General features: G+C 38.7%; 1 protein-coding gene across 1 annotated transcript; it reads left to right on the top strand.

Moving 5' to 3' along the window:
- The first annotated feature begins 15,375 nt into the window (after nt 1-15,375).
- Nucleotides 15,376-33,903, top strand: PSKH2 (protein serine kinase H2). The gene is made up of 3 exons (XM_042973580.1): nt 15,376-15,560; nt 19,891-20,557; nt 33,598-33,903. Exons 1-3 carry the CDS (start codon nt 15,376-15,378, stop codon nt 33,901-33,903), a joined length of 1,158 nt encoding a protein of 385 aa, XP_042829514.1.
- The last annotated feature ends 38,186 nt before the right edge of the window (nt 33,904-72,089 follow it).

The raw sequence follows: 72,089 nt of genomic DNA, 5'->3' as shown, positions 1-72,089 counted from the left end.
CCCACATCGGGCTCTGTGGGGCTCAGAGCTGGAGCCTGTTTTGGATTCTGTCTCCACCTCTCTCTGCACCTCCCCCACTGGTGCTCTGTGTCTCTCTTTCTCAAAAAAATGAATAAACATTGAAAAAAAGAAGAAAACAAGAGGCTGGGTCGCATGTTTTGTAGAGTTTTCCACAGTTAGGAATTTGGTGATTGCCTCTGAGGTGTCATTTAACTTGCTGCTCTGTCTCCTGTAATTTCTATAAATTGGCAGATCTGGAAGCTAGATCACTTTTATGTTAGATATTTTTGTAAGAACACTCACAACAATATGGACTATTTCCATCAGGATGCATGTAACGTCTGTCTCTCATTTTTTTTTTTTTGAATGCTTACATATTTTTGAGAGAGAGAGAGAGAGAGAGAGAGAGAGAGATAAAGTGCGAGCAGGGGAGGGGCAGAGAGAGAGGCAGACACAGAATCCGAAGCAGGCTCCAGGCTTTCAGCTGTCAGCACAGAGCCCGACGATGGGCTCGAACTCATGGACCATGAGATCATGACCTGAGCCGAAGTCAGAGGCCCAACCGACTGAGCCACCCAGGCACCCCCTGTCTCTTACCTTTTAAAGAAGTCAGCAGCCATTTGTATTACCACCTAGGTCTACTATTTCATTTGGAGTAACAAAATGATTATTTTTTAGTTTATCAATTCCTTCTTCATTTATTAGCTAGAATATATCTATAAAAAAGAAACTTTTAATATCAACTATTGGTTACCTTAACTTACAGTTCTTACATGGAAAGGCAGGATAAATGCTTAATTATTACTTAACAGTTTTCCAAATAATGTGTTTGTTCCCTAGCATCCTTCAAAAGTGACCAATAAGAGTTTTATTGTTATAAAAAATATTATTATCAATTTATGGATCTAAACATAGTCAGCATGTTCTTTTGATATAACTCTGGCAGTCTTTGATAGCTTCCTTGCCTTCTGTAATGACAGGATGGTCCATGCTCATTTTGTACAATTTTTGCCCAGACCTGCAATCAGCCATTTCTCCCAAAAGCTTTGGTTTAACATTGCAGTTCTTAACGTGTGTTCAGAAAAAGGCAAAATTTCTTCAGTGTAGTGGGCAGTGCGGCAGGTGATGTGAAGGCCCCACACTGTTCACTGGAAGCTAAGGTCAATACCCAGGGGTTGGGGGATTTCTAAGAGCAGGTGTGCTCAGTAGAGGCAGTACTTTTGTAGATGGGTTTGCCATTACGTTTCCTTAACATTCCCTTCCAGTATTTCAGCGTTTCTAATTAGAGCCTGTCAAAACAAAACAAACCTCCCATGTCTTTCCAAGAAAAACATTATCCTGAAAAAAATGAGTTTTAAAGCCACATGAACTGAACTCCTGTATATGTTCTTCAAGAATCTCAACTTGATTAGAGTGGATTACGCTGAGAAAAAACAGAAAGCATGTGACTGAATTCAGAACAGACAGGCTGCAGGCAAACCAAGAGTGCTCCGTTGACATTGATTCAGAACAGCTATCAGGTTACCCAGCCAAAGTACACTTTTGGTTTAACTTGCTTCTTGGAAACAGGAGAATTTGTGAACTGTCATCAGAATCACTGACTTTCTGGGCTACTTCAGCGAGAAGGATCCTTTATGTTTGAGATTAGACGTGAGACTGTCTATACTTTACTGATTTTGTAGAATTCAAAGTTTCAAGGGTATTTTAATATTTTCTTCTTCCTGGGGAGAAAACCAAAAGTATTTCAGGTGTTGGATGGCTATGAAACCTTTTCTGTCAGTGATTTGCAATGTGCTATTTGCCCTAATGGTTCACCTTTTGTACTTTAACAAAATAATATTTTTGCTTTCATACACTAATTTAACCTGGACCTAATATAGTATGTGTCTTCCTTCATAACATCTCATTGTTCTTCAGTGACCATATTTGATTTCTCATCACAAAGTCTGTTCTGTGGCAAAAGTTTTTAGCTGGATTAGAAAAGAACAAAAATCAATCATCACTCATAATTCCAAATACAATATTTACATAGGTGTAACTCTGCAAATTAAAAACTTCAAAATCTTGGGATGGCTATTTGTTTCAAAAGATTAAGGACATTAGCTAGTACTTTAATCTAAATTCTATATTCTGAAAAATTACCTGAGAAAGATGATCATTTCCTCTTACATTTTTATATTTTGTTCTTATTGTTTTCTGCTCACCAAAGCAATGCATACTTTTTGCAAAACTTCAACCATTACAGAAATATATGAGATTAAATTGCCCCTAATACTACTCTAAAGAGATAACCACTGATAACAGTTTGGGTGAACAATGAAAAAGGTTATTTAAGCTCCAAAATATTTGCTACTATGGTGCCAGAATTAATTTTGCAAAGGGAGGGTCATTTTGGTTTTGAACCACAAGAGGGCACCATAACATTATAGTAAGCTTCCTTTGATTTGCTTCACCTCGCCTGTAAATTTTTCATTTGAAAAATGTCACATCAAAACTTAAACAAGTGACTTCCAGTTGCTTATGTTAAATGATTCCTTTTAGACACCTCCCTAAGTGCAGGGAGTCTTGCCATGATCTATCTTTTACTCCATTCCCTAAACCATCGTTGGGCTTCATAAATGCAAGCCCTTTTCTTCTTTCTAGACTACAAATTACTTTTTTAACCTTTTCATCTGTTATTTCACAAACTGGTTTCATTGTGTTTTCAGCATCCCTGAGAGATGTTCTAGGGGAAGGAGGGGAAGAAAATCTCTGCGAGCAAATGGGTTCAAGAAATGCAAGAGATAAGTATATCCCATTTTGGACAAATACATATTAACATAAGTCTCTGACAGGTACTTTGGTGATTAAAGTTGATTAACTTTATTTTATTTTTTTTGAAAAATTTTTAATGTTTATTTATTTTGAGAGAGAGAGAGAGAGAGAGAGAGAGAGAGAACATGAGCAGAGAGAGAGAGAGAGAAGGAGACAGAATCTGAAGCTGGCTCCAGGCTCTGTCCGAACTGTCAGCACAGAGTCCGACTTGGGGCTTGAATCCATGAACCGTGAGATCATGACCTGATCCAAAGTCAGACGCTTAACCAACTGAGCCACCCAGGCACCCCAAAGCTGATTAACTTTAAAACAGCATTTTTCAAACAATTGATTGGGCAATGGCTGCATTTCTTTGGGTAATTCATGCTTTTAACAACCTGGAGTAGTAGTATTTGGAACATTTGGGAAATTTTGATTTATAACATTCATTATTTTTAAATGTTATAAAACTTGTATTGCACTATTAAATAAATGATTTATCTCTAACTTGAAGAAATTATATATATATTTGAATTCACATGTATTCTAAAATGTAACAACCTTACAATGTTTTCTTCTCTCCTACAAGTACTTCCCATTTTTATTTTTTTCTAACTTGATGGCAGAGATCCCAGGACCTGTCTTGCTACAGCAGTAAGCTTGTATGGTAATTACATGAATTAATGATGGAAAATTCACTACTGGGAATAATAAATGGCATTATTATGACAAGAATACTATTTCTATGAGAAAGTATGAACTAAGAAAAGTAAATTATTATAGATAGAAAGGTTATTATTTTACATTATTATGAGGCTAGAAAAAAGTCACAGAAGAAAGACTGCAATCAGAAAAGGTTTTATACTAACAAACCTTACAATGTTAGATTAGGATGGGGCCTTAGATGTCACATCAACTGCAGAAAAGGGAGGAACTCATGGCTTTTGGAGGCTAATCATTAAATTTTCAGATATTTCCAAGTATTAAAAATATCTATTTCTTAGTAAAGAAAAAGATTCTTCCATAGAACTCAAACCCACTAGTTCTATTTCAGCAAGACAGGTTTTTTTTATTTTTAAAAATTTATTTATTTTTGAGATAGAGAGACAGAGTGAGTAGGGTAGGGGCAGAGAGAGAGAGGGAGAGAGAGAATCCTAAGCAGGCTCCACACTGTCAGCATGGAGCCTGATGTGGGGCTTGAACTTACAAGTCATGGGATCACGACTTAAGCTGAATCTAAGAGTCAGATGCTTAACCGATGGAGCCACCCAGGCACCCTAATAGGGTTTTTTTAATTAAATTTTTTAAAAAAAATTTAAATCCAAGTTAGTTAACATATAGTGTAATAGTGATTTCAGGAATAGAATTTAGTGATTCATCACTTACATATAACACCCAGTGCTCAACCCATCAAGTGCCCTCTTTAATGTCCATTTAGCCCATTTCCCACCCCCCAACACCCCACCAGCAACCCTCAGTTTATTCTCTGTATTTAAGAATCTCTTATGTTTTGTCCCCCTCCCTGTTTTTATATTAGTTTTGCTTCCCTTTCCTTGTGTTCATCTGTTTTGTGTCTTAAATTCCTCATATGAGTGAAATCATCTGATATTTGTCTTTCTCTGACTGACTTATTTCACTTAACATAATACACTCTAGTTCCATCCATGTTGTTGCAAATGGCAAGGTTTCATTCTTTTTGATCACTGAGTAATATTCCATTGTGTGTGTGTGTGTGTGTGTGTGTGTGTGTGTGTGTGTGTATACATACCACATCTTCCTTATCCATTCATCCATCGATGGACATTTGGGCTCTTTCCATATTTGGCTATTGTTGATAGTGCTTCTATAAACATTGGGGTGTATGTGTCCCTTTCAATCAGCACTCCTGTGTCCTTTGGATAAATATCTAGCAGTGCAATTGCTGAGTTGTAGGGTAGTTCTATTTTTAACTTTTTGAGGAACCTCCCTACTGTTTTCCAGAGTGGCTGCACCAGTTTGCATTCCCAAGATTAAAAAAAAATACTTGTTTATTTTTGAGAGAGAGAGCATGAGTGAGGGGCAGGGACAAAGGATCTGTAGTAAGCTCCGTACTGACATCAGTGAACCTGATGCAGGGTTCGAACTCAAGAACTATGAGACCATGACCTGAGCCAAAGTCGGACACTTAACCCACTGAGCCACCTAGGTGCCCCTAGGTTTTGTTTGGTTTTGTTTTTAAGATTGTTCAGTTCACCAAATTCTCTTAAAAATTATTACAAAATGGCTTTTAAAAACACTCAAAATGATTTTTTTTCTGTAAAAGAAACCTCTTGATGTGAGAGTGCTTCATGGAATAGAATTTTAAAAAAGAGTGAAATGACAGAACTTAGGAACATTAAAAAAAAGCCTTCTTAAAGAAAAGGAAACTCAGCTTCAAAGGGGTTTAGGATTTTTTATTTAAAACAGACATGAAAAATCAAGACTGGCAGAACTGGGGATAAAGCAAAGATATTCTGACTTCAGGTTTATAATTCTTCCCACTATTTTAAAACTAATTTATAAACTTATTCATAATTTTACACAAATGTGAGGTTATTATCCAATTGACATTAGAGCTATATTCTGAAATTGAGTTATTCTTCTGGGGAAAAATACACTATACTTCTCTATTTACACCACTAGACAGCAGGTGACCAAATAACACACAATATGGGACCTCCTACAGGTCTGGAGTGGTAATTAGGTTCAGTGAAGAGTGGTGAAATGCAAAGTCACAAAAGATAGGAAGTTGTAACTATTCAGGCGAGTGGGATTTACTTAAGAGTGAGGTCATCATTTCCCCACTTCACTTTACTTCTAAAGCAGTGAGAGTCAATTCTAATGACTCTTGAACTGAGATATAATTTGTTTTGGTGATCTCACATCTGTGTGGTGGGTAGAAAATGAGAAGGTGATTAACGAAAAATACTGAGCCTAATTAGTGCATTTGAACATCAGAATATTTCCAAAGTAGAAGGTCTTTCTGAGTGCAATGCAAAAGACAGAAACAATACAGGAAAAAACTGAGAGTCTTCTACACAAATATTTAAAATACCTATGTAATTGGGCACCTGGCTGGCTCAGTCCACAGAGCAGGTGACTCTTGATCTCAGGCTTAGCACTTACTTAAAACAAAACAACAAAACAAACAAAAAAACCCCAACATTGTGTGTTGAAGCAGATGATGGTGAAACATTCCAGTGTCTCCACACAGTGGAACTAAATATTCAATAACAAAGGAATGTTTACTTACATTGTGGAGTATGTAGATGATGGAATGCTGGTCAGCTATTTAAAATTATCTCTTAGATAAGTATATTTTTTTGACATGGGAAAATAAGGATACTGGCAGGCAGAAAAATGTTACATTGCATTACATACACAATGATATTTTTAATAACTAAGAGGATATAAACATGGAAATGAATGGCATTTATATACATCTATAAAGTTTCTTAATAATCAGCATTTTTGTTGTTTTCAAAAATTTTGCACTAAGCGTGTATTACTTCTGAAATTGAAAAACAACAAAAGTAAACAGGGGCGTCTGGGTGGCTCAGTTGGTTAAGTGTCCGACTTCAAGCTCAGGTCATGATCTCAGGGTTTATGGGTTCGAGCCCCACGTCAAGCTCTGTGCTGACATCTCAGAGCCTGGAGCCTGCTTAGGATTCTGTGTCTCCCTGTCTGCCCCTCCCCTGCTCATGCTCTGTCTCTTTCTGTCTCTCAAAAATAAATATTAAAAAAATTTAAAAAAAAACAGCAAAAGTAAATGTAACATGAAAAGATCAGTAAAGCAACTCCTTTGCAGTGATAACTACACGATATTCCTCTGCCTGTCTAAACCTTTCAGAGCTTGCCAGACACAAATCTCTCTCTTTTTCTCCCTGTGACTACCTCATATTCCTACTTCCCTGGAAGTGAGGCATTTGGGGTCCATGAATTGGCTGTTTAGGTGGTCAGTTTTGCCATTTATGAGTTATAGCACTGAAAATACCTGTGAATCTTTGGTTCACATTTTAATAACTTTTAAATTTGAACATCTAAAACAGGATTTTCACATTGTGGTTTGTAGACCCTTTGCATCGGGTGCTTGAATGTAGATTCTTGGGGTGCCTGGGTGACTCCATAGGTTAAGCAGCTGACTGGATTTTGGCTCAGGTCATGATCTCACGGTTCAGTTTGTGAGTTTGAGCCCTGCTGTAGCACAGAGCCTGCTTGGGATTCTCTCTGTCTCTCTGTCTGTCTGTCTGTCTGTCTGTCTCTCTCTCTCACTCTTTCTCTCTGCTCCCCTCCTCTCTCTCTCTGTCTCTTTCAAAATAAATAAACAAACAAAATGCAGATTCTTGGGCTCTTCCTCAGGCTCGATAAATCTAAAATTTGGGGAATGGTGTTCTGGAATTTGCATTTTAACTAGCTCCTTTTGTTATTTTAAGTTTATTTATTTTAAGAGAGAGAGCATGAGCCAGAGAGGGGCATAGAGAGAGGGAAAGAGAGAGAATCCCAAGCAAGCTCCGTATGGTGAGTGTGGAGCCCAGCCTGGGACTCAAACGTATGAACCCCAAGATCATGACCTGAGCTGAGACCGAGAGTTAGATATTTAACTGACTGAGCCACCCAGGTGCCCACCCCTCCCTGAGTCGTTTTTATGCGTCTTAAAGTTTAAGACTGATTGGTAATGGCTGGGATCAAAGGTGAGAAAAATGAGAATAAAAATATTTGAACTAGTGAATGATTTTAAGCACTGTATTTTATTTATTAGTCTTCTCTGAACTCTTTTTCTGGTAGATGGTTATACTCAACATTTTTAAAGGCACAAACATATCGGGACAAACCAGTGATGTAATTTTAAATAACTTGAGATCTTCCCACTACCCACCCCAGAAATTTACTACTTCATTAAAGCACCAGCATGTATTTGGAAATTGAAGTGAGTAAACCAAGAAGCAATGTCTTGAAAAACAAAACAAAACAGTGTTTCAGAAATAAAACATTATGTAATAGAGGAATAAAATCTGGATTTAAACGTTCTCTGCTAGTCCTAAAGCCAAACAGCACCTGACACATTTGGACACCAGAAGAGTTGATAATAGAGTGAAGAAAATTAGTCTTGAAAGCTTTCACAGCTGACTTCAGCTTGACCACGGGCTCCTCTTGGGCAGAAGGGCTTTGTCCTACATTCTGAGACTAATGTTTGGAAGGCAACTGTGACCTCCAATTTCAATCCACAGCAGGTTTCTCCTAAATGTTGGAGCGAGAACATCAGTCACAGACTAACAGTTGGAGAGAAAAGTATTGCCAAGAATGCAGTGGACGGCGCTCTAGGAAGAGAAAGCTACTTCTCTGGAGAGAAAGGCTTGTGTGAGAACCATAGGTATATGAGCAGTATCTTGTACAATGTGCAGATGCCTTGAAACCACAAGGCAGTCAAGAACCAAGGTCCTTTTCCCGGTTAACCTTTTTTGAAGAGTTTTGTGTGGCTTACATATTGCAGTGAGGAAATCCAGGGCACGTTTCAGTAAATAGTTATAAAATGTTGATTTATTTAAGTCTCTTCATTTAGTCAGTCTCTAAGCCACTGGGGTTTGAAATATTTATGAAAACTTTGCAAAAATTCTTTGAATGAATGTTTTGATTTTTGTTTATTAGAACACTCATTTAAAAACAGATTGTCTAGGGGCGCTTGGGTGGCTCAGTTGATTAGGCATCCTACTCTTGATTTTGGCTCAGGTCATGATCTCATGGGCCATGGGATCAAGCCCACCCCCAGGGCTTTGCAGTGACAGTGCTGAACCTGCTTGGGACTTTCTGTCTCCCTCTCTCTCTGCCCCTCCCCTGCTCGTGCTCTCTCTCTCTCTCAAAATAAAAATAAACATTAAGAAAAAAAGAAAATAGTTTGTCTAGCTATTCAAGTATTGCTTTCTTTTCATAATAATTGGGTTGATACTTGGTATCTGTGGCGGCCATGAAAATTGCACCTTGAGAATCCTTACTTCCAGGAACTTGACTGACTGCGGTCTAGCCTCTTCGCTTTGAAATCCACTGCTGCCTTTGCACAGAGGCCACCTTCTCCCCGTACATTGATGTGGTGGGCATTCTAAGGCAGACCTCTTCGTGAGACAATGGACTCTTCTCAGATGACTTTGGCTCAAGGATTTCCTGATGACTTTCTGCATGACCCTTTAGGACTCAACCTTTTTTAATGGCTCTTTTAGGTTTTTTGTTTTTTTGTTTTTTGTTTTTTGGCTCCCTCCCCGTTTCCTTTCCCAGAGGCATTTCGCTGAGTGAAATCCTTGCACATTTAGTGCTATCTTGGAATCTGCTTCTTGCAAGGCCTGGAATAACACAATATCTCTGGTAGTGTCTCAGAATTGTGTTCCGATGGGAGGTTAAAGTGGTTGAATTTGAAGTGCAGTAGAGATGCACTTTTTTTTTTCCAAACAGGAAGAATATGGAGCTAGAATCTAACTGCAGTGGCAGAATATTAGAAAATGTTCTACTCTGCTGAGGTGCCACTGGTACTCATTGATTCCATTTGCATTTCCCTTCTCCTCTTAAATATCTTGGATCCTTTTTGAAATTTTTATTTCTCTACCTCCTAGCAACTGCACATTTTCCCTACAAGAGGTTTTATTTGAAATCACATGAGTTTGTAGTTATCTCAATTTTTAAATTATTTCTGTAGCTATCTTAGACCTTCAAAAAGTTTATAAAATGGAGAAGTCCCTAGAGTAATTCAACAGAAGTAAATATGACGGACTTACTACAGTAAAATCCAAGAATTTAATTACAAAGGGATGGATACAAATATATTTAAAATATACAAACAACAGATAAATTCATACTGTTTCAGTCTGATAATTTGATGTCTGTTGGCTACAGACTGAATGAACAAGCATTTATAGAGATCTTGCTTTGTTTTCAAGAGTTGGATGGACACAATGGTCTGGATCCTCAAGAGGCCTACTATCCAGTTATGATTAGACTTGACCACACAAGAGAAGAAGTCCTAGAAGCCCAGGCTTGGAAGAGATTTGAATATTCATCAAGTCCAATCATCTTTGTGCTTGAATGTTCTCTTCCCCAGCAAGGCCAACTGTTTGCAAAACTACTTAACTCCAGTACGAAAAAGAGCCTGCAATTCCATCTCTAGATATCTTTGACTTTTTAAAAAAAATATTAAATATAATTTACTGTCAAATTAGTTTACATACAACACCCAGTGCTCATCCCAACAGGTGCCCTCCTCAATGCCCATCACCCACTTTCCCTTCTCCCCCATGGATGTCTTTGACTTTCCAAATTCCTCTTTAGAATGAAATTTCACTCTCTGGTCTTAGTTCTACCCCTGAGGAAGCCAGTTTTCAAGATGGCCTCTCAAATCCCTATCTCCTGGTAGTCACACCCTGGTGTGGTTCCTGCCCACATTGTACCAGAGATGCTGTGTGACCAAGAACAAATGGCAAAGGTGATGGGATGTCACATCTGAGATGAAGCTATAAAAGATTGCTGCTTCTGTTTGGGGTGCTTTTCTACTCATTCACTAGTGCATGCTCATTTGTTCTCCTTACCAGTCATGAGGGAAGCTGTCTGCTGTATAGAGAGGACATTCAGGGAGCCCATGGAGAAGTGCAAGTGATGAGGCTGTCTGACAGCCAGTAGGGAACTGAGACTTGCTAATAATTACAGACATAAAACTGGAAGGGCATTCATGCTCAGTCATGCCTTGAGATGCCTGCAGCCTCATCAGACAGCTTGACTATAACTTCCTGAGACCCTGAGCCAGATGCACCCAGCTAGGATGCACCCCTCCTAGATCCTTGATCTTCAGAACTGGGGAAAAATCAACACTTGTTGTTTGAAAGCTGCTAAATTTGGGGAAAATTTGTTACATAATAATAGATAACTCACGCAACTCCTTAAAGTCATTTACTTGTTATTTTTTAATATAATGTGCAATAATTACATATAATATATAACAATAATGACATTTTTCGAGCATCTATAATCTTTCAAGTATTGTTCTAAGTGCTTACATGTGTTAAGTTATTCACAACAACCCTACGACATTTATATTTTTATTTCAGGGTCTCAGACAAGAAAAGTTTTGGGGGGTGCCCAGAAGTGTAAGTAACCTTCCTAAGGTCACAGAGCTGGTAAATAGTGTTACTGGGACTTGAATGTGGGAGTTCTCCTTTCAGAGCCAAGCTTTCGGGAGGTTGCATCAGGCTGTAGTCTGGGGCTGGAGCCATCTCAAGGCTCAGTGGGGGTCGGAGAATCTGTTCCCAAGTTCACTCACATAGTTGTCAGCAGGCCTAATTCCTTACTGTTGATTAGCCAGAGGCTTCCTTCCTCACCACAGGAATTTATCTCATTAGTGAGTTTAAAAATAAGATCACACTATATAGGGCTTTCTTTTTTTCCACACTCCAACATATTGTAAAGATTTTCCCATGTAGCTAAACATTTCTAACTATCATTTTCTAAAGGCTTTGGATACAAATTGCCACCTTGACAAGACAGAATTTCATTAGGTGAATCAGCTAAAAAAGTGAAATACTGTCCCACTTTATCTTTAATTTAGGCACAAAGAGAAACTTCATTCACTGCGATGATTGTCAGCCTCTTTGATTCACCTCTATACAAAAAGTGAAATTTGTGTTTTTACTTGACAACAGAGCTCTTACCTCGTACTGTATACTAATATTGTCTTCTATTTTGTAATTATAAGATAAAGAATTTTTAAAACTTGAAGTTCTATAAAAGCTAAGTACTCTTAGTGCCAAATCTAGAGATATGCAAGTTAACATGAATAATTCATTACTGAGTGAAGGAAAAACAGTTTCAGTCATTGAAAATTTCTTCCTGCCTTGTCTGGATTATGGTCTTTCTTCTTCTTTCTTTTTTTTGTAAGGTGTCATGAGAGTGAGAAATAGTCTGCCAAGGGAAGCAGGGAAGTTTCTCCCATCTCTGACTTTCACACAAAGGCATCCCACTTAGAGAGTCTTCTTATTTGTTCACGGGAACAAAGCTCAGAGAGAGCTTTGTGCTGTCGCTTGCATGCAGTCACTTCCCTGTGTATGTGAAATGTGCTTAAAAGAGCCCCATGGGAGTTGTCATTACAAACACAAATCCCACACCTTGGGTAAAAGGAAGTCAGTCAGATGAACACCTTCAAGCTGATGTTTCAGGCGTGAGATCACTTTAGGGAAAATGAATCCCAACAGGGAGGCTTTAAAGAGAAGTAAGACTTGAAAAACCTCCACAACAAAATCACAATTCTAGAGGATCCAATTCTAAATGAAGCAAATTCTTTATGTTATGTGTTAAAAATGTCTTTTGGATATATATATACACATATATATATGTGTGTATGTATATATATATGTATATATGTATATATATACACATACACACATATATACGTATATATGTATACGTATATATGTATATATATGTATATACGTATATATGTGTGTGTGTGTGTGTGTGTGTATATATATATATATATATATATATATATATATATATATATAGCTTTTAAGATACAGGAGGGCATAAAATTGAAGGTCTTCCCAGTATATCACTCCCTGTGATATCCCTAATTTCTTGTGTTGCTCTCTTTTACTGAAGTGTCCTAAAGGTTGACAGTAGACCAGAACACAGAGTGTTTATAATTTTTTTCATGTTTTCCACCAATATTGTTCATGTAAGAGTTAAATGAATTTTCTCTAAATGATAGTCTAAGTCTTTAATGGGTTTTGATTTGGCATAATTCCTTACATGCTCTCAGTGGAATACTCTTTAGGGGTTGGATTGTAACATGGGGGAATGCAGCTCTCACAAATCAAGTTACATCAATCTATGAAGTATAAGCCAGAATGTTATTTGAGGAAGTTTCTATGGGTTCAGAATCTCTATTGCCCAGAACAGTGTTTAGGATTTATCCTCAATTTTCAGGATTCGACTTCTAACTCTGCTTTTTAAAAACTAGGTGTAGGATAGAACCTGGTGCTGAGGGATTGGAGCAAATATATTGCATATTGTTATGGATGTTATGGCTGACCATTTCATAAGAACTTGTGACTTTTAGGCAATGAGTGGGAGTTGAGAATGACGTAAGGTTTTTTCCTTCAGAAGCTGGAGGGAGGTTCAATTTATTTAATACTCTTCAGAAAATGTCACTGGAGTTAAGTTCAGCCCAGAACCGATGCTAAACACCATTTCCATTTATTCAGCTAGTGGAATGTTATAGGAAGCAATTTATGGGCACTAAACACATTGATGTAAACATAAAAATTCATTTAAAATTGGCATTAAGTGTAAAGCTCATTTGAACAATTTTATTACTTCAACTCAGATAAATATATAATTTAAATAACTATAACTAGTTAATTAATGTGTAAATAGTATGTGTCCCAAACAAAGTTTGAGAGGCCTCCCAAATAATGCAATTAATGCACAATAAAGAAAAGTACACATAGGAAACTCTGTGTAGTAAGATGTTATTCTACAAGTTACTTTTAGGTATCACCCTTTCTCATGGGTCACTTAGGCTAAAAGAACATGCTTATGATGTGAGTTTAGCATTGCAACATTTCAAATCTTGATGAAAGCCTTCAAAGTAGAAGTTTTGAATGCATTAAGTAGTTCAATTTTTTCTCCAGGCACAGAATTTATTTGACCAATAATACTTCCAGTTAATAGTTGGTGGTTTCCAAAAAGGAACTAATCAGTAGTTTCCATTGCTGTTTCATTTTTCAAGGCTTTAAAATCAGTGACTGTATTAGCCAATTTTCAAGGAATGTGGTTCAGGTTTAGGGAAAGGCTCTTGACAAAGCTCTTCCTGCTGTGCAGCCAGCCATGGCCGGGACACCAGAACTTTCTGCAGTTAGTGCAGCCCGGAGCACCCAGACACACAGAAGGAATTCCTCATAACTGACTGCCTGATGCCTTCACTGCTGCATCTCTTTGTTTCCTAGGATTTGGAGAATTCTGAGGGTTTTTTATCAAGAAAAGTTCATTATTTGGTAGCTAAGCTCTCTCCATAGGATAGGTTCATTTTTCTCTCAACTACCCCCAAGTCATATTTCAAATTTTCCTTCAAAATACAGTTCATCTGGGCAAATCCATGACTAATTGACTCATCACAGATATTCTGTTAAACCAAACTAAAAATTAAATGAAATTATAAAGGCAACGGCACAAATGAAAGAGCACCTGACTGGAAGTTTGGAGACTAGGCCTCCAGTTCTGGTTCTACAACTTGCTACAGGTGCCTGATATTGACTCCTTGGTCTTGACTGAATTTCACTTCCCACACATCACTTACCTACCACTTACCACATTTAGCAATGTGAATTATATATAATCAATATACTGATATCAAATCCATACATAAAATATCATTTATCAAAAGAAATATTTGCCAAATATATAAAATATCCATATCCATACATATATGGATAATTATGAATGCAAAGAGCGTTCATATATAAGATTATATATAGCATTCATATATATATAATATATGTTATATATATAATGCTATATATAATATATAATGCTATATATATTATATATATAATGCTATATATAATGTATATATTATATGTAGCATTCATATATATATAATATATGTTATATATATAATGCTATATATAATGCTATATATAATATATGTTATATATATAATGCTATATATAATATATAATGCTATATATATTATATATAATGCTATATATATAATGCTATATATATATATACATATATATGCATATATATGCATATATATAGCATTCATATATAAGATTATATATTGTATAATAATTATAATTAATAATATAATAATTACATTATATAATTAATATATTAAGATTACACAATCTCTACATAATATATAGAGGGATTATATAATCTTATTTTTATATATTTTATTCTTGTAGTTGCACAGTGAGTTGGACTGCATTCTAGATATCTGGTTTTGCTCCCAGTCTTTCTATTTCGGATGGATCAGCCAGAGGGGAGGCTTTTCCAGCTGTAGGAGAGTTAGTGGCGTACCAGAAACAGACTAGTGTGTTTACTTAATGCATAGAGTACAGTACTATTATATACTTTAAATATTATAAGCTCTTAGAGTTTAAAGTACATACACAAAGTATATATATTTAATGTTCATGTCATCTGGATATGAGCTCAGTCTTGGAGACAAAGTCCTTTACAAAGATTGTATGTTTCATAGATTCATATAATTTTTTATGTTCACATCGTCACTTTACAGGTGAGAAAACTGAGTCCCAGAGAATTAAGGCTCCTGCCTTTTCGTCCGTCCACTTTGCTTTTACCACGTCAAACTCCACGCACAGATAGGTGGTCAGTGACGATGAAGGCGACCTAATGGCAGCGGGACCTTCTGAAAGTAATTTTCCCAACAAAGACCCACAGTGGGGTTTCTTCCCAGGTCGGCTCTGGGGGCGGGTCGCTCTGTCCCGCCTCTGCTCTGCTGGTCTGCGGATAAACGCGCGGTGGCGCCTTGTGCTCCAGGCCCCTCTCGGGAGTGCGGTGGGCATGGGTTGCGGCGTCAGCACGAAGGTGGTCCCGGGGCCGCCCCTGCTGCCCCGGGTCAAGCAGGAGGGTGAAGGCTGCGCTAACTCCAGAGGCGTAGGACCCGGGCCCGAGGCGGCGGCCGAGGCGGCTCGCAGGATGCAGGTGGCCCGATTCCGCGCCAGGTTCGATCCGCGTGTCCTTGCCAGGTAAAGCGGCAGGTTAAGCACTGGCAAAGGGGCTGGCCTGGGGCTGGGTGGAGGAAGGTAGACTAAAGACGGATCAAGATGGCTTTAGACCAGCTGCTTTCATGCTGCTAGGCCCCTGATGTCACTAAATTCTTTCTCTGCCCCTTTGAGATGTAAGTCTTCCACAACCCAGGAATGTCTTTCTCAAGGAATGTCATTCCCTTTGAAATGTAATCATGGGGCCACTTTCTCCCAGTCTTTGTGGGAAGGGGGGAGCCTAACTTGCGAGAGCCCCAATTAGCACGGATGGCCTACTCATGTCGACCACCTTCCCCACCAAGCTAATGTGCCCTACTATCTCTCTACTAGCTCTCTCAGTGCTGAAACTCTCTTGGCTTTTGTTTAAACAGAGTTAAAGTCAGTCTCTCTCCTACTGCAATAGTTTTGACTTCATTTGAAATAGTCTGGAATAAAGTCGTCTTCATTGGTTTCAATAAGAGTCAGGGACAGATTTTCTTTGACACCTCTGAGCAGAGAGGGCAGAGGATGTGGAAGATTCCAGACTGAAAGTGGAGGAGGAACAGCAGTGAGGAAAGGGAGGGGTCCCAGGCCTCTGAGCCGGGGAAAGCGGAAGGCCTCTCAACCCCTATAGGGCTGATGGATGAGAGCCTTGCCACAGATATGCTGAGGCAGGGTCCAGACAGGCCTGGTTTGCGAAGGATCTTTACCACATTCTACCCTATAATTCACAGGATAGAAACAAGTCTTTGAATCAGCCAGACTCGAGATCCACTCCTGTCTCTTCTTGCATGTCTAATTGAGAATGTTCCTTAGCCTTTCTCCTCCCTCAGTTTTTGCCTCTGTAAAGTGGGAATAATAATAGTATCTACTCCATAGGAGTGTTGTGAGGATAATTAAAATAATATATGGAAATTATGCTGCACAGTGCAGGGCACAAATTTTTATTTAGGTATTGGTGCAGTACTTACTCTTGTCTTCATATGGCACACATAGGACCTAGCTGACTCTGCAAGAAATGAGCAAGGATCGCGGGTTGGTTGGCCTGAAAAATAACTTCCTCAGTGAGTACCATGTTGGACACGTAGAGAAAGAAAATCGTGAAATCCTCTTCCACTCTGCAGGGCTTGGCGGGACACAGTGGTGGCTGGCTCCATTGGCTTCTCAGGGACACTTCTGGCACTAGAATTGTGTGCTTACTTCATCACAGAGCAGTGAACAGAGTCTATGCTGAGCCATTTCCTGGCCTACTTGGCAACTTCAAATACAAAGGTACCTTGTGGATGAGTCCAGTAGCTGCGAAGCTTAGAGACAAAGTTGGCTGATCCAACTGAACTTGAATCAGAATGGACATGGGATCTTATCATGACAAATTGGTTAGATGGTATCTCTGGTCATCTGTAGCCAGAGAATCGTGGCTTTTCTGCTCTCATAACCTCCATCGGCAGGGTAGTCCCTAGTCCTGTAGGTGTGAAGGGGTCATAGAGGTGGAGGGTCACGACACTCTAAGGGCTGTAGCTGTAAGGGCTCTAGCGACTAACTCAAGGCTCTTCTTTACCTGATGGAGAGTTGAGCCCCAGAAGATTAACTGACTTGTAGAAGTTAGAGGCAGAATGGACTCTAGAATACAGTTGTCTTTCTTCTCCTTTGTCATTCCACTTAGAACTCTTGCAGAATATAGCTGATAGAATTTAAATCTGAGGATATTCGCTTTCTTCTTGGGAGTTCATTACAATTATTTCTATCAAATAGGTTGTGATATTACTATTGTTTCCATGTGTCATTTTTTAAATACATGTTCAAAAGATCCCCAGTTTGTAGCAGCTGAAGTTACAGGAATAATTTCAATTTCTATAATTTCTAGGCTAATGTACAATTGCACCACCTACAAAATTAACTTTGAGGCTGTTTTGTTGGGTGATGGGTAAGAGTGGAGGAGTGGAAGGGAAGGAATGGGCTCATAAATGCCTTCTCCGATGCTTGATTTGATCGTTAATGTTTTCAAAGTATATGTAATAATTTGGAAATAATAGGTATTTAGTGAACGATTCTTTCATTCAACATTTATTGCTGTTCCCTCTGTGCCAGGCACTGCATAAGATCTAGCCACTCAAGTCATAAAAATCGTCACCATCCATGCCATCAAGGGCTCACAAGCAAGGCTGCAGTTACTGGAATTTGTTATGGGACATTGGTTATTCAATCTGCAATCATTTATTTCCACTACTCTACATTTTGGCTTAAAGCCTATGTTTCCCTCAGTGCCAAATTACTAGCAGTTTTTCAAATATTTGGGATGAAGGCCCCTTAACAGTATTGAATAAAGCTCCTTTTATTTAAGCAAAAGAGTGTAGTTCCTCAGAGATGGTAATTGGTCTGATAGCTGATGATTAATTCCGTGAGCAAATGAATTCGCCTGCAGTTTTGAGGGCATAGTGATAAATTAGTATCTGCAAAGTGCTTTCATCCACATTAGAGGTAAATGTAAAACTTGGTTGGTTTGCAAAGCAATAGAATTTGAAATGCCTGTGATTATCTTCAAAATCAACCTGAAAGTGCATGTGAATATAAAAGCAAAGTTGGAAAGAGAAGAGGTGACAGAATCCGTTTAAGACGAGTAAATTGCTATCTGTTTTGATAAAGTAATTGGCCAGAAAATTAAATGCACTGCATAGAACAAAGCTGTTTTCAGTAAGCTGGTACAGCCAAATGCCATTTTTATTCAGTAAGCACAGGAATATAAGGAACAGATAGGTGGGGGGAAAATTACTGGAAGAATAAACTCAGCAAAAAGAAATAAGGCTATTTAAAGCACAGATTGAGATTTGCATTTGAATCTCTGGTATTGAGTATGCAACTTAAAGAATTACCTTTTCCCTGCATACTCCCAGGGCACGTTTCCATTTGCTGGCATCCTTTCCTGGGAGAAGTTCTAATAAAGTGGAAGAGCACCAAATTACATTCAAGTAAGGCGACCTGGGTTCTCATCCTCACTCTAGAACTTAACCAGTTGGCTAGCCTGATCTTCAATTTTCTCATTTGTAAAATGAGGGGTTGGATTAAATCATTCTTTAATATTCTTTCCAGATGTAAAATCATAATTCTAAGTTTAGCACTTTTTCAACATTTCTTTCTTTAAAACAAAAATTTTTTTTTAATGTTTTATTTTTGAGAGACTGAGCACGGGCAGGGGAGGAGTAGAGAGAGAGGGAAACACAGAATCCGAAGCAGGCTCCAGGCTCTGCGCTGTCAGCACAGAGCCCGATGCAGGGCTCAAACTCACAGACCATGAGATCATGACCTGAGCTGAAGTCAGACACTTAACCAACTGAGCCACTCAGGTACCCCATCAACATTTCTTAAATTGAGAGTTAAATTTGATAGAACTCTTAGATGGACATAGACATTTACACAAATAATTCAAGTTCAAGGTCACCAGCCTTTGAAATCCTAGCTGACTTCCTGGCCTTTCTGGGAGATACTTTACACATTAACATATATCCCATGTTAAAATTCTGTTTCCAGTGCAGAAATTGCAAGAGCTGAGGGTCAGGTGGGAGGAAACTGTGGTTCTAACGCCACCCCCACCAGACATATTTACCTAATCAGTGGTTATCTATTAAAGCGCTACTGTGGATGAAATAGGGCATGTGCCTCGCTCGGACTGAGAGCTCACGGTCAAGTAACCTGAAGAAGACCCTGTCTTGTGATATGATTTCCTCCTTCTTATGAGAAGTTATAAACAGGACTAAGCTTCTTTTTTTTATTTCCTCCACTTGGTTTGGTGGTTGTTGTTGCAGAATAATAAAAACAAGTGTTGTGGGGAAGAAAGAAAATGGTAGAAGGTGATCCTAAAGTTCTTCAATGAAATTTTGGTGAAATACATTTGAAGGGGTTAGATTTAATTCCCATCCATTTCAACTACAATCTGTGTGGCCTTGGGAAATTACTTAACTTTTTTTATTCTTAATTTTCTTACCTATAAAAGGGGGATAGTATCATATTAGTCAATAAGAGTATTGTGAGAAGATTTTTTTAAAATAAATTTTCTTGCACACAATAAATGTAAAATAAATGGTAACTGTTGTTATAAAGACTGTTGTTTTAATAGTTCTCTTTCCACCAACTAATTATTTTCATATCACTTACCTACATTCCAAAGAAGAATCTGGAGAGGACTTCAAAAGTAATAAATACGATTAAGCTGTAATGAGCAAGGGAATTGGATGAGGGGATATAAAGATAGATAAAAAGATGATACAAAGCACCAACTTAAATAATTTTAAGAATCATCAATTCAGAGGATAACAGATTTGGCTTTTCTTCCCAATAGATATGACATCAAGGCTCTTATTGGGACAGGCAATTTCAGCAAGGTTCTCAGGGTGGAGCAGAAGACCACCAAGAAACCTTTTGCAATAAAAGTGATGGAAACCAGAGTGAGAGAAGGCCGAGAAGCATGTGAATCAGAGCTCACCATCCTGAGGCGGGTTAGCCACCGTTATATTGTTCAGCTCGTGGAGATCTTTGAGGCTCAGGATCGAGTTTACATGGTGATGGAGTTGGCTACGGGAGGAGAGCTCTTTGACCGACTCATTACTCAGGGATCCTTCACAGAGCAGGACGCTGTCAGAATTCTCCAGATGGTTGCAGATGGCATCCGGTATCTGCATGCATTGCGAATAACCCACAGGGACCTAAAGCCTGAAAATCTCTTATATTATCACCCAGGTGCCGAGTCGAAAATTTTAATCACAGATTTTGGTTTGGCACACTCTGGGAACAAAAGTGGAGACTGGACAATGAGGACACTCTGTGGGACCCCAGAGTACATAGCCCCCGAGATTTTGCTAAGGAAACCTTATACTAGTGCCGTGGACATGTGGGCTCTTGGTGTAATCACCTATGTTTTACTTAGTGGAGTCCTGCCTTTCGATGATGAAAACCATACAAGACTTTACAGGAAGATTCTGAAAGGCAAATATAATTATACAGGAGAGGTAAGAAATAATTTAATTCTTATTAATTTAGCTTAGTGCAATTTCTCAACCTCAGCACTATTAACATTTAGAGCTGGATGATTCTTTACAGGGGGGTAGCGTAGGGGATGGGAGTGGGGCTTTCTTGTGCATTGCAGAATATTTAGAAGCATCCTTGGCCTTCACTCCACCCTCTATACACTACTGGTAGATACTAATATCTAGTAAATACACTAGATTCAACACCTTCCGCAAATTGTGACAACAAAAATTGTCTCCAGACATTGTTAAATGTCCCCTTTGGGGCAAAACCACCTCTGGATGAGAGCCATTGATCTGAAGGTGGCAAGGGCCTCGATTACTGAGTTGTCTGTGGTCAGTACATGACATTAATAATTAAGTAGACAAGTTAGTTTGTGTGTAGTTTTTCTTCCATCAGCTGAGTAGACTAATGTGTACCAGAAGCTCAGCATGATGCTTGGGTGTTTGGTGAGAGATACTCTGCCTTGAATCTAGATAATCCAAGCCTTTTTTGTGATATAATGTTTCCTCAGTGAAACGTTTAGCCTTACAGCTTATGTAAAATATTTATCCATTGTTTAAACTTGGAGCTCCCAGTGTTCGCGAAAGTGTTCACTTCTTATTGTTTTGAGTAGAGAAGGAAAGTTGTCAATGTTTGTGTGTAGGATGCCTGACAAAAAGGGAAATTCATTTCATGTTCAGCAAGTGACCAAATACATTATCTTTTTAAGTATGAAAGGGTTCTTTGTCTCATAAAGAAAAATATTGGTAGTTTGATTATATCTACTTAAGGTATAATATCTGTATGTATAACATCTTGCACAAAATCAAAAGCTAAAGAAGAAATTTAAATATAATATTTTCTGTACTTTGACAGAGCTTTAATATCTTACTGTAGATGTATGCATTGTAAAAAACTCATCGAAATTGGTAATTGAGAACTAAGACTTACATAGAAAGGTAGGAAAGGATGGGGAGAATTCACACACAGTTCAGTACCATTGATTATTAAAAGTTTGAAAAATGTTCACCCTCACTAATATCCCAAAAATGCAAATGAAAACAAAGTCTTTAAAAAAATTTTTTTAAATCAATAAAGATTAAAAAAAACCTTCAACTTGATTCATTGCTAAGAGTATTAAGAGATCAACCATCTCATTCGCTGCTGGTGGAGGGAAAATTTTACAGATTTCTTGGAAAGTAGATTGAAAATATGCATCTGGAACTTTTAAAAGTTTATATATTTTGATCTAGTAATTCCACTTCTAACAATCTAAGGAAATAATCCCGGATGCAGCAAAGGTTTCAGTATAAAGATGGTCATCAGAGCTATAGTTACAAAAGTGGATAATTGGAAAAAAAACCCTAAAAGAATGTTTGCATATTATGAGACATCCATATGATAGAGTATGATAGTTTCTAAATTATGTATGCTTAAAAATTGTACAAATATTGGAAAAATGTGCACAGTATACTACCAAGTGAAAATAAAAATGCAAAATACAAACTATGTATAGAGTATAATCACAATCATGTGGGAAAATGTATGCATAGGAAAAAGGCTTAAAAGAAATACAGTAAAATGTTAACAGAGCTCATTTCCTGGTTTGGGGATTATGGATCATTTTGGTTTTTTTCTTTATAATTTGAATATCTTTGTGTTTCTGTTGTTCTTTTGTTTATAAAGAATATGTCTTTCTGTTTTTGCTATGGCTCCGTGACTCTTCTGTTCTATGTACTGTTGGGTGGAGTTGCCGTCATCGTGGCCTGACTGCGACGTTATATCTATGATGGTTCTTCTAATGTCTGACATCTTGATGGGGATGGCTGGAAATCTGGGGTCATCTAGGTCACCGGAACCCTTATTCCCCCCTCCACTCTCTATGCTTCGTAGAGCCTTCTCTTCTTGGGGTCTTTCTCCATGGAGTCTCTCCAGCAGAATAGTCAGACTTTTTACAGGTTAGTTTAGGCTTTCCAAAAAGGAGTATTCAAGAGGGAGACAGTGGAAATTGCCAGTCCTCTTGAAGGCTGAGCTTGGAAATGGCACCGCATTACTTCTGCCTCATTCTATTGTGAGTTCTGTGGGCCTTAGGCTAACCCAGATTCAATGTGGAGGGAGACTGCACACAGTATGACTATTGGGAGTGTGGTTTATTAGGCCATGTTCGGACTAGATATCACTGTTGCTTTTTTAATGTGTGAGAATAATAAGCAAATATTCTTTAAGAACTCCTTTTATCAGGTTTAATTCAGAGGGTTTCTAGGGTTGGGTTCCCCTAAAGGCCAAGAAACCCGAGAAGAAGATTCAGGTTCAAGTGACTTGTTAAGGGTAGACTCCCAGGAGATAGGTAAGGGAGTCTGGAAATCAGGACAAGGAAGGTGAAGAGGCCAAGGCCATAAAGGTCAGCCTCATTTTGCAGGGAAGAATTCTTCAGCATTCTTTCAACCTGAGGTAGGAGAGTTGGGCTTTCACATCTACCCCTCTCTGCTAGTCAATGGGGGTGATGGTGGTGGGGAGCTGGTGGTAAATTTTTATATTCTCTGGGGATCAAAGGCAAGTAGCTCCAAGTGCCCCAGGGTGGTCACTGAAAAAAGCAAGGTATTGGGTTTTAGAAGCAAAGCACTCCAGGGGTACTTGGGTGGCTCAGTCGGTTAAGCATCCAACTTCGGCTCAGGTCATGATCTCACCGTTTGTGAGTTCAGGCCCCTCGTTGGGCTCTGTGCTGACAGCTCAGAGCCTGGAGCCTGCTTCAGATTCTGTGACTCCCTCTCTCTCTGCCCTTCCCCCACTCACACTCTTTCTTTTTCTCAAAAATAAGTAAACATTAAAAACAAAAGAAGCAAAGCACTCCAAAGGAAGGGGGTGTGGGTACATACAGAAAAGAGGGGCTCAAGCTCTGTTTGGAGCACTGACATTATCTCCATGGTGCACGCTCTATCTTGAGGAAATACCTGTTGGTAGCCCCAGATAACATATAACAGAGAGTAAGATTGTGGCTGCTTGCAAAATGTTACTGGATTTATATTCCCTTGGTTTTCTTTTCCGTGTTTGTGAGGCATCCATGTCCATCATATTAACATTTTCTTACAATATTACCAAGTGTCTTAGTCATCTCAATCTGCTATAACAAAATACCACAGACTGGATGGCTTAAACAATAGAAACTTATTTCTCACAGCTCTAGGAGCTGAGAAGTTCAAGACCAAGATTCCAACAAGGTAGGTTTCATTATGAAGCCTCTTCTCTTGGCTTGTAAGCAGCTGCCATCTCATGGTGTACTCACATAACCTCTTTGTGTGTGTGGAGAGAGAGAGATGGGGATAGGGAGGGGGGGGGGCAACTCTGCGGTGTCTCTTCTTAAAAGGTCACTAATCCTATCAGATCAGGGCCCCACCCTTATGACCTCATTTAATTACTTCCTTGGAGACCTCGTCTCTAAATACAGTGATACAAGAGGCTAGGGCTTCAACACATGAATTTTGGAGAAACACAAACATTCAGTCCATGACATCTAGGAAACACATGTTGATAGACATAGAAAGGCATATCCTCACATTTTCTCTGTCATCATATCATTGTATACCTACCACTTACAACAAGCCTAGTAATTTCTAAATGCACCAATTTTATTTAAATACCAGAGTGACCATTGATTCTGGGAGAATAGGTATGGTAGACAGAATTATAGCCCTCCAAAGGTGTCCCTATTCTAATATCCAGAATCTGTAGGTGTATAATCTTACACAGCAAAAGAGAATTTGCAGATGTGACTAAATTAAAGATCTTGAGATGGGGATATTATCCTGGATTATCTCGGTGAACCCAATGTGATCACCAGGGTCCTTACAGTAGGAAGGCAGGATGGTCAAAAATGGAAGAGATTTGATGAAAGGAACATAGATTGGAGTGATGTGCTTTGGAAATTGAGGAAGGGGTCATGAACCAAGGAATATGGACAGTCTCTGGAAACCGAAAAAGGCAAGGAAAGAATTCTCTCCTGAAACCTCTAGAAGGAACGCAGCTTTGCTGACCATTTTAGCTTGTAAAACCCATGTTAACCTGCAGAACTGTAAGATAATAAATGTGTGTTGTTTTTTAAAGTCCCTTTGTCTATAACTAAAATTCCATTTATGACACATAGTGTGAATCATTTCTTTTCTCTAGAAGTCCGGTGGAGAAGTGCAATAAATAGGACAAAACTTCCAAAGATTTAAGTGCTGTATCTCTTATAATGAAGAGGAGTGATGTGTTTAATATATATATAGCAAGGTTGCCTACATGGCTCAGTTAGTTAAGTGTCCAACTCTTGATTTTGGCTCAGGTCATGATGTCACAGTTCTTGGGTTCAAGCCTTGCATCAGTCTCTGCACTGATAGTGCTTAGGATTCTCTCTCTCCCTCTGTCTTCCCCCTCTCAAAATAAATAAAATAAAATTTAAAAAATATGTATATATATATATATATATATATATATATAGCAAATATTTTGCTAGATATTTGGCAGATGTATACTCTGACTCCACCCATGTATAAGCAAAAAACTAGCTCTGATATTAATGTTTAATTCTTCTTGATTTTGGTGTGAAATATATTCCTTTTCATGAAACTTTGATGACCATTCCACCTGTGTTATTCTTTCCCTTCTCTGAATAGTGTTTAGGATTATGAGAAATGTCTTTTGTTTTGACATTTAATCTATATGTCATCTTTCCAAGACGTTGTTGGCTCTTTGAAGGCTGGGATTCTACCATATTTTCCACTTTATATCCAATAAAATATCATGAAGAGTTAAGTATAGAGAAACATTTAACAAAAAATAATCGTTTTTAAAAATTATAAAGAGATTCTGATTTATAACAACATGAGTAAATGCATCTCAACTGTAACTGCATTGAACATAAAATACAAATTTTAATTTATAGCAAGGTGGATTTTAGATAACTAATACCTTCAGTTGCTGAATTCATTAGATTCATTTTGGAACATTAGTGTGGTTTGGAAGGGTACATTTACTCTACTCACTGGGCTTTGCAGGGTAGGGGTAGTTCTCCTTTCCAGTCACTTCCTGCAATGCTCAAGGAGCAACCAGGTTGGAAAAACACAGCACAGGTCAAAAAGAAAAAAAAACAAAAAACAAAAAAAACTTCTTATCTATTGTGTGAGGGAGGCCTTCACTTACCTACTTTATTACCAGTACCATCATGATGGCTTTCAGCTTGGTGGCAGGGCTCATGCTGGAGATAGTAAGTAAAAGACTCACCCACCATTTCTCCCAGAGATAGTTGGAAAGCATCCTTGTGTGGTCTCCACCCTCCTTGTCAAGCCTTCCTCGGGCTAGGGAATCATCCTCAGCTCTGGGAATACCCATATGAAAATACTCCGTGACCCTGCTCTTTGAAATCAGGTGATCTTGTCTGAGAGACCAAGTGTTCTTTTGTATCTCTTCAAATTTAAGTGCTCTGATACATGTAGGAGCAAAGGCTCAGAGTTCATGGAAGAAGGGAAGACAGCCTCTTACTACTTAGGATATTTGGGTCAGATTTCACAAAGGAGAGGACATGTGTGCTGTGTCTTAGAGGAAGGGTAGGAGTTTCTGAAAGGGAGACTCGTATGTTCCAAGTAGACAGAACAACATATACAAAAGGACATAAAAAGGAGTATGTTGTATAGTAAAAAATAAGAATCTTAGAGCATTTGTGTGCAGGTGAATGTATATTTATGTGGGTATTTTGTAAGACAGTGTAGTGTAGTGGTTAAGGACACACTCCAGAACAATCCTGCCTGGTTCTACTCCCAGCTCTGCCATTTACTAAGCATGTAACCTAGGGCATATTTCTTCATTTCTCTGTATCTCAGTTTCCTAATTTGTAAAACAGTAATAATGATAGCGTTTACCTAACAAGGTGGTTGTGAAGATCAGATGAGCTAAAAGATGTCAAGTGGTTGGAATAGTTTAACATATTAGTACATAGTGCTATATTTGTGTTAGCTATTTCTGTTACTATTACTATTAATATGGAAAACAGAGGGACTACAAGTTTGAATTTTGCTTAAATAAGCTACTAGTTACATATATATCTTACAGTGCACACTGTACTTACCAAGTACACCATTTCATTTTTTAAATGGAAGAGTGAGAGAAGTGTGGTGTTAACATTTTAATGCTAATGGTAAATTATACATTCTTGCCAATGAGTTGGGAATCATATATTATTGTGTAATTATATTATAACTATATTACAGCAGTCTTTTTTGGTGTGAAATAAGTTGATAATAAAATGAGTCTTACAACCATGTTAGTTAGCCATCTGACAAAGATAAACATTGGTATTAAAAACATGTTAAAAAAAATCCCACATGGATAGTGATAAAAAATGGTCCCCGTATACTTAGATTCACCTATGATTGCCATACTGGTAGGGAAAAAGTTTACTGATGCACTCCCTGAGAGGTAACATATCTGATGGATTTTGGTCACCAGCCATGACCCCAATTTTCTTTCTATATCCTCATCTCCATTTATTTCTCTTATTTTTTCTTTGCTATATTTCTTTTCCATGCAGGTTATTAAGTAGGAAAAAGTGAAAGGAGAGCAAAAGATTTGGCTCTTTAATTCCTTTTCATTCTCTTTCCATCATGACTAGAATTTCAATGATGAAATGAACCACAGTTCAGTTAGGTCATAATTCCTGTAATTTGGTTCCCATTCCTGTGGTTTAGTTCTTAAAAACTTATGTTCACAAAAATGTGTTCAACTTTTTAGATGACATTTTTACTTTAAAAGTAGTTTTATGGAAAATACTTCAATAGTTGTAAAACCTATCGTAATGTACTTCATTTTCTACTTATCACTTTCTTCATCTCTTCTTTGACTTAAATTGGACAGGTATATATATTCTTCCCTTAAACTCAATCACAGTGAGGGATACCTAGGTGGCTCAGTTGGTTGGGCGTCTGACTTTGGCTCAGGTCATGATCTCAGGGCTTGTGGATTCAAGCCCCATGTCAGGCTCTGTGCTAACAGCTGAGCATGGAGACTGCTTCAGATTTTGTGTCTCCCTCTCTGCCCCTCCCCCCACTTGTTATCTCCCTCTCCTTCTCTCTCTCTCTCTCAAAAATAAATAAACATTAAAAAAAGAAACTCAATCACAGTGAGTGTTTCTTGGAATCAAAACCATGTGCATTACCTTTTTGACTGTGTAGTTGTTACCTTTGGTATAAGGGATAGTGATTAGAATGGAAAGTAGTTATCTGTTTCTTTGATTATGTTGCACTTCTTGACCTTGATATCATCAGCGGAATTCATTGAGTTGAGGAGAAAATAACTATTTACATAAAGCTTCTGAAACTTAGAAATACTTGGTTTTAATGTTATAGTTATATTGTTTATGTTCTGGTTTATGAGGTTTACAATAGGAACTAGTTCTAAATATGTATTATATGTGGAAGAATAAGTTAACCATTGACTCAGAGTTCAAAGGCCAATTCAATTTTTCGTCACTCTTATGTCCTTGAGTGCTTTGAAATGTGATAAGTGCTCAAACAAATTAGGCTTTATTCAATCCTCTTTAAATTTCAGTGTTTTCCTTATAAGAAGAACCAGAAGCATGACTTGTCTCATGTCAAGAACCCCTTAACTCACAAAAATATTCTCTTTATGAGCCTGGTGTAAGATTGATTGGCTCTTTCTCCACTTTTATTTTTTATTAGATGCTTCCTGTAATAAACTTGGGTATATCTTTTGACTTTTTCCAGGGTTTACAAATTCCCTAATAGCTAAAGCATTCTGACATAATTAGCTTTGTCTCTGAGCAGTTTTAGTTTTGGCAAAGATAGAACACAATTTAAAGTCTGCTTTGTAGATTGAGAGGAAAAATGTTTTAATTTTAAATATTTATAGCATAAGGATGATGTACAAAATCTCCTGCTTGCTGAGCTGAGGAAGAGTGATTTTACCGGTCTACAACTAATAAGGTCATGGAGAGTTCATTGCTACTTTTGGACACATTTACATAAAATTTAATTGTAGAGCGTAAATGAAATCCTACCAAGGCCATACACTAAAGTTCAAAGGAAGAGAAATACTAGTCAGAGAATTGTCATAAGTAGACGTTTCCAATAAAAACTATTAAAAATTTTTTTTTAAGTTTTTATTTTTTTTTAGTAATCTCTATACCCAGTGTAGGACTTGAACTTACAACCCTGAGATGAAAAGTTGCATGTTCTTCTGACTGAGCCAGCCAGGTGCCTCTAAAACCTGCTGCTGTTGAGTGCTCTTAGCTCAAAGATTTGAATGGCAACTTATCTATCTACTTAAAAATAGATATTTATAGTTTTCTAAAAACTCTGTAATTAAATCTGTGAATAGTTATTACCCTGTTTCAGTAAGCTCTATATTTATCAAATTTTAGCATGAGTTACAATCCTTAAAATTTAAGATGTTGAATCTAGAATTTTAGGAACTGCATATATTATGTGTGTGTTTGTGTGTGTGTGTATGTTTGTAGGGTCTAGCTTCTTAATGATGACTTTTACTAGTGATTCTCTATGGGCATTTCTGCAAAGGAACCACATTAGGAGTAATTATTCATCAAGATATTGGAAAGCACAAAACTAAAGTCATTCCTTACTTCTCTATTTAAAGGTGAAAGAATCAAGACATCAATAGATTATAAGCTACCATCTCTCTAAATTCCCTTTATTCTTCCAAAGTGAGTAAGTAGTGCAATTGTTAGTATTAAATTTTGGTTTTATACCTTCTTTTTGTTAGTGTTGATTTACACAGTTCTGCCAATTTCTATTCAAGAGGACAAATAGGCAAAGAACCAGATGAGGAAAGGAAGAAAGAACAAAGGGGAAAAAAAAGACTGAATTGCTCACAAATTTTACAATTTATTTGTAACTAAATTAATTGAATGACCTTGGGATAAAACAAAGTGCTACCATTTTCTTTTTTGTAGTTTCAAGTTTTTATTTAAATTCTAGTTAGTTAACACATAGGGTAATATTGGTTTCAGGAGTAGAATGTAGTGATTCATCACCTACATATAACACCCAGTGCTCATCCCAACAAGTGCCCTCCTTAATACCCATCACCTATTTAACCCATCCTCCCACCCCCAGCAACCCTTAGTGTTTCTCTATTGTTAAGAGTCTGTTTTATGGTTTGCCTCTCTCTTCCCCCACTGTGTTCATCTGTTTCATTTCTTAAATTCCACATATGAGTAAAATCATATGGTATTTGTCTTTCTTTGACTGACTTATTTCACTTAGCATAATACACTCTAGCTCCATCCATGTCATTGCAAATGGCAAGATTTCATTATTTTTTTTTGGTAAAGCTTTATTCCATTGTATAGATATACCACAACTTCTTAATCCATTCATCAGTCGATATACATTTGGGCTGTTTCCATATTTGGCTATTGTTGATAATGCTGCTATAAACATTAGGGTGCATGTATCCCTTTGGATCTGTATTTTTGTATCTTTTGGGTAAGTACCTAGTAGTGCAATTGCTGGATCAGAGGGTAGTTCTACTTTAAACATTTGGGTTTTCCATGCTCTTTTCCAGAGTGGCTGCACCAGTTTGCATTCCCACCAACAGTGAAAGAGGATGCCTCTTTGTATCCTTGCTAATATCTGTTGTTTCCTATGTTGTTCATTTTAGCCATTCTGACAGGTGTGAAGTGATATCTCATTACAGTTTTGATTTGCATTTCCCTGATGATGAGTGATGTTGAGCATCTTTTCATGTGTCTGTTAACCATCTGGATGTCTTGTTACCTTTCTTTGTATTTGGCTCATTACCTCTTAACACAGAACAGTGTTTTCAGGACACACATTCATCATGATAATAGTAAGTGGAACTGGTATGAGAAGTTTTAGATAATTTTCATCTTCCAGTTCTCTGAATATAGTCAGTGGATATGTCCACGAAAGAGCTGAGGAAGGAGTTACATTGTGGTTTAATAGTAACAAGAACAAGAACAAGAACAACAAATATATATGACATTTTATATTTTGAAAACCATTTTTCACATATTTGATCTAATTTGGTTCGAATGGCACTCTTTTTTTTTTTTTTTTTAATTTTTTTTTTTCAACGTTTTTTTTTTTTTAATTTATTTTTGGGACAGAGAGAAACAGAGCATGAACGGGGGAGGGGCAGAGAGAGAGGGAGACACAGAATCGGAAACAGGCTCCAGGCTCCGAGCCATCAGCCCAGAGCCTGACGCGGGGCTCGAACTCACGGACCGCGAGATCGTGACCTGGCTGAAGTCGGACGCTTAACCGACTGCGCCACCCAGGCGCCCCTGAATGGCACTCTTATGAAAGAGATATGATGATCCCCATTTTTTTGATGAGAAGACTGAGATCCTTTGTTTAGAGCTATAGAGGGCCAGATAGCCTGTCTAGTCCAGACCCACTTACCTCAATCCCAGGCTTTTTCCATATTGAGATGGGTTAACAGGCTGACTGATGACAGTGTCTCCTTGAGACTGCTGAGGAGAGCCGAACAGAAGAATTTTCAAGGCAAAGAGTGGAAATGGCAAAGTGGCTGTCCAGGCTGGTGAAGGGACACAATGATTGCATTGAGAGTTCGTCCAGGATATGAATGTGGTTCAATGTGTGGTCTCCAAATCTTTATTTTTAAAAAGTCATCTCTATGTCCAGTGTGGGGCTCGAAGGTCAAGAGTTGCTTGCTCTACTGACTGAGCCAGTCAGGTGCCCCTCTAAATCATTTTTGGTCAGATAACACTATTCGTTAAAGAAATGTGAGCATGCACACTCAGTTCTTATTCATTTATATAATATAAATATATATATATATGTATTTATTTTATACTTTATACAACAGAGACAACAATAAATTTTATATTAAAAAGATAAAAATAAAATAGTTCTGACATTTTTTCTATACCTGTCATTTTCTAATGTGTAATACGTAATTCACTCCTAGGTACTCTCCAGTTGTTCTTTATGGCTCAGGAGTCCTGTAGTTTATAGCCCGTGTTTGAATAATGTACTTTGGCTGAAGAACTTTTTTTCCATGTTACCTTATTTTCTGCAACTGCATTTTAAGTGTATATTCATTTGAGGTCATCTTAATGAGCTCTCCATAAATCTCACTACCTGTATTTTACATTTTCCAGAAAGATTCAGTTGCTTGTCTTATAATGTTCCATTGGAGACTTCTAATTTAACCTTGAGCCTAGATAAATGTGTCTGGATCCAGAGCCAAATAGATGTCTAGCCAAAGCAGAGGATGAGTGTCAGCCCCTGACGCACTTTGTCTAGACATGCAGCGTTTACATTTTATTTTTCCTGTGTTTGAGTATTTGGCAAATGTATTCATTTATTTCATGCATTTTATTTTTGGCATAAATATCTTTTGCATCTCATTTACCTAAGTAAACTGAAGGAAAAAAAAGAGCAATTCCTTTTTACTGGTTTCTTTTTTTTTATAATTTTTTTTAAGGTTTATTCATTTTTCAGAGACAGAGAGACAGAGTGTGAGTGGGAGAGGGGCAGAGAGGGAGATACAGAATCTGAAGCAGGCTTCAGGCTCTGAGCTGTCAGCACCGAGCCCAACGCGGGGGCCAAACTCACTGAAGGCGAGATCATGACCTGAGCTGAAGTCAGACGCTTAACCAACTGAGCCACCCAGGCTCCCCTACTGGTTTCTTTTGATTCAAATTCTAGGTTAATAGAGTGTTAAGAGATTGGAGACTGTGATATCTGATTAGATTCTGATTTTTCCTTACATGAGGACAAAGACAATAGGTTGTAAGGATTTCCTTGTCTTTCTTGGGAGATAATTTTTTAAAATCTATTTTGAGAGAGAGAGAGAGAGAGAGAGAGTGAGAGCGAGCTCGTGCGCATGTGCATGCACAAGCTGGGGAGGAGCAGAGAGAGAGGAAGAGCGAGAATCCTAAGCAGGCTCCCCACTGTAAGTGCAGAGCCCAGTGCGGGGCTGGATTTCACGAACCGTGAGATCATGACCTGAGCCAAGGTCAAGAGTCAGGCGATTAAGAGTCAGTGAGCCACCGAGGCGCCCCAGGAGATACAATTTTTTAAAAATACATGTCAATCAGAAATTGCTGCTAAAGATACAGCAAATGAACTGGCAATTTTCTCAATGTTTCTCCTTTGTAGATGACAAGGGATACAAAACTATAGTTTTTTCCTAGATATATGCTATGTATTGGTAGGTAATGCAGAAAACACATGTAAAGCCACAGCTCTCTTTACCCTCCCAGAAGTCACTATGAATTGCTGCTATTCTATTTAAAGTGTGTGCCAAAGCTGTAATTTTGCCAGAATAAATCCCTGAACCATCAAATAGCTGGTTGTACATACTGCACCCTGCCATATCTCTGCTACATGCTGGATCCCACTTGGAGCCAGCTGACTGGAACAGTGAGGGCCCTGTGTGTGTTGAGGAAATGCAGTGCAGCCAGTCTTCACTGAAGTGCCTTCTTTGTTCTCCTTCTCTCTCGAGGCTGTGGAGATGAAGGCATCCTAAGTGTGGAATAAGTTTTCAAAGGGAGAGAAAAGTTGATGATTTCTCAATCCATCCCACTTCCCACTCTGGCTCATTCTTGGAGTCATGGGGACTCTACGAGATGACCAGAATGTGGGAAATACTAACTCGATACTGGTGTACTTCATGTACAACAGCTGCTCTTCCTTGTCCAGCTTACATAAATGTGATGTGGAAACTCACATGGCTAATTGCAGCACGCTGGACAGATTTCTAGAAAGGAATTCTCATTCACTGAACAGAAAGTTTGGAACAGAATTTGTGTTTGTTGTTTCCTTTTGCCAAATAGATTTTTTTTTATTTTGCCTTTCTCAAAAGTGGATTTTCAGGTTCACTATATATTTAATAATATAGTATTTAATTTGCTTATTTGAAAAAGTCTTTTGGATTTGATATGCGTTGATTTATGTCATTAAGAAGATTATTCTCTATGTGTGTTTGTGTGTTTTTATTTTAGTTATTTAATTCTATTTTATTTCTTTTTCCTTTCTAGCCTTGGCCAAATATTTCCCACTTGGCGAAGGACTTTATAGACAAACTACTTATTTTGGAGGCTAGTCAGCGCATGTCAGCCGGGCAGGCCCTGGATCACCCCTGGGTGATCACCAGGGCTGCAGGGTGTTCCATGAAGAATCTTCAGAGGGTCATATCCAGGAACCTCATGCGGAAGGCGTCTCCCCACTCTCAGAGTCCTGAGTCTGCACAGTCTTCTAAGTCACAGTCTTATCACAAATCAAAGCAGATGTGGAGCATGAGAAACTTAAAGGTCAAAGAATCATCACTGTCTGCACTTTTGTAAGCAGATAACTTTCAAAATGACTTTAAACAACTTTAAGGCAGATCTATTAACTTCATTAAATGCATTAGGTTAATATGGACCATTTCATCATGATTAAAGCACCTAAAAATGCTCCACAGGAATGGGAGCAAATGGTTATTGTTGGGTAATGTTGACCTTCGCTTTAAACATTTTTTGGTCTGTAATTTTTTTCTTTGTCTACATTTATTCCCCAAAATATACTTCTGTAAAAGATAAGTAGTATAATAAATACTAAATGTATTTATATAATTGGAAATAGATGAAGAAGGGAAGCCCAGGTGACTCATCGGTTGACCATCTGACTCTTGATTTTGGCTCAAGTCATGATCTCACAGTTTGTAAGTTTGAGGCCTCTGTGCTGACAGCATGGAGCCTACTTGGGATTCTCTCTATCCCTCTCGCTCTGACTCTCCCTTGCTCTCTCTCTGTCTTTCAAAATAAATAAATAACAACTTAAAAAAAAAGAAATAGATGAAGAAAATCCTTCAAGCATCGATGGATTAAATAAAATGTGAGATAATAGGAATAAGGGATATGTAGGTGAAGAAATGATGAATCAGAGACATAGCAAGCATAGTTAGAAATGGGGAATAAGTATATTTATACTGAAATTACTGATTTATATTTAAGACTATTGTATGGTGTTAATAACCATTAGTAAATTGTAAAAACAATTACAAACATCTGGTAAGTTCATATTAATCTGCAAATATTAATGAAAATTGTTAATTTGGGGGCATATAAAGAAACTTGGTTGGCAACAAAACCGAAAACAAAACAGTAAAACTTATCTCAAACTAGAATTCTTCTGCACAGCAAAGGAAACAATTAACAAAACCAAAAGGCAATCTATGCTATGGGAGAAAATATTTGTAAACCACATATCTGATAAGAAGTTAATCTTCAAAATATAAAACAAAACTCCTAAGACTCATTAGTAAAAAACCCCCTAATAACCCAATTTAAAAAATGTACTAAGGACTTGAACAAAAATTTTTCCAAAGAAGAGATCAAACGGTCAACAGGTACGGGAAAAGATGCTCAACATCACTAAACATCAGGGAAATGCAAATCAAAACCATAATGAGATTTTTTTTTGCACCTATCAGGGTGGCTATTATCAAAAAAAACAAGACAACAAATGTTGGCGAGAAGATGGGTAAAAGGGAACACTTGTCCACTGTGAGTGGGAGTACAAAATGGTGCAGCCACTGTGGAAGACAATATGTAGCATATTCAAAAAAACAAAAAATTAAAGATAGGAATACCACATAATCTAGAAATCCCACTTCCGAGTATTTGTCCAAAAGAATTTAAATCATGATTTGGAAGAGATATTAGCAAGGCTATGTTTATGGCAGCACTATTCACAAAAGCCAATATGTGCAAATATGATAACTGTCTACTGACAGATGAATCAAGAATATGGGGCATCTACATGTGACAGAATACTACTCAGCCTTAAAAAATAAGGAAATTTTTCCATATATGACAGCATGGATCAACTGGAGGGTATTATGCTAAGGTTAATAAGCCAGTCACAGAAAGACAAACACCATGTGATTCTACTTAATATGAGGTATCTAAAATAGTCAAACTCAGAATCAAAGGGTGGAATGGTGGTTGCCAGGGGCTGAGGGAAGAGGAAATGGGGAGTTACTAGTTAACAAGCATAATGTTTTCATCAAGCTAGTTGAATAAGCTCTAAAGATCTGCCATACAGCCTTGTACTCAGAGTCAATGATGATGTATTGCACACCTAAGTTTTGTTAGAAGGTAAGTTTCATGACAATAAAAAATTTTTTAAAAAAGACTCTAAAGATACATTTTCTATCCATAAGAGACTCACAGTTTAATTTGGGCATTGTTCATTGGAATATGGGAATTTTGCAGAATCGGACAGTAGTGATTTTCCTCTAGTGTTACATTTATCACCCACCAGAGCTCACAAAGCAGGGTGTGATCATCTTGCTTCATTCTTCTACTGTCAACTCTTTCTGGTTAGCACAGGTTTCTTCCAGAATCATTTTTTAATTTTAAGTAGGCTTCATGTCCAGCCTATGTTGGAGTCCAACGTAGGACTTGAATTCACGACCCTGAGATCAAGACCTGAGCTGAGATAAAAAATTGGACTATTAGGGCACCTAGGTGGCTCAGTCGGTTAAGCGTCCGACTTCGGCTCAGGTCATGATCCCGCGGTTCCTGAGTTCAAGCCCCACATCGGGCTCTGTGCTGACAGCTCAGAACCTGGAGCCTGTTTCAGATTCTGTGTCTCCCTCTCTCTCTCTGACCCTCCCCCGTTCATGCTCTGTCTCTCTGTGTCTCAAAAATAAATAGACGTTAAAAAAAAATTAAAAAAAAATTGGACTATTAACCATCTGAGCCACCCAGATGCCCCTCTTTTAGAATCATTTAATTAAATATCTTGATGGCCCTAACTACCATGGAATATTTATAAATAGCATATTAAAAGAATCGAGCTCTAAAACTCAGTTCTCTAAGAAAGGCACATATGGTCTGATACTTAGTACAGTAAATTTTTGTAAAGTTATACAAAGACTGAAATATTACTTTTAAGTATATCCGTAGGACACTTGTATGAATGGATATAGTAAATAATGATTCATCGTTTGACATCATTTAATTTGTTTAATGAAGTACAATAATAAAATGCTAGAGTGACATTTCCTTTAATTATAAAATCAGTGTTAGTTTTTTGTTTTATTTTTCTTTTTTAGGTTTCATAAGTGCAGCAATTGAATGTGAGATATAAATATGAATATACAATTAGTGCCAGAAGTATTTTCACTATAAATTGCAATGTTGCATCACATATGGCAAACAATGGATTAGTTCCTTTTCTATAGAAAGAACTTACAGAGTCATTAAAAACATAGGAAAATGGGCAATTATTTTGGCAGGTAGTTTACAAAATTACAAATGGCTAATAAGTATGTGAAAAATGCTCAATTTCACTAATTAAAAAGAAGAAAATTAAAACAACAAAGAGATAATAATTTTTCATCTATCAGATTAATGCATTTTAAAACCTGGATAATACATTTGGTGAAAGGTGACAGGAAAGCAGATACTGTATGCTCCACTGAGGAGTTCAATCTGGTTCTACCTGGTAAGGGAACAGTGTGGCAGTGACACCTATTCAAATTAAAAATTCATTGATCCTTTGGCCTAATAGCAGCATTTCTCGAAATTTGTCCTACCCATATTCTTACCAAAGTATGCAAAGACATGTGTGCAAAAGCATAGAAAACATTGCTATTTGTATAAACAGGAATCACAAATAAATGTCCATCAAGAAGGAACTCAAATAAAACATGTTGCATTTAAGCAAGCTGCTACTTCACATCAAAAATGACATGGCAGGTCTGTGTCTTTTGTATATGATATGCTATTGTGTTCTAGTATGGTCTTATTCGTGTGAAAAATCTATTCAGAAGCTTGAAGACTTGTAAGAATTTGATAGAGATGGGGCGCCTGGGTGGCTCAGTCAGTTGAGCGTCCGACTTCGGCTCAGGTCATGATCTCTCGGTCCGTGACTTCGAGCCCCGCGTTGGGCTCTGTGCTGACAGCTCAGAGCCTGGAGCCTGCTTCCAATTCTGTGTCTCCCTCTCTCTGACCCTCCCCCGTTCATGCTCTGTCTCTCTCCGTCTCAAAAATAAATAAACGTTAAAAAAAAATTTTTTTTTAAATAAATAAAAGAATTTGATAGAGATAGTGATTATCTGAGGGGAAAGAAAAGAATAGGAAGTCCATGGTGGGAGGGAAAGGTTTTTCATTTTATATCTATTTCTACCTTAAAAGTTTTAAAACTGATGTATTTTCTTTGAATCTATAGTTTAAAAAAACAAACAAACAAACAAACAAAAAAACATGGGCACTTGGGTGCCTCAGTTGGTTGAGCGTCCGACTCTTTAAAAAAAATTTTTTTTTAATGTTTCTTTATTTTTGAGAAAGAGAGAGGGAGACAGTGTGAGTGAGGGAGGCATAGAGAGAGAGAGAAGGAGACACAGAATCCAAAGCAGGCCCCAGGCTCTGTCAGCATGCAGCTCCAATTCATGGACGTGGGGCTCCAATTCATGAATTGCAACATCATGACCTGAACCAAACTCAGATGCTCAGCTGACTGAGCCACCCAGGCACCCCGAGCACCCGACTCTTGATTTTGGCTCAGGTCATGATCTCAGTGTTTGTGAGATTGAACCCCGTGTTGGGCTCTGTGCTGATAGTGGAGAGCCTGCTTGGGATTCTCTCTCTCTCCCTCTCTCTCTGCCCCTCCCCTGCTCTCTCTCTCTCAAAATAAATAAACATTAAAAAAAAAGAAATCCTTAAAAACAATAAATCTATAGTAAAAAGAAAGTCAAGTTAAAAATGCAAGTGGCAGGGGGGAAAGAATAAAAAAGAGAGAAGCCTGAATATGTACCCTAGGGAAATTGGGGACTGACTAATCAGATGTGAAAATTGGTTCTTTATATAATTGGATATTTTATGTATTTTCCACTTGAAACTTTCAGGATAAAAATACAAGCAATAAAAATTCTAATGCTAATGCTTTCAGATTTCTTAAATAGCTGGAAAATAGCTTTAACATGTAGCAATGTTATTCTCTCCTTACATTTATTGAATACTCATTGTTCCATGTGCTATGCCTAATACCTTTAACATATATTATCTCATTTACTCCTCATGACCAACCTGTGAGGTAAGTATTATTCTCAGTTTGATTTTACAGTTGAGGAAATTTAGCCTCAGAGATGTGTGGTAACTTTTGCATGGTCACACAGCAGGTAAATAGCAGATCTGGAATTAGAAACTCAGAACTCCCCTTCAGTCTCTATGTTGGAACAATTCCAGGGGATAAGAATTCAAAAAGTAGGTTCTGGTGCCTTCAATTCTGTCCATATTGACACAAAGAAATAGTGAGATAAAATATTGTCTGAAGTTATGATGTAAATATTTGTCATTTCCATAGTAATTTACTTTCACGTTCTATGCTTATGCAAGTTACCCTCAGGTGCTTTTCTATCAATGTCAAACTTTAAAAGCCCACCTGCATGCATTCTGTAGTCGATTCAGGACTAGGTTATTGCAGGCCAACAGAGGATACTGTCTGCAGGGTATAGGAGAGGTAGGGGTGGGCTAGGAAGATGTGTTAAGTCTCAGAGATGAGTAAAGGCTGGGAGTTATTCAGGGAGGCTGTCTGGGGCAGCAGGGACCCGACAAGAAAGGTCAGGAATCCAGATAGAAGGTGACAATAAGGACTCAGAGTCCCCAGAGAGGAGCTTGGCACTGAGCCCATGGTTTCTCAGGGTCGGAGTGCTTGTTTCCATGGGAACTGTAAACCAGGAGTGAGAGAATCTGCAGGATGGAAGGACCAATGGCAGAGAATAGCACTTAACTCTCAACATTTTTAAGGTGTCAGGGTCAGGAACCAGACCGTATTTATCTTGGAAATCCCCAGAACCTGGTAGTTTGTACTTAGCAGGAACTCAGTTACTGTTTAAAAATAAAATGTGGACTATTCACTGCCTACATTTGCCCCCAAATTTTCCCTCACTGAGCAGCTCAAGTTCCTGTTGAAGATCAGAATATCTTGATCTTTTTGTAGAAGTTGGGTGGATGTGATGGGAAGAGTGTAAGATGGTTAGCGAGGTGCACACTGGGAATTTTCATGCGTAGGAAAAAACAGCCTTCTCTTTCTTGCTGGCTACTGCTGGACCCTCCCAATGTGTCCCTTAACCCTTTATGATTTTTTTTTTACTGTTTATTTTATTTTTGAGAGAGAGAGAGACAGAGTGTGAGTGGGGTAGAACCAGAGAGAGATGGAGACATGGAATCCAAAGCAGGTCCAGGCTCCAAGCTGTCAGCACAGAGTCTGATATGGGGCTCAAAGTCACAAACCGTGAGATCATGACCTGAGCCGAAGTTGGATGCTTAACAGACTGAGCCACCCAGGTGCCCGTCTTTATGGGTTTTGAATGGAAGACTGTGGTTGGGTAATAGGTTCCCTTCTCTCCAACATTTGTAAAGTTCTTACAAATCAACTCATTTTGTTTTTAACTGTCTCTCTGAAAGATGTTCTTTCACAGACTTAATTTCTTGTTATGCTGATTTGATGTGACAAAGAACTTGTAGGTCACATTTTGATGTCCCAGGGTGGAGTTTTTCCCACCTTTCTCTCCCTACTAACAACCAACAGTATGTATCATCTTCTTAAAATTTTTTTAATTGTAAAAATTTAATTTTTTTAAAAGTAATCTCTACATCCAGTCTGGGGCTTGAACTCACAATCCCAAGATCAAGAGTTGCACGCTCCACCGACTGAGCCAGCCAGGTGCCCTGCTAATTTTTGTTTTTAAATAAAAAGGTTTTGATAATTCCACCAGTTAGATATATCAGATGACTTTGTTGTATGAATTCATGAGAGAAAAATATAAAGTAGCAAAGACTTTTTCATATGTTTTGACCCTATTCTACCATCCTCTGGTGAAATTAGGTACTGCAAACTAATTTCTAAATATTTGGATATTCTTTACTTCACCAAGGTCAATATGAACTGAGTAAATAAGAACACCCAGATTTTTTTTTTGTAAAAAAGTACAAGAAATCTCACAAATTTATTTTTCCTTCTTACAACTTTTATGAAATCATTTCTATTTTTCTTTTTAAGTTTATTTATTTCTGAGAGAGAGAGAACACAAGCACGGAGGGGCAGAAAGAGGGAGAGAGAGAGGATCCCAAGCAGGCTACACGCTGCCATCAAGAGCCCTCTAGGGCACTCAGAGTCACAAACTGTGAGATCAAGACCTGAGCCAAAACCAAGAGTCGGATGTTTAACCCACTGAGCTACCCAGGTACCCTTATTTTTTTCTAAAATAGGAAAAACAGATTTATACTTAACAATAATAATATCTTAAAAAATTTTTTTTGATGTTTTATTTATTTTTGAGGGAGAGAAAGAGACAGAGTGCAAGCGGGGGAGGGGCAGAGAGAGAGGAAGACAGAATCCAAAGCAGGTTCCAGGCTCTGAGTTGTCTAGGCAGAGAGCCTGATGCAGAGCTCGAACTTGTGAACCATGAGATCATGACCTGAACCGAACTCAGATACTTAACTGACTGAGCCATCCAGGTGCCCCAATAATATCTTTCATCACTGTCTAATATCCATTTCGATTTTGTCCTGTATTATTATATGTCCTGGGTTTTCTTGTCTTAATAAATTCTCTCTCACCCTTTCTCTCTGTCTCCTGGTAGTTATGTAACAGCTTACTATTTTCTTTGCTTGCATATTTAAAAAATGTTTGTTAAGAAGATCTACGTTCCATGACATAAGCACAAGACTTATAACTATATTTTGAGGAATTTATGTTTGATTGACAAGATGTGCACATATGAGTTGTATTCTTTTCATTCTATTGCATATCTTACCATGTCTATTAAAATATGTTGTATACAAATGTGACGGTGAATGGTCTTTAAGTGTATAAACTTCTGGAAACTTAAAATACTTAGGCTAAAGTTTAAACATCTTCAATTTAATATGACAAATAATTACTGATTTGTATTTGGAATGTTTTTTCCAAATATTTAAGCCTCTATCTACACTTTGAAAAAATTACTTTAACCAAGACTTTAATTCACAGATAATAGGTTCTAAAACCTAGAACATGAATTAGTGTGAATTTGAATCTGGAGACTTAAGATGGTGTATTAGTTTCCCAGGGTTATTGTAATAAATTATCATAGTCAAGGTGGCTTAAAAACAACAGAAATTCATTCTTTCATGGTTCTGGAGGCCAGACATCCAAAGTGGATGTAAGGACAGGTTTGATTCCTTCTGGAGGATGTGAGTGACAATGTGCTTTGTGCCTCTCTTCCAGCTTCTGGTGGTTGCTGGCAATCCTTGGCTTTCCTTAGCTGCTGGCTGCCCTCCAGTCGCTGCTTTCGTCTTCATATGGCTTTCCCCGCTGAGTCTTCTCCTTCCATTTCTACTGGATTTAGGCCCCATGTTAATTTAGGATGATCTCCTTGCTAGATCCTTTCCTTCATTACATTTTAAAAGATGCTTATTTCAAATATTCAGGAAAAAAACCCCAGAAATAAAACAAATAAATCATTGAAGTAGTAATTAGTACAAGTTTATTGTGTAATACACCAAAAAGACCGTTTGCACACCAGAAGCACCCAAACCGAAACATGGAATGATGCTCAGAGGTGTATTGTTACAAAGCAGTTGACACAACACAGAAGCCGTCGCTGTTTTTCTTCACAGTGACTGGTTACAATATTAGAATTTTCTTAAATGGAAGGGACTTGCTTAGTGGTTACTTCAGATCAATTTTGGGGAACAACTTAAGTTTCACTTATGATTTTCACAGGCACAGGCAAGAAGGGACACAGGTCAAGTTAGCCTCGCTGGTTTTGCAACATAAGTGAAATTAAGCTTTGCTTGTATGACTCAACTGGTTTGATCTGCTCAGGGAATTTTCAAGTCTGGTCTCTGCGTTTGATTTGAACAAAAATAAGGTCACATTCTGAGGTTCTGCCTGGACATATCTTTTACGGGTCACTATTCAATCCAGTACAGATGGAAATGAACACGTATGGTTTGGGGCCCTTGGCTGGCTTAGTCGGTAGAGCACGTGACTCTCGATCTTGGGGTCATGAGTTCAAACTTTGGGCATAGAGCTTACTTAAAATATAATAAAAGAAATAAATCTTAAAAAAAACCCACATATGGTTTGTGACTCTGGAGGTAACATTGGGTGTCTTACCTTAGATCTGGCTTCACAAACCATTGTCTTCCTCTTTCTGTTGCATTTGTTCCAGTTTTGGGTCCACTTTCAATCCTTTCTAAGGTGGTACTTTGAGTATTAACTAGATTTGTTTGCAACAATATTCTATAAATTATTATTCTACCTTTACATTTCTATATTGAATTCTAAAATTTTTTTAAAGTTTATTTCTTTTGAGAGAGCAAAAGAGAGTGAGTGAATGAGTTCAGGAGAGGGACAGAGCAAGAGAGAGAGAGAGAGAGAGAGAGGTGATTCCAAGCAGGCTCTGCCTGTTTAGCATGAAACCCAGAAGCCAACACTGGGCTCGAACTCACACCATGAGATCATGACTTGAACCAAAATCAAGAGTTGGATGCTTAACCAACTGAGCCACCCAGGCACTCCTCTATAATTGCATTCTATTTCCTGGTATATCAATTCAGGAAAAAAGAGATATTTTATTTGCCTCTAGGAAATAACTAATCAAAGTCCTGGATATTCCAGTCTTTATTTATTCTTTTCTCTGTTTCAAAGGTTTTTAGTTATCTTATACAAATAGATATAACTGAGGTAAAAATTAATTTGAATTGATTGCAAGAGAAAAGCAGGAAAAAATTAAAATGAAAGTAGAAGGAATAGGAAAAAACTAGAAGGTAAGATTATTATATTAAATTATAAATAAAATGCCAAAATATTAAAATGTTTATTATTTTATGTTTTACTGTAATAAGTGCACTCTAATCCCCATCACTTAATTCACCCATCACCCCCACCCACCTCCCCTCTGTTTGTTCTCTGTAGTTAAGAGTCTGTTTCTTGGTTTCTCTCTCTTTCTTTTTTCCCTTTGTTCATGTGTTTTGTTTCTTAAATTCCACATATGAGAGAAATCATATGGTATTTGTCCTTCTCTGACTGACTTATTTCGCTTAGCATTATACTCTCTAGCTCTATTCGTGTTGTTGCAAATGGCAAGATTTTATTCTTTTTTGTGGCTAAGCAATATTTTATTTATATATATATACCTCTTCTTGATCCATTCATATATCGATGGACACTTGGGCTGCTTCCACGGTTTGGCTATAGTAAATAATGTTGCAATAACACAGGCCTGCATGTATCCCTTTGAATGAGTGTTTTTTTTTATTTTTGGGTAAATATCCAGTAGAGTGATTACTGGAGAATAGAGCAGTTCTATTTTTAATCTTTTGAGGAAACTCCATACTGTTTTCCAGAATGGCTGCACCAGTTTGCATTCCCACCAACAGTGCAAGAAAAGGGTTTCTTTTTCTCCACATCCTTACCAACACTTGTTTCTTGTGTTTTTGAGTTTAGCCATTCTGACAGATGTGAGGTGATATTTCAGGTTTTTTTAATTGTAGTTTTGATTTATATTTCCCTGATGTTGAGTGATGTTGAGCATGTTTTCATGTGTCTATTGGCCATCTGTATGTTTTCTTTGGAGAAATGACTTTGTGTCTTTTGTCCATTAAAATTTTTTTTTAACATCTATTCATTTTTGACAGACAGAGAGAAACAGAGTGGGAGTAAGGAGGGGCAGAGAGAGAGGGAGACACAGAATCCAAAGCAGGCTCCAAGCTCTGAGTTGTCAGCACAAAGCCCAATACAGGGCTTGAACTCACGGACCATGAGATCATGACCTGAACTGAAGTCTGATGCTTAACAATCTGAGCCACCTAGGTGCCCCTCTTCTGCCCATTTTTTATTGGGTTAATTGCTTTTTGGGTGTTGAGTTGTATCAGCTCTTTAATATATTTTTTATTCTAACCCTTTATTGGATATGCCATTTGCAAATATCTTCTCCCATTCAGGCTTTTAGTTTTGTTGATATTTTCTTCACTGTGCAGAAAATATTAAAAAATTTTAAACCATATATTGTAGATGATGGTTTGCTAAGGATAAGCTTCAAATTTGACTCTCAGCTTTTCAGCAATGTATTCAAAGAAAGCAGGTAACAGGCTTCAAAGTGACAATAAAATTATAATAAATTAATTTTAATTAGTTATGTAGAGGAAGCATATTCATTCCTGACTCTGAGACTCAAAGTAAAATTTCTTGTGGGATCTCCTGGAGAGGATATGCAATGTAATTAGCAAGTGCAATGCAATTAGCAAGTTCTTTATGGTAAACACACTGTGAGATTCAACAAGTTTCTTGTTCATAATATCCCTCATTGGAGGCCAATGAGTAATTTGTGAAAAAAAGCTCCAGGGAGCTCAAAAGCCATGTAAAGCTTGTTGGTCTGAATTGCCAAAGGGAGGGATTTTTAGAAAATCTAGAGGAATGGGTATACCAAAATATTGTTACCCAACACGGATTTGATTTGTACCGCACAGCAGTGATTCCAGGCTGTACCGATGACAAGAGCCTGGGGGGTGGCTGTCCTGTGGTGCCAGCTCTGGGCACAGTCATATGCTCCGGCTGACAGCCTGTGGGGCTGGGCAGACAGGCTATGCTGCACACATGCCAGAGAGGACCTGCCTCCTGCGTGGAGACAGCAGATATCAGTCATTTATCTACTAAAATCATATCTAGTTTGTGACAATAGAGCCTTTTAAGCTACATTTTAAAAAGTGACTACCTATGACTTTATTTCTTTATTTTTAAGATTTTATTTTTAAGTGATCTCCACACTCAACATGGGGCTCAAACTCACAGCCCTGATATCAAGAGGGTGTGTGGTCCAGCCACTGAGCCAGCCAGGTGCCCCTGATTTTATTCTCTATTGGAGGCCTTACCACTTATTAACTCATTTTCTGGATAAAATACGCAATTTAACTATAGATAGAAAATAATGCCTCACTGACAAGTGAAAATCCTTGTTTTAGCAAAAGAGCAAGAACCTTTTTCTTGCGATGCTTTATGTCACAGCAGGTGAACAGAAAAGCCAATTCCATTTGCTTGCCATGCCATGATGCTCCAAATTTTGGGATGGGTGGAAGGATCGTAGACTTTTATGTTGGGTCCTTGACCACATTCATCTTTTGCCCCTTTCAAAACCAGTACCTCTAGCACTAGAAAAAATGGGGCAGAGCGCCTGGGGCTGGGGGGTGCAGATTCTGTTCCATGTTTGCAGAGCTGTCCAGGGATCAACCTGGAGGGTCCAGTTGGGTATTTCTCCTCTGGATCTAGAGGCAGAGTTCTGTTTGTTCTCATAAACCATCCAAAGTTAGATTCATGTCCCAGGCAGTTCTCATGGTATGAGCTTTGAGTGGCGGCTCTGGCCACAGTTTTGAGTAACTTCAGAAAAACTCTGCTTCACTCTGCGCCAGAGCTGGCCTCAGTTTAAAAGTGATTAGTGAAGCTCAGTGCTAGACGCCCTGCATTAGCATCCCTGGGGTGCTAAGAACATTCCCTGCCACAATAAATACCACCTACCCACACCTGCCAGTGTGGGTTGGTGACAAGGAGAACAGTGAGAAGGGTGTGGATGGTGTGTGTGAGAGAGTTTCATGGCCTTTTAGGAGAGATTGACGCTCATAATGGAAACAGAAAGTAAAAGAGGAGGGAGGCAAGGATGGGGTCCCTTCTTAGCATACACTCCAGTGTTGTTAAAGAAACCAAGGGACTCTCCTTCCCCAGCCAGAGTCAAGCTGAAGCAAAGCCTCCCTCCAAAGTGGGGAAACTGTCCTAGAGTGATTTGTGAATTCCAGCTTGGGCTGGAGGTTTTCACTAATCCAGGCTCCTGCCAAGACCAAGGGCCCAGGACTGGCATCTCTCCAGAGGATGGCCCATCTCATTGGTGTTCCCAGACAAAGCAGGAGGCACTAACAGTGAGGGGCCATGTTCACTGCTTTTTGGCAGGAAAGCCAGGGAGGAAGGTGGCAGTTTGGAAATGTGACTGTGCACAAGTGCCAGCTGTGAAGTGCTGTGCACCCAAAAACCAGAGACTGTGCAGAGAACAGTCTTCTTAGTGGAAAGTGGGTTGCCCCAGTGGGAGCTTTTTTTTCATGAAAGACAGTATGATAGAAGCAACTGCTTTCTATGTTCAAATATGGGTGATTCTGAAACAAGGGCTTTCTTTGAGGTCTTTAAAAACTACTTTGTGGTTGCCGTGTGGAAAAAGAAAGAAAAATAGACAAAAGTTTGTCGAGAACTGAGTCCTCAAAATTTCTACCCACTCAAGCCTTCAAAGAAGGAAGAAACCTATGAACACAGCTTTATTAACATTTATCAAGAAGAGAACATGGGAAATGGCTATTTTCTTTGCACCATCTAATAAGCTAATCGTTCTCTGCTTAGGAAACAGATTGCTTTCTTAAAAATGGGAAAGACCACCTCTAGTTGCAGAGAGGGGGGACAAATTTGTAGATGTTATAAAGATAACATCTACAAACTGAAAGTTTGTACCTTTTGACCACCTACATCCTTTTCACACATCCCCTACCCCCCTGCTTCTGGCAACTACCAATCTGTGCCCTGAAAGATACGCCAATTCTGAAATTTGTTTCAGCCAATGAACATTTCCACTGTAAACATACAAGAGGAACATGAGAAGTGAGATACAGCCTATAAAAGTTAATGGCCAGAAAATACACACTTTGCTTAGAGGATTTATTGTCCTTTCTATGAGGAGCCAGTGAGGCAGACATATGACCTCTGGCCACTTGTGGCTTATCTGCTGGGTGATGACTACCCAGCACCCCTGTCTATCAGCTCCCTTCTGTCTGGCCTATCCAGGGTCTGCACCTCAATGGGAGATGATGTGAGGCTCAAGGAAGAGCTGAAAATGTCTGCTTCACACATATATCACTTAACAGTAAAACGGCAGCAGCAGCAGCAGCAACAACAACAAAAGCTATAAATATAAATGTAACAAACTTTTTGTTTTGTCCAGGTCAAAATTTGCTTTTTTAATGAACATACCTATTTCCTATTTTCTAAAATTGTATTTTCAAAAGATCCAGTTTTAAGTTATCTATACTACTGCTCTTCTAACCTTGTGCTTAATGAAGAGGTAGCTGGACCACATGGTATATATATATATATATATATATATATATATATATATATAGTAACACATGTGTCTGTAACAAATATGGTAACATATATCATACCATAATGTTACAAACTCCATGTCCTCTAAGGTGCAGAGGGGCTCTTTATTGCTGTAATAAACTAGAAGTGGAGTGGCACATTATCACTTGTTAAAGGAGAAACAGGCTAGGGGTCTGTAGAAAGCTGTCTATTCATATAGACAGTAATATAGACAGTCTTGAGCAAAACATCCACAGTTTGTACTGATGACACCATCACAGCCACCTTCTAAATGTCTCCTCAGTCACTTCCTCCTTCCATTTGATCACCAAGCCCTGGTCCCTCGACCACCACAATGCCTCTCTAACAGCTTTTGTACTGGTAGCTTTGCCTCTGGTTTCTTTGCTTTCAATTCATCTTCCATCTCTCTCTCTCTCTCTCTCTCTCTCTCTCTCTCTCTCTTTCTCTCTCTCTCTCTCTCTCTCACACACACACACACACACACACACACACACTTCTAAAACACAGGTCTTAATTGGGACATCAGCGTGCTTAAGATGCTAGGGAAAAAGTTCTGCCACTAACCTACTGAACATACCCAAACTCTAAAGTCCCTGCACAGCATCTTTCTAGTCTTCCAAGACATTTAACGACCTCTTTCCAGTCTCCTTCCCCTTCCCAGCTTGCACTTCCTCCCACGTGTCGTGGTCGTGCTGGAACTTCCTGGTTATGGAGACACCTGTGTGTGCTGCCATCTTCTTCCAGCCACTCCAGTTGTGAAGTCTTGCCGCAAATGTGTGAGCCCCCTTATTGCCTCAGCGTATATCTTATACATGTGCAGAATAGAGTCCTGCTACAGGACCATACTAGTATAATTTATGAAAATAAAATCCGAGGTAGATTCATGTAATCTCATCACATCAATGATGAAAAGCAGTGACACTTGGCTGGCCCCTGTGATGACTGCTGAGTTGCAGTTACAGAGTCATGATTATTTTGGAGGAACAATGGCTATTTTTGTTTCCTCATTCAGGCTTGTGACTCTATCCAACACATGACTCTTCTTCTTTTGAATTTTTTGTATATAATGTATTGGGTTTTTTTGAGGTTAGTGTAGGTAATCATGCTCATTGTGCAAATCTGTAAACCCCAAAGAGAAAAATCAAATTACCCATAACAACACCTAGAGATATCTATTTCTCACATTACCATAGTTTATAAATATGTACACACTGCTTGGTAGTAGGTTTTTTTTTCCTTCCATTTTTATATTGTGAATTTTTCTCTCTTCAAATAATCTTCCATATACTTTTTAAATGATTACATGATGCTTAATCATGTGGAAATATCACAACTTAGTTAACCATTATCCTACTTTTAAGGATTCAGATTATTTACCAAGCTTTTCTGTTGTGAATAAATGGTATATTAAAAATTCTTGCAGTGTTCTTTCTACATTTGTGTTTGGGATAAACCCCAGAATGGAATTTCTGAGTCAAAGGGCATGCACTTTTTACTCTCTAGAAAGTTTGTATAAATTTATGCCTCCCACACCCTTGCCAAAATATTGGGTATTGGTAGTTTAAAAAGAATCCTACTCAAATAGATGAAAAATAATATCTTGATTTAATTTGGATTCCTTTGCTTTCCAGTTGCAAATGATCTCAAAGATGAATTAGAAGGTAGAGAACAGAACTAAAACGTGTATGCAAGGATAGTGTGTTATGTTATTTTGACAAGCTTTTTATCTTTATTTTTTAGAGAGAGACAGTGCAAGTGGGAGAAAAGAACAGAGAGAGAGAGAGAGAGAGAAAATCTTAAACAGGCTCCATGCTCAGCACGGAGCCTGACATGGGACTCAATCCCGTGATCCTGGGATCATGATCTGAGCCAAAATCAGAAGTTGGATGCTCAACCAACTGAGCCACCCAGGCTCCCTTTGACAAGCTTTTTAAATTCAACCCCCACCCCTTTTAACCTACTAGGGATAAGACAAATCCAGAGCTGAAACAACTTGTTCTATAATTTACTGACAAATAACATAACATAGTTTATTTTCATGAAGTATTCTTGGTGACCCCCTTGTCCTGCCCACATCAGAGCCTGGAGAGGGCCACAGGAGGCACTTTCTAGTCAAGGTTGAGGCCTGTCTAAAGTCAGGCCTGAAGGAACATTAGCAGTGATGGTTTATGACCTTCAGTTTGAGGTAAGGACAGGATTAGACTGTTCATTTCTGTGAGCTGAAAGGAACTTGCCCTTATTGTTACTCTAGAGTGTTTGCAACTCTTCTCACTAAATTTTGTGGCTCTGACGTTTTGTTTATGCTTTCGGGTAAGCTCCAGTCAAGGGGCTTTACCCAGTTTGGGGAAATTGTCCATCTCTAACAGGCACTTGCTTATCAAAGAAGTGGAAAATATAAAAACCCTTATTACCAGTAGCTGGCAAGAGGTGAAAATACCAATTTTTTACTCTATTTTGTTGAAATATCTGAGACAGTTCAATTTACAGTTAGGAAACCAGTTCCTACCCCTGAAAAACAAACCAGCAAAAACACAGGCAAACAAACAGAATGTGTTTATTCTTCACTGAAGCTGGGGGTGCCATCCTTAAGGATGCAGATCAGAGAGAGAGCTGACCCCTGCATGTACTTCTGATTAGGCAAATGCTATCATGGACCTCAGTTCATCCCTTTAGAGTGCCACACAAATGGGAGGCATTTTCTGTGAGCGAGGACCCTTGACAACACAAGCAGCCCATTAAGCTCCAAATGCTGAGTCTCAAAGCAATTTACAGAAGAAATGGTTGTATATAGTTTTACTGCAAGAGACTATTGCCATTTTTTTTATGAAGATACACCTTTTTCTTATAAGTCAATCACTTTGGGCATCAAAATTTTTCCTTTTAAATGACAGTGTAGGGGCGCCTGGGTGGCTCAGTCGGTTAAGCGTCTGACTTCAGCTCAGGTCACGATCTCGTGGTCCGTGAGTTTGAGCCCCGCGTCGGGCTCTGGACTGATGGCTAAGAGCCTGGAGCCTGTTCCCGATTCTGTGTCTCCCTCTCTCTCTGCCCCTCCCCCGTTCATGCTCTGTCTCTCTCTGTCTCAAAAATAAATAAAGGTTAAAAAAAATTTTTTTTTAAATGACAGTGTAGTTCTACCAAATTGTTGTCATTTCTATTCTCATCCATCCAGATTTACTCAGCACCTCGCTTGTTCCAGGTCCTGTGTACAGCATGGCAGTCCCAGACATGAATGGGAATGGATTCCTACATGTCCAGACAGTGGAAATGGGCATGTGTGGAGCAAAAACACACGGACTCCACAAGTAATATGTACAGAACATTATTTTAACAGAGATAAAGAACTGCTAACCTAACACTGCAGGCATTCATGGCCTTTCAAAACAATGGTTCATGAAATCTTTAGATACCTATGATAGAGATGCTTATTCATAGTGAAGCAGTTTGGATATACAACCCTTGGGCACTAGATGGCGCCATAAGATATTCATATGTTAGTATTTTGGCTCTTCGGAGTGAAACTAATTCCAACTCCAGCTTGAGGTTGCAAACATTTATTAAGGAAAAGGCACAGTTTATAAAGTCAACCTTTTTTTTTTTTACTTTCATAAAGACTTAATATATTCTTCAAAAACTAAATGGATTATAGACATACATGTTAGATAGGCATTTTAGATGTCCCACCAAGGCACTGGGCTGTGGAAAGCATCCTTATGGGATGGGTGCACATTTGCTGTGCAGGTCTGTGCTACCTCTGATCCCACACTCATGCAGGGTGGAGGCTGATTCCTTAGGAATGAGTCTCCTTCCACCCAAAGTCCTTTCACACATGTCTCTGAGCCCAAAAAAGGTGGGTGGGTCAGTTTCTAGTCTTAGCTCTTGGGACTGGGTGGCTTTGCGCGGCTCCTGGATTTACCCGATCCAACACACCATCCCCTCCGTACTGAGGAGACCATCATCTCACAGAAACTCAAAGCTTCCATCCATCCTGGCGCTTTAGCTCAAAGACTCAATGGCCTCTCTGGCTTTGCTTCTGCTCACTGCTCTGGCACCCACTTCTGGCTTTGATTAAAATGTACCTGAGGAGTGATGCACACGCTTTGCATTCAGGCATGTGTTCCAAACACTCCATTCTTATACGATATCCAGAATTTTCATATTTTCAGAAGAGCGATTTTTTCCCCACTATCTTAGTCTACCATTGAGACTGGAAGTCCATTTTTACCATTTGAAAATGAAACTCTCCATTGAGAAAGATAAATGAGAAGGAGGTGGTGTGAACTTTGGTTTCCAGGGCCTCTGCAGCCTGGTCTATCACAATCGGAGTTGTCAGGTGTGAGGGTTGGCTCTGACAGCTACTTTGCAGTTTTTTCTTCTTCCACATGAAGCAATTACCCTGAAATTACCACCCTATCTATGGATACACATTGGTGGAAAATGCAGGATTTGTCTCCCTCAAACATTCTCCTCCTATGATTCTGCCTCCCATCCTTAGTGATATGACCACTTAGTTTAGGCAAAGTCTTATTTGTGAGTCCCCAGAGTGTGTTCTTTGTGGCTGCCAAGCCTGCAAGAGGCTTACAAAGAATGCGTTTGTTTCAGACAATGTCAACATGGTCTCCATTATTGCCACTCACTCAGGGACCCATGGCAGAAGGGGCCACCTACACCTTCTTTTCAACAGTCTTTCTGCTTCCCAACCCCAGTCTCCTCACAGTGCTCTGATTCCCTATAGCCTGACCTCCTGGTCTCCAAAAGTTATGAATTTAAGATAGAAATTGTCTTACAAAGAAAGAGGAAAGGAAACTTTTAGAGGTGATGGTTATGTTTATGGTATTGTTTATGGTGGTGATTTCACAGGTGTATACTTATGCTTCAACTCATCAAGATGTATACATTAAATGTGGACAGCTTCTTTCCCATGTCAATGATAACCTCAATAAAAAAGAGTATATTCTTTGGGAATTTACTAGTAGGAGAATCATTTTAATGAAGGTATCTTTAATTCAATGACATAAATTTGTATTTTAAAACTATCCCTCAGAAATATTCTTCCCCCTCCCAATTCATGTAGAAATTCCACAGGATGCTATAAGCAATGTCAGATTAACCAAAACAAAGCTTTCATTAAAGCTGAGGAGAGAAGGTACTGGAGATAATTAGTTGTAGAACCATTCTGCTCATATATATGGCATCTGTTTTTGTACTGAACTTGCTTTTTTTTTAATTGAAGTATAATTGATGTACAATGTAGCAGTTTCAGGTGTACAACACAGTGATTGGATAACTCTTTACATTATGCTTTGTATTTCCTGCTTTGTTAATATCACCCTGTCCTCTAGTTTTCCAAGCTAGGAACCTCAGAGTCATCTGCAGTATTTTCCCTATTGTCCTGTACATTTTTAAGGGCTCACTAAGGCATGCCATCAACTCCAAAATGCCTCTCGAATGTATCTTTCTGTTGTATTGCTTTTCCTTTGGCTTTATCAGTCTCACTTGGGTTACTTAGTAACCCCTAACTAGTCTCCGTGGCTTCAGCTTTGCCCCCTCAAATCCATTTTCCTTTCTTTCTTTTTTTAAGTTTATTTTTATTTATTTTGAAAGAAAGAGAGCAAGCATGGGAAGGGCAGAGAGAGGAGACAGAATCCCAAGCAGGCTCTGTGCTGTTGGAGCAGAGCCCAAGCGGGGCTCGAACTCACAAACAGTGAGATCATGACATGAACTGAAACCAAGAGTCGGAGGCTCAACCAACTGAGCCACCCAGGTGCCCCAAATCCATTTTTCACGCTTAGTTCCAGACAACTTTCTAAAACACAGATCTGATAGCAGTCTTCCTCTGAAGTGATGGTGGCACCAAACCTAAAGGCTCAAGGCTAACCTGCTTTGCATGTGAGAAGGCCCTTCTAGTCCCATAGCAGCCCATCTGTGCCCTTTCCTAATGGCCAGTTCTGTGGGTCTGACCAGGCATTGTTCCAGGGAGATGGACAGGGCTCAGGTTTCTCATCTCAGCTGCAAAGCATGCAGCTGAAGGGCAATTGTTAGAACATCCCCAACGGACTGGGTCAGGGCCACATGGACCAAAGTTGGGTCCTCAATTTAGACAAGGAGAACAGCCAACATGTAGAGCCAGAGGAAACAGAAAAGATGAGAACTGATAAGCAAGGAGGCTGGGGTGGTGGGGGATTGAGTCTGATGGTTCCTCAGGTGGGAAGCTAGGAGTTCTATTTTTATTTCTGTTTTGTGGGGGATTTTTAAAAAACCTCGGAGGAGCCACTTCCTTTCACATGCCTTCCACTTTGGTGGCTGTTCCTCTCTGTGCATTGGCTCTTGCTGTTCTCTGCTGAGAGCTCCTGTCTCTCCTTCAACTTCTTGGTTCCCTCTCTCCTTGGCTTCACTAACCAGTCTTCTGTATATTTATTAGCCACTGGTATTCTGAGAAACTAAGATTCTGTTTGATTCTGCCAGATTTCATACAGCCAAGACCTGATTAGAATCACTAGTCTTAGTCTGTTGGGAAATGTTGATACAAAATGAATAAAGCTTTTAGAAATTTTCGAAGAAAATGAAAAAGAGTTTTATTTGAGTCCAAGTTAGGACAGCTGCCCAGGATACACAACCTTCACAAAGAAGAGACTGCTCCAGGGAAGGAAGATTTGGTGCAGGATTATATACTTTTTTTTTTTTTAATATGAAGGGTTACACATTGTCATAGCAAAGGACATTCCAGAAAGTTATAGACTTTATCTTATGTTTATTATAGTATGTGCAAGGCTGTATCATTTAAATCTTATGGGAGCCAGGGAGGTTTACTTCTTTTTCTTTTTTTATGTTTGGAATTCTCCTATTTGGTTATTACTATTATTTTTTTAATGAAGCAAATGTACAGTGTAGGCTCAGGGCAGAAATAGAGCCCATGCTTTGAGGTTTTGGCAAGTCATTTTGACCTTGGTAAATGGTAAAGTATAACTTCCCTGAGAGCCCAGGAATAGGGCCCACATACATGAAAAGTTGAAAATTTCCTTTACTTTATCACCTCTGCAGTCACTTTTCCCACGTTTCTTTCTCACATTCCTTTTATGTGTCACTATTTTTTACCTTGAATAATAATCACCTAACCAAGGAGTAATTAAATGTAGCAAACATTTTCTTTAAATAAAAATTTTTAAAAAATGAGTTATGTTCAGTATCTTTGAAGTACCTCTTGGCATTTTAGTGGCCGTGTCTATACATAGAGCTAAATATATATGTGAGCCGTGTACAGTTAGCATCTTTGAGCTACTGCTGGCCCCTTATCCTGGGACATTCTTCCACCTTTTGACTGGTTAGCTGCTGCTCACTTTTCCTGTCTCAATTTAAATGTCCTTTTCTGAGAGACACTTGATGAGAATCTCTGCTGTTCTTTTTCAGAGAACCTATATTATTCATTATTGTGCTTCCACAATTGGAAATGTACACTTATTTGAGTGATTGTTTATTAAACATGTCTTTTACTCTAGACTGTAAACTATGAAGCTATTGTTTTCCAGGATCTCACACAGTGCTTGGCACATAGCAAGTACTCTAAACATTTATTATGTGAAGGCATTAATGAATCTTGCTCCTTTATTGTTTTTTTTTTTAATTTTAAAATACTTTTTTAAGTAATCTCTACACCAGCATGAAGCTTGAATTCACAACCCCAGGATCAAGAGTTTCATGCTCTACCAACTGAGCCTGCCAGGTGCCCTAGAATCTTACTCCTTTAAAGAAATTGTTCTGCTAGCTAACAGCTGTGGTTATATTAAAAAAGAAATGGTTATTTGGCACCAGGGGAATATTTGAAAATATTTATTTGGCTCCACTGAAACCCACATAGCTCAGGGAAAATTTCCTTATTGGCCAAGAGAATGACTTTCTGAGTTTTTTTTTTTCCCATTGAAAAAATTTTTTTAATTTAATTTTTTATTTTTTAAAATTTACATCCAAATTAGTTAGCATATAGTGCAACAATGATTTCAGGAGTAGATTCCTTAATGCCCCTTACCCATTTAGCCCATCCCCCGTCCCACAACCCCTCCAGCAACCCTCAGTTTGTTCTCCATATTTATGAGTCTCTTCTGTTTTGCCCCCCTCCCTGTTTTTATATTATTTTTGTTTCCCTTCCCTTATGTTCATTTGTTTTCTCTCTTAAAGTCGTCATATGAGTGAAGTCATATGATTTTTGTCTTTCTCTGACTGACTAATTTCACTTAGCATAATACCCTTCAGTTCCATCCATGTAGTTTCAAATGGCAAGATTTCATTCTTTTTGATTGCCGAGTAATACTCCATTGTGTGTGTGTGTTTGTGTGTGTGTATATATATATATATACACACCACATCTTATTTATCCATTCATCCATCAATGGACTCTTTCCATACTTTGGGCTCTTTCCATACTTTGGCTATTATTGACAGTGCTGCTATAAACATGGGGGTGATGTATCCCTTCGAAACAGCACACCTGTATCCTGTGGATAAATGCCTAGTAGTGCACTTGCTGGGTCGTAGGGTACTTCTATTTTTAGTATTTTGAAGAACCTCCATACTATTTTCCAGAGTGGCTGCAAAGCTTGCATTGCCACCAACAATGCAAAAGAGATCCTCTTTCTTCACATCCTTGCCAACATCTGTTGTTGCCTGAGTTGTTAATGTTAGCCATTCTGACAGGTGTAAGGTGGTATCTCATTGTAGTTTTGATTTCTATTTCCCTGATGGTGAGTGATGTTGAGCATTTTTTCAGGTGTCGGTTGGCCATCTGGATGTCTTCCTTGGAGAAGTGTCTATTCGCATCTTTTGCCCATTTCTTCACAGGATTATTTGTTTTTTGGGTGTTGAGTTTGATAAGTTCTTTATAGATTTTGGATACTAACCCTTTATCTGATATGTCATTTGTAAATAGCTTCTCCCATTCTGTCGGTTGCCTTTTAGTTTTGCTAATTGTTTCCTTCGCTGTGCAGAAGCTTTTTATTTTGATGAGGTCCCAGTAGTTCATTTTTGCTTTTGTTTCTCTTGCCTCCAGAGACGGGTTGAGTAAGAAATTGCTGTGGCCAAGATCAAAGAGGTTTTTGCCTGCTTTCTCCTCAAGGATTTTGATGGCTTCCTGTCTTACATTGAGGTCTTTCATCCATTTTGAGTTTATTTTTGTGTATGGTATAAGAAAGTGGTCCAGGTTCATTCTTCTGCATATCACTGTCCAGTTTTCCCAGCACCACTTGCTGAAGAGACTGTCTTCATTCCATTGGATATTCTTTCCTGCTTTGTCAAAGATTAGTTGGCCATACGTTTGTGGGTCCATTTCTGGGTTCTCTATTCTGTTCCATTGATCTGAGTGTCTGTTCTTGTGCCAGTACCATACTGTCTTGATGATTACAGCTTTGTAGTATAGCTTGAAGTCTGGGATTGTGATGCCTCCTGCTTTGGTTTTCTTTTTCAAGATTGCTTTGGCTATTTGGGGTCTTTTCTTGTTCCATACAAATTTTAGGATTATTTTTTCTAGCTCTGTGAAGAATGTTGCGGTTATTTTGATAGGTATTGCATTGAATATGTAGATTGCTTTGGGTAGTATCAACATTTTAACAATATTTGTTCTTCCTATCCAGGAGCATGGAATCTTTTTCCACTTTTTTGTGTCTTCTTCAATTTCTTTCATAAGCTTTCTATAGTTTTCAGCATATAGAATTTTCACCTCTTTGGTTAGATTTATTCCTAGGTATTTTACGGTTTTTGGTGCAACTGTAAATGGGATCGATTCCTTGATTTCTCTTTCTGTCGCTTCATTGTTGGTGTATAGGAATACAACCGATTTATGTGCATTGATTTTATATCCTGCAACTTTGCTGAATTCACGAATCAATTCTAGCAGTTTTTTGGTGGAATCTTTTGGGTTTTCCATATAGAGTATCATGTCATCTGCGAAGAGTGAAAGTTTGACCTCCTCCTGGCCGATTTGGATGCCTTTTATTTCTTTGTGTTTTCTGATTGCAGAGGCTAAGACTTCCAATACTACGTTGAATAACAGTGGAGAGAATGGACATCCCTGTCTCATTCCTGACCTTAGGGGGAAAGCTTTCAGTGTTTCCCCATTGAGGATGATATTAGCATTGGGTCATTCATATATGACTTTTATGATCTCGAGGTATGCTCCTTCTATCCCTACTTTCTTGAGGGTTTTTTATCACGAAAGGATGTTGTATTTTGTCAAATGCTTTCTCTGCATCTATTGAGAGGATCATATGGTTATTGTCCTTTCTTTTATTGATGTGATGAATCACGTTAATTGTTTTGCAGATATTGAACCAGCCCTGCATCCCAGGTATAAATCCCGCTTGGTTGTGGTGAATAATTTTTTTAATGTATTGTTGGATCCGGTTGGCTAATATCTTGTTGAGGATTTTTGCATCCATGTGCATCAGGGAATTTGGTCTATAGTTCTCCTTTTTAGTGGGGTCTCTGTCTGGTTTTGGAATCAAGGTAATGCTGACCTCATAGAAAGAGTTTGGAAGTTTTCCTTCCGTTTCTCTTTTTTGGAACAGCTTCAAGAGAATAGGTGTTAACTCTTCCTTAAATGTTTGGTAGAATTCCTCTGGAAAGCCATCTGGCCCTGGACTCTTGTTTTTTGGGAGATTTTTGATTACTAATTTGATTTTCTTACTGGTTACGGGTCTGTTCAAATTTTCTATTTCTTCCTGTTTCAGTTTGGTAGTGTGTATGTTTCTAGGAATTTGTCCGTTTCTTCCAGAGTACCCATTTTATTGGCATATAATTGCTCATAATATTCTCTTATTATTGTTTTTATTTCTGTTGTGTTGGTTGTGATCTTTCCACTTTCATTCTTGATTTTATTTATTTGGGTCCTTTCCTTTTTCTTTTTGATCAAACTGGCTAGTGGTTTAGCAGTTTTTTTAATTCTTTCAAAGAACCAGCTTCTGGTTTCCTTGATCTGCTCTACTGTTTTTTCAGTTTCGATAGCACTAATTTCTGCTCTAATCTTTATTTCCTGTCTTTTGCTCGTTTTGGGGTTAATTTGCTGTTCTTTTTCCAGCTCTTTAAGGCGTAAGGTTAGGTTGTGTATCTGAGATCTTTCTTCCTTCTTTAGGAAGGCCTGGATTGCTACGTACTTTCCTCTTATGACCACCTTTGCTGTGTCCCAGAGGTTTTGGGTTGTGGTGTTATCATTTTCATTGACTTCCATATACTTTTTAATTTCCTCTTTAACTGCTTGGTTGGCCCATTCATTCTTTAGTAGGATGTTCTTTAGTCTCCAAGTATTTGTTACCTTTCCAAATTTTTTCTTGTGGTTGATTTCGAGTTTCATAGTGTTGTGGTCTGAAGATATGCATGGCATGATCTTGATCTTTTTGTACGTACTTAGGGCTGATTTGTGTCCCAGTATATGGTCTATTCTGGAGAACGTTCCAGGTGCACTGGAGAAGAATGTATACTCTGCTGCTTTAGGATGAAATGTTCTGAATATATCTGTTAAGTCTATCTGGTCCAGTGTGTCAATCAAAGCCATTATTTCCTTGTTGATTTTTTGATTAGATGATCTGTTCATTGCTGTGAGTGGGGTGTTGAAGTCTCCTACTATTATGGTATTAGTATCGATGAGTTTCTTTATGTTTGTCATTAACTGATCTATATATTTGGGTGCTCTCACATTTGGCACATAAATGTTTACAGTTGTTAGGTGTTCTTGGTCTATAGACGCCTTGATTATGATATAATGCCCTCTGCATCCCTTGATACAGTCTTTATTTTAAAGTGTAGATTATCTGATATAAGTATGGCTACTCTGCTTTCTTTTGTTGACCATTAGCATGACTAATGGTTCTCCATCCCATTATTTTCAATCTTTAAGTGTCTTTAGGTCTAAAGTGGGTCTCTTGTAAACAGCGTATAGATGGATCTTGTTTCCTTATCCATTCTGTTACCCTATGTCATTTGATTGGAGCATTAAGTCCATTGACATTTAGAGTGAGTAGTGAAAGGTATGAATTTATTGTCATTATGATGCTTGTAGAGTTGGAGTTTCTGGTGATGTTCTCTGGTCTTTTCTAATCTTTTGCTGCTTTTGGTATATATATATATATATTTTTTTTTTTTTTTTTTTCATTTTTTCTCCCCTCAGAAAGTCCCCCTTAAATTTCTTGCAGGGCTGGTTTAGTGGTCACAAACTCCTTTAATTTTTGTTTGTCTGGGAAATTTTTTATCTCTCCTTCTATTTTGAATGACAGCCTTCCTGGATAAAGAATTTTTGGCTGCATATTTTTCTGATTCAGCACACTGAATATATCCCACCACTCTCTTCTGGCCTGCCAAGTTTCTGTGGATAGGTGTGCTGCAAACTTGGTCTGTCTTCCCTTGTGTGTTAGGGACTTTTTTTTCCCTTGCTGCTTTCATGATTCTCTCCTTGCCTGAGTATTTTGTGAATTTGACTATGATATGCTGTGTTGATGGTTGTTTTTTGTTGAATCTAATGGGGGGTCCTCTGTGTTTCCTGGATTTTGATGTGTGTGTCTTTCTCCAGGTTAGGAAAGTTTTCTGCTATGATTTGCTCACATAACCCTTCTACCCTTATTTCTCTCTCTTCCTCTTCTGGGACCCCTATGATTCTGATGCTGTTCCTTTTTAATGAGTCACTGATTTCTCTAATTCTTAAATTGTGCTCTTTTGCCTTAATCTCCCTCTTTTTTTCTGCTTCATTATTCTCTATAAGTTTGTCCTCTAAATGGCTGGTTGTCTGTTCTGCCTTGTCCATCCTTGCCACTGCTGCATCCATCTGTGATTGCAGCTCAGTTATAGCATTTTTAATTTCATTCTGGCTATTTTTTACTTCTTTTATCTCTGCATAAATCTCTAACCTATCTCTAATCTATTTTGGACTCCAGCTAGTATTCTTATTATCATGATTCTAAATTCTGGTTCAGACATCTTGCTTGTATCTGTGTTGGTTAAATCCCTGGCTGTTGTTTCTTCGTGCTCTTTCTTTTGGGGTGAATTCCTTCATTTTGTCATTTTGAAGGGAGGAAAGGAGTTAATGAGCTAGAAAAATTGAAATTAAAAAAATTAAAATTAAACACACACACACACACACAAATCGAACAGATGATGCTAGATCCTAGGTGTGTTTTGGTCTGGGTGTTGAAAGTGGTTTGACAGATTAGAGAAAAAAAAAGTGGGCAGAGAGAAAAAAAAAGAAAGGAAATCGTTTGAGAATTTGAAAAAATGAATACCCTGATGTAGACTAAAATGAGATGATGGGGGTAAAACAGAATTTTAGAAAATATACACAAAAGTAAAGAATATAGTAGAGAAAAATTAAAGAAAAATATTTTTAATAGAAATTAAAAATAAGTATGAATTTTTTTATTTTCTGTATTTAAGAAAAAGGAAAAGAAACAAAAAAGAGAAAAAAAGATGAAAAAAAGAAAAAAGAAATCATTTGAAAATTTGAAAAAATGAATACACTGTAGTAGACTAAAATAAAATGATGGAAGTAAAATAGAATTTGAAAAAATTTACATAAAAGCCAAAAATATAGTAAAAAAATTAAAGAAAAATATTATTAATAGAAATTGAAAGTAAAAATGAATTTTTCTCTTTCTTCATTCAAGAAAAAGAAAAGAAATGAAAAAGAAAAAAGAAGAAAAAGAAAGAAAAGAAAAGGAAATTGTTTGAAAATTTGAAAAGGTGAATACACTGAAGTAGACTAAAATAAAATGATGGAAGCAAAGTAGAATTTGAAAAAACTTACACAAAAGTAAAAAATTTAGTAATAAAAATTAAAGAAAAATATTTTTAATGAATATTGAAAATAAAATGAATTTTTTTCTCTTTCTGTGTTCAAGAAAAAGAAAAGAATTGTAAAAGAGAAAAAGGAAAAAGAAAAAAAAAGAAAGAAAATTGAATAGATGAACATGCTAACAGATTGACGGAAGACTGAAATTACTTCGTTTTCCCCTAGAAGTCAGTCTGTGTAGCTCTTTATAGTCCATAAATTAAGCGGACAGTGAGACTTGTGTTCTTGAAGAGCCAAGTTGGCCCAGTTGGGCAGGGCTCAGTGTAATAGCTCTGCTCTCCAGTAGATGGCGCTGCTAGCCTACTGGGGTGGATTGTTGTGGGGCTCATAGGTGCGTATGCACATGCGCGGGATTGGTGAAAATGGCGCCAGCCAAGTACTCAGTTTATTCTTCTGGATCAGCAATCGTATACCCATCCTCCGTCTTCAGCTCTCATCCGCTCCCTGCTTCTTCACTCTCCGTGACCAGACCCTAGGCAGTACCTCTCTCCCAAGTTTTGTCTCGGATGTGGCTGTTTTCCCTGGCCCCTTACTTCCGAAGGACCGCAGCTTTGACCGGTTCCGTGCCTCTGCAGGAGGGTCTAACCGAGGAATGGCCGAATATCTGCTGCACCCAGGTACACCCGCTTGACTCTGTTGTTGCCGGTGCCCCAAGACTGTGGCCTGGTGCCAGCCCACACCAGAAAAACTTCGCGAGAGAGTGTAGCAGCAGCATCTCAGGGATTATGGAAAATCACAACACACATCTGGCACCAGGCTTCACCCTTAACGACCTTGCCCCAGTACCAGCGAATGTGGCCGTTTTCTGGGGTCTGCTGGGACCAGGTGGCTTCAACAGTCTCTACCAAATATCCTTCCAGAAGTGGAACCGCTTTTCCCCGTGTGGCCCGAGAACCTCCTGGATCCCACTCTGTTCCTGGGGATTCACCCTTCCTACCAGAGCACCACCAGGTATCGAGATGTGGAGTTGCAGACTGCGCTCCCCTTGTTTACAGTCTTAATGGAATTTAAACCCTCTCCTTTCTCCCTTTTTAGTTTAGTCCCTGCGGCTGTTTACAATTTTCCGCTTTCTCTCCAGCTGCTTTTGGGAGGGGTGCTTTTCCCGTATTCTCCCCCCTCTCCCCAGTCTCTGTCCTCTCTCCGCCCTCAAAAGCGGTTCTCTACCTTTCACGGCTTCTTGCTCCCCACGTTCGGTTCTCTGTGCTGCATACATGCTGAATCCTGTGGTTCAGGTTGTTCAGATTGTTGTGTTAATCCTCCAATCAGTTTTCTAGGTGTGTAGGATGGTTTAGTGTTGGTCTGGCTGTATTTCATGGACGCGAGACACACAGAAAGCTTCCATGATGTTCTGCCATCTTGGCTCCTCCCTCAAGGTGTATTTAAAAATTTGACTTTCTGAGTTCTAATTATTAAGCTGTAAGTGAACGTGTCCAGACATAGGAGATTGGTGAGGAACTTGAATGTGAAAAATAAATTGATCTTATAAGGCAATAAACTGGTTGAAACTGGGATAGGAAAAAAAGGCATCTGTTATCTTGTGGATATAAGACTAATGTTTTACAAGCATAAAAAAACAGAAAGGCACATGTTGGCAAGAGGGAAATTGAAATGCAGCACCTAATAATTGCAAACATGGTTTGCTGTTGTGGGGCTTACAGTACTCTCATTTTGGGACAATAGATAACTGAAATGATAGTTATAATAAAAGAAAGAAGAGCAATGATTGTGATATTCATAGAAATGTATGATAGTAAAAAGAGTGATTAATTCTGCACTGGAGAGTCAAGGAAGGTTGTACAGAGGAGGTGATAAAATTTCAGGTCCTGAATGATGAATAGGGCACTTGCACCCTTGCAAAAAAAGGAAGGGAATTCCAGGAAGGAGAAAGGTACACATAATGGCATGAAGGTGTTAGGGATCGCAACTTACCTGAACATTAAAGAGACAAGGCATGTGGATGGAGTAGAGGCAGCTGGTGGGTATGAGAGGTGAGTCGGGAGGTAACGCTATGGTTGAATTGTGAAGAATTCTGTATGCAATAGTAAGTAATGTGTGAGCTATCTTTAATGAATGGCAATGGGAAAAAAAAGTTTACTTTGTGCATTTAGCATGGCAAGGGGCACCTGGGTGGCTCAGTTGGTTAAGCATCTGACTTCAGTTCAGGTCACGATCTCATGGAGTGGGTGCGAGCCCCACGGGCTCTGTGCTAACACCTCAGAGCCTGGAGCCTGCTACAGATTCTGTGTGTCCCTCTCTCTCTGCCCTTTTCCCGCTGATGCTCTGTCTCTCTCTCTCCCTCAAAAACAAAACTAGCATGGCAATTAATGACTTCCTGGAAGATACATTTCTTGGTTGGCATATCTCTGGTGGAATTTTCCCTTCTGAGGTTCTCACACTAGAAAATACAGTAAAAAAAACCATTCAGTGTAAATGTGAGTGCATTTGCTACTTTGGCAATTAAAAGTGTCTTAAAAGCAGGGACCTCAGTGGAGTTCTTCTAGGAAGAGGCAGGCAGCAGTAGAGGATAGTGGCTCAGGGCAAAAAGTTTGGCTTCAAATTGTCTGGGTTTGAGTCCTGGCTCCACCTTGAGTAAGCTGCTAACTCCTAAAAACCTCAGTTTTTTCATCTGTGAAATGGATATAAAAATAATATTACTTACCCTATGGAGCTGCATAAGGATTAAGATAATGCTTGTAAAGCAGGGAAATAATAAATATTTCCTAACAAAATATCCAGCTATTCAAAATATATTCAGTACACATCAGAATCCAGTCCCTTATCCATGGAGGCTGCATTAGTCATTGTTCAGCTCCAGAGTTACCTCATTAGAAATTTACTAAAGTTAGGAATAAATCCTGGGAAGGACTTATTAAACAGTCCTTCCCAGGGTCTCCGTGAAATCCAAACGGCTGATGAACAACAGCGATTCTGCACATCTGTCACGCTGAGACCTCGAATTCATTAAGACCATGAATCTGAATACACATAGTTTTGTCTTACTTATTTTGGGGGACAAGTAAGAGCTTTGAAAATAGCATTTCTGGTCACTGTGAAGCAGAAAAATTGGAGTCACTTTGGAGCCATCATTAGTCTTGTCATCATAATACTGAAAGAATAAAATGAGCTAAGACCTACAAGTTGAGAATCATATGCAAATCCTTTTACAACGTGTCTTAGAAAATTCAAGGAAATGTTGTAGTTAGGCAAGGAAAAGGTCATGGAGAAGACAGCCCACAATAGAAGAGCTTTAAAAGAAATGGCTCATAAGAACAGATTTTAATCTGTCTCCTCCTCCCTTGCAAGTTGCGGAGGGTGAGACAGAACGGGGAGAAACTGGTTAAGAGGCTGGTTTAGCAGAGCCAAAGACAATGATAACTCTAGGAAAATGTTCCTAGACATTCTGAATGCTTAACAAAGGAGAGAAAACAAAACAAAATCTGCAGAAAAGATTTTTAGCAAAAAGAGTCAGAGCATTTCCTCACATTTTATCGTGAAGGAAAGAATCTTTGTCACATAGCGCATCTCTATTCACTGCCAGAGTGAACACAGAAAATGGGAGGGAGGCAATTACGTGCGGAGTCTGCAAAGAATTGAGGAATTTCAAGAAAAAGGATGGATGCTAATTTAGAAAATCACCTGAAGCCAGAACTCTGGGGATTATGAAAACCAGTTCTTCCCATATGTGACGATTACATGCGGAATCTGATAGGCTTGTATTTGTATTTCTTAGGTCTGTTGAGGATTGCACTGCCCCTCTACATGTTCTCCCCCTCTTTTTCTCTCTCTCAATCCTCTGTTGGATTATTTGAATTAATATTTCAAGGGGAAAAACAAAGCCAATGAATGACGAAGCTAGCACGCATATATTTTAGCTTTTACCTGGTAGATTTTAAAGTTGATAAGGGCAAGAAATATCCTGGTGTCCTCATAACATCCTATATTTACTGGTAATGTGACCTTGGCTGTAAGCTGCCCGCGCATGATTTCATTAGCTGTGGAATATGGATAATAGTAGTTCCTACCTCATTTGGTTGTTGTGATAATATAATGAAATGATACAAATAAAGTGTATATCACAGTGTCTGACACTTGTGCTATATTTGCTAATATATTGCTCACTTTCTAAATGTACCACTAAACCCTTCATGCAGAGTGCTAAATCTCTCCAAATTATCATTCTACTTAAAATTTTTTTTAATGTTTGTTCATTTATTTATTCATTTATTTGAGAGAGAGAGAGAGAGAAAACGCAAGCTGGGGTGGGGCAGAGAGAGAGGGAGACACAGAATCCAAAGCAGGCTCTAGGCTCTGGGCTGTCAGTGCAGAGTCTGACATGGGGCTTGAACCCATGAATCTCGAGATCATGACCTGAGCTGAAGTTAGACACTCAACAGACTGAGACACGCAGGCACCCATTTATCGTTCTCCTTCTAAAGCTTGTGCAACAAAGCACCACAAATTGGTGGCTTAAAACCGAGATTTATTGTCTCACAGTTCTAGAGGCTGGAAGTCCAACATCAAGGTGTTGGCAGGGTCACAATCCCTGTGAAACTCACAGAACAGAATTCTCTCTTGCCTCTTCTTAGCTTCCGGCGGTTTTCCATCAATCCTTGGCCTGTAGCTGCAGCCCCTCAATCTCTGCCTCCATCATCACCTGGTGTTCTCCTTGTGTGTCTGTCTGTCATCCTGTGACAAGGATACCAGCCATATTGCATTAAGGGTCCACCCTATACCAGCATGAAGTCGACTCAACTAATTATATATCCAGTGATCCTGTTTTAAAGTAAGGTCACATTCTCAGATACCAGGAGTTAGGATTTGAACATATTTTGTGGGGACACAATTCAACTCCTCATACTCCTTCATTTTATGTTTATGACAACTATGACTATATAAGATCATTAGTTAGTTCACAATCAAATGAACTGTGTGAAAGGGGAGTTTGCTTAAATTGACTAAACTGGAAATCAAACTTTCTGGTTCATAGTATTCTTACTGTAACACAAACTTATCTGCAGTCACATGGCTTTAGATTAATGAATAGCAAATGAAATATCAGCTTTTTTTGTAAGTGATTGCATAACTTACACGTATTTACACATACTGTGATGATTTTAATCTTGAACCAATGATGACTGCTTTCATTCCTGGTTCTGTTGTAACATTACAGAATGCAATCACAAAGCAAACAATCTAGAAATAGGGTAAATAGTACTGTGGACACAGCCTGGTACAGATGAGGGAGATGAACATGAACTTGAAGGCTTTTGCTCTTTTGTTTGAGATTTTTTTGGTTCATTTGTTCGTTCAATCAAAAGCAAAAATAGTTTTCTAAGAAAAATACTACAGAGGGAATCCAACAAGAAGAGTACTTTTTGGGATTTAAAAAACTATAGATATAAATTTATTTTGAGAAGTCGTTTCATGCAATTGTGGAGGCTGGCAAATCCTAAGTCTTCAGGGCAGGCCATGGCTGGAAGCTGAGGCAAAAGTTGATGCAGTTTTGAATTGGAAGTGTGTGGGCTGGCTGGCAGGCTGGAAGATCAGGTGGGATCTCTCTGTTACAGTCTTGAGGGAGAATTTCTTCCTTTCTGGGAAATCTCAGATTTTGCTCAAAAGGCCTTCAACTGATTGGATGAGTCCCACCCACATTGCTCCCTTCCTCCCTCCCTCTCTTTCTCTCTCTCTCTCTCTCTTTTTTTTTTTTTTTTTTTTTTTTACTTTTTGGGATCTCAGTGAAGTTAGAACCAAGTTGCAATGTTGTCCAAAATTGAAGGATCGTGTGTATAGGAGAGTAATATAAATGTTTGAGCATAAATGAGTAAAGCAGTTCGAACATCTTACTAAGGATTAAGGAGGAGGCAGAAGTGCATGAAGTAATTTCTGAAGTTACGGGACAGGGCACACCTTGAAAGCTGGGCTCCGGACCCCTTGCCCAATTCATTGTCTGGTGCAGGTCCGGTCTCAACTACTCCAATAGCCTCTTACTGGGCTCCCTGCCTCTACCTCCAACCACATGAAGTAGAACCTGCTTGTCCTTGGGCCTCTCAACACTCTCCCCTCAGAAAAAACGTCATTGATCAACAATTTTCCCCATCACATCACCCTTGTTATATGTTTTCATCATATTTATTAAAGGATATCTAATTTTGATTGCTTATATTTTCTAAGCATGAGCTTGACTATTTGAAATTCAGTTTAAAAACCTGCATAACAGCAAGAAGAACTGCAGGACATCAGTTGAGCGATGTCATACATCACCGACCTCAGTCCTTTCCCCCTTCCCTTTGATCCTCAGCATTCCCAGAGGTTAGAAAACAGAGTCAGCGAGGTTGGTGCCCTGCTCATGGCCTCTCAGAGGGAACCAATTCAGTCTGAAGTGGTCTTAGGATATCCTCGTTCTTCAATGTCTCTCTTCTCTTCCGGCAGCTGGCTAGGCTGAAAGCTCATGCTGATTATGCTTTCTGTATGTTTAAGCCCACCACATGGCTGTCACTCTGGAGTGTGTCTTAGATAAAACGATTTAAAACATATCTCAGGTGCAGTTAGAGGGCTGATCACTTTCAGAGTCCCATACCATAGTTCTGCAAGGCTGTTCCCTTGCAGGTTATAACAAGCTAGAAATCAAACTCTCTGGTTCATAGTATTTTTACCCTAATACAAACTTATCTGCAGTCACATGGCTTTAGATTAATGAATAGCAAATGAAATATCAACTTTCTTGGTAAGTGAGGGTCACATTTGTAGCCAGTCAGCTCTAGAGTGCACCATGCTGGCTGTTCTAAATCTCTGCATCTCCTAGCTGCTTAATGCAGAAATGTGCCAAGGAAATGCACAAAGTGTTTTAGAAAAGCACACATTTTGCAAAAATGATGCTTTTCAGGTTTTGTGTGTGTGTGTGTGTGTGTGTGTGTGTGTGTGTGTGTGTTCCTGGCTGCAATGCTTTGGAAGGTAATCTTTATGCTGACTGACGGTTAGCACAGAACAGCAAGGCTCTCACGGTCTCATCTCCTCCTCGAGTCAGTGTTTCTATTGAATTATAAATATGGCATACACATTCCCAAATGATGTTTGTCTTTCTGGCATTTGCCTGAAGGAGTAAGCTCCATTGCTCATTTTAATCAGCTGTCTTTCTCTTCGACATACGATTATTCAGATTTTCCATTGTATGTAAAGATGAGCAGTTCTCCCGTGATGAGGTGGTCACAGCCATTTCTGAGATTGAAGGAAAATAACAGTATGTAGGAATTAAGTGTGTGAACTTGGGTCAGACAAAAGGTCAGAATCCCACTTCTGTTTCCTTATGGAAAATTACTTCTTCTAGTCTTACTTTACTCATCAGTAAAATAAGAATGATAGTTATTATACTTAATTTTTAGGGGGTTTAGTGGCTATTAAAGGAGAACGTGCACTCAAACTGCTTAGCACAGTGCCTGGCACATAGTAAATCTAGAATAAATGTTACCTAATATTATTTTCCCAGTCACTTATTATTTACTGAGAACTTGCACACATATAGATATATCGAGAAATCATAAAATGGCTTTGTGAATTTGTCTCTAATGTGAATCAGTGCACTGATTGGTGCACTGATTGGTGGCTGTTTCTAGAACACCAGGTGCTCCACTTGGTGCTGGGAGTACAAAGGTGACTGGAATCATGAACCCTGTTCTCAGGAAGCTCACAGCTCATCGGGAGGCAGTTATAGGAACAAGTGATTGCATGGTACCTGTGCAACAGTGCAAGGACGCAGCAAGTGCAGAGGGAGCACAGAGAAGGCACCGGGAGCTCTGAGCATCCTTCCAGGAAGAGGTCACACACATAGTGAGGGCGACCAGGCAAGATGCAGACTCTTCCTTCTCTCTAGAAGCATCTTGCGTTTAGATTGTCTAGAGCATAACCAGTTTCCACTAAGTTCACCTTGTAAACATTTCTTGCCGCTCCAAATCACTTCAGTGTGCTAGTTCAGATGCTCCAACTCTGGTCTGGACTGTTGCAATGGTCCCTTGTGGTCTCCAGGCTTGTTCCTGTCCAGTCCATTGAGAAATAAAACACAAATCTGGACTCAGTAAGGAGAGACTTTATTTAAAACAATTATTATAAGGTGGGGGGGTTATGAAGTGGATTATTGCAATAGGGAGAATGTTCCGATCATGAGATCTGTAAACATCACAAAGGTTTTTCTTTTAGGGGAGGAGTAAATAAGGCAAGAGAGAACTGGATATGGGCAAGTGGGACTAAAGGGAGAGGCATGATTGGACAGGATACAAGAAATCCCTCTGAGGCCCCTCGGTTCTCAGGATGGCTTGTCAAGGAGGGGCTGCAGCCTGGCTCAGGTTGCTAAGGGCCAAAGTTCACCTTTTCAAAACTTGATTGACAAGCATTTTGTTCTCATTCATCAGTGGGGACAAAATCCTTTAGCTAATTTACGAAGCAAAGAATGGGAATTTGGAGTGTCTGTTTCTGGCCTTGTCTGTCATAGGTAAGCAAGAGGAGCCTCCATGAATCTTACCTAAGGCTTTGGGGACTTCTCTGTCAGTAGTTTCAGAACACAAAAGAACTTCTAAAGCTTCACCATTTTCCAGCAGTGCGGGGCTCAGGCAACATTGTCACCATTTTCTCCTCAGCTACAAGGATTTACTTTCTGAATGACAGATAATGGCCAAATGGCTTCTTGCTTAACATAGTTCAATGGCTCTCATCTTGATGGCCCTGGCATACCTCTTCTGCCATATCTTCAGATTTGGACTCCAGACAGCAGTGGTTTCCAGTATGCCACATGGTTTTATTTATGTATGTATGTATGTATGTATGTATGTATGTATGTATTTATTTAAGTAGGCTCTAATGCCACCATGGAGCTTGATTGAACTCACGACCTTGAGATCAAGAGTCACATGCTCTATTGACTGAGGACTGAGCCAACCAGGTGCCCCTACCACGGGGTTTCTAATCTCTATGTCTTTGTTCATACTGTTCCTGATGCCTGAAATGCCATCTCCCCACTTGATGACACCTAAACTCTTAATTATCCTCAAAGTCTCAGATGAGGGGACATCTTCAGGAGAACCTCAGCCCTGTACCATGCTGAGGTCGGGTATTTCTTTGTGTTTCTGTAACATTGTGAACTTACAGCTCTCATTGTACTTAGCACATCATGGTCACAGTTCTTTGTGTCTTTAGCATCAGGGACTGTGTTTTAAACCCTATCAGTCAATGTTTGTTTAGTGTTGTCCACTTCGCTGGCAAATGCTATGAGTCCACTTATTTGTGAGTCTCCATTTTTCAGATGAGAACATTGAGACTAGGAAACCAAACAGCTTACCACTTATCATGCAGAGGCTTTGAACTGAATAGAATGGACATGCTGATGTTAAGAGTATTTTAGAATTGTATCTTTAGAGTTCTCTTATCATTTGCCCTGGTAGAGATAGAATGTTTGAGCTTAGTGGAATCATGGTGTTCATCCAGATCATTGCCACCAAATGTACAAGTTTTTAACCTTTGGGAGGTAAAAGACACACAGCTCCTGGTGCCTGAACAATATTGGCTCCTCTTAGATCCCGTTGAGGTTTAGAACGGTGAGCATATCTTCTTCAGTAGTGTAACATTCCAGTTAACTAGTGCATAGTCAACACAGCCTAGAAAGCTGATGTCTTTATTCCGAGTTCTGAGTAAATTGTTCAGAAGCTGCTTGGCTTTCAGTCCCTGAGAAAGTTTTCTGATGTGTCAGGGACTCCTCCCTCGTCGCATTCTCTGGTATCTAACAGTAGCAAAACGTGGACTCTGGGACCTTATTTATGATAGATAAAGACCTACCAAGAAATCCAGTGCTTGTTCGTTCTTTCATTCATGCAATTCACTGTTTACTCATTCATTAGATAACTTGACCAATATTTCTTAAACACTTAATTTGTATCAGGTACTATACTATGCTTGGGATAAAGAGAAAAACAGGATGTGGTTCCTATCTTCAAGGAATTCATAGGCTTCTAAAAGAATCAGTCAGATAAGCCAATAAGCAATAAACAGATATCAATGCTGAGTCATAAATACTGCTGGGAAGAGAAAGGAAAAATGGAGCTGTGATTCCTTACAGTATTATTTATGGCAATTGTGGTCTCTCTATTTCAAGTCTTACATCACTCAAGTAATTACGAGTATTGAAGCCAAATCACCAACCAGATTCCATCCAGAGGCAACTTGACTCCATCAAAACACTATTATGATTTTGGAGACTTGAGTCTGTGTGTATAGCTTGCACATACGGCAAAAACTTATGAGTACACTTTGAATCAGTAACAAAATATGAGACTCTGGGTTGGACAGAGGACATGGGTGCTGACCGCTGAGCCTGAAAAACAGTAAATGTCAGAGTATCAGCAGTAAAATTGCTGGTCACACTCTCTGGGTAAAAATACCGTCCATAGAAATCGAAGGGCTTTTGTTTATTTATTTGTTTGTTTTTTCCCCTGTCTCCTGTAGGTGGCTGACAGGATAAAACTCTGAAAGACATTCTGAGGAGATTTTTGTTTCTCATCT

The sequence above is a fragment of the Panthera tigris genome, chromosome F2 (assembly GCF_018350195.1).
Source record: "Panthera tigris isolate Pti1 chromosome F2, P.tigris_Pti1_mat1.1, whole genome shotgun sequence".
Classification (NCBI taxonomy): domain Eukaryota; kingdom Metazoa; phylum Chordata; class Mammalia; order Carnivora; family Felidae; genus Panthera; species Panthera tigris.
Note: the sequence above shows the minus strand (reverse complement) of the source record. Positions and strands in the feature narration are given on the sequence as shown.

Bases quoted from the DNA above. Each gene is read 5' to 3' on its own strand.
- PSKH2 (XM_042973580.1), top strand. From the start codon at position 15,376: ATGGGTTGCGGCGTCAGCACGAAGGTGGTCCCGGGGCCGCCCCTGCTG. The intron at 15,561-19,890 runs GTAAAGCGGCAG...TCTTCCCAATAG, and splicing joins GATCCGCGTGTCCTTGCCAG to ATATGACATCAAGGCTCTTA. The intron at 20,558-33,597 runs GTAAGAAATAAT...TTTCCTTTCTAG, and splicing joins AATATAATTATACAGGAGAG to CCTTGGCCAAATATTTCCCA.